Source organism: Gymnoscopelus microlampas (assembly GCF_963454915.1).
Source record: "Gymnoscopelus microlampas genome assembly, chromosome: 22".
NCBI lineage: Eukaryota > Metazoa > Chordata > Actinopteri > Myctophiformes > Myctophidae > Gymnoscopelus > Gymnoscopelus microlampas.
This window is the reverse complement of record NC_139959.1, coordinates 31,374,551-31,445,528: the sequence shown is the minus strand read 5'-3', so window position 1 is coordinate 31,445,528 and position 70,978 is coordinate 31,374,551. Positions and strand designations below refer to the sequence as shown.

Here is a 70,978-nt window from a genome sequence, read left to right as displayed (position 1 = left end):
ATTATGAGTGTGAAATAATAATTTTAATAATTTTGTAGCTCTGGCAATGCTCCAGAATTATCGTGTTGTTTACCTCTGTAAGCCGTAAGCAGACAGCCGTGATTATCCATTTGCTTAAGTTGTGTAAGGTATTTTCCACCTAAATATGTTCTTCTAAAACAGCCATTATGTTATGATGTTCTATCTAATTGCTGCCTTATAGAGGTGACAGGGAAATAAGGAACCTCACACAACAGAGATGTTGTAAAAGTGAGACATCTAGTGACTGAATGTTGTCATGAATGCTCATTTAACTGAGTGCACGAAAGTAACCAAATGGACACTTGTCTGAGTTACAAATGGATAAATTAACACTGAGGATTTTATTGTGTGATATTGAAACTACTAGCTGCATGTCAATTCTATTTGAAGGTCCTGCTCTGTTGTCAGAAGTGGGTTTTCTTCGGATGTTGGAAGCCACTGTGTCTCACAGACAGAATAGTTTTAGTTTTCAGCCATGTTAGCAAGTAATCTGTTGCTGTTTTTAGACCTCATACGTTCAGCCGAAGTTCGATAACCGCTGCTGGCTCATGCCACTGGTTTCAGTGAAGTTCGCTCTGATAATGTACATTCCATTCAAAGAAAGAAAAAGACATAAAGCAGTCTTGAATCAATCAAGTACATATGTTTAGATAGTTCTTTATTATTATTAAAAACAATATAATATCTTGTTACAAGAAGAAGAATTACAACTAATAGTTATTTTCCTCTTGTCTCAGTTAAATCCACAGCCATTGGCTGGCTGACAGTTGGTTTACGTTGCATGACGCTTTCCCCTTGGCAACATGGCTGACATTCTAATGTTCCCAATAAATAGAATCACCTTGGCAACAGCCGCAGATATGAGCTGTGGAGCCCTCATGGCTGCCAGTGAGAAACCAACTCTACAAAGTGTACGGAGGTGTCTGTCCCGGTCATCCCTATGTCCAAATGTTCAAAGTCCTCCGTCAAATAGTTTAAAACAGCGCTTCAACAGTAAGATAAGGTTGTCTGTAAGACAGCAGTTTAAAACACATCTTCAGCAGTAAGTCAATAAGATAGTCAGAAAGTATCATTTCAAAACCGACCACAGGAGTAAGATTTCATGGATAGTTTCTTCAATCTCGAAGGCTCTGGATCAAACATATAGGAAGATGTAGGATCTTAAACACATAAATAAAATACCAAATCATTTTCCTAATCAACAGTGTGATAAACAGGGGTTTATAACAGGAGATCATGCTCCTATCTTATACAGTATATAACTTGAGTGAAACAGAAGCATCCCTTCTTGTCCCACAGGTGATATTTGTTTTGATTTTGATTGATTGATTGGTCAATGGATTCTGACATCATCATTGATGGTTTGGTCCAGAAGTTAGCTCTATCTAGTAAAGTTTGGTCGTGTAAACGTAAACACAGGATAAAGAGTTAGTCCTGGATAACCCAGTATGGTTTAACCCGGGCCTGTTGTCCAACCACCCTTTCCCCATACCAGACAGATCACTGGTCTTTATTTGAAAAAACATTTTTATATGAGAAAATAAAGATATTTCTGTTTTTATGATTGTTCTCATTAAAGCTGTGTTATGTTTGACTAAGAACTGCTCTCATTGTCTTTATTTATAGCAGATGAGTGATCAATATTGATGATGATATAGATAAAACATATTAGCAGTAATGATTACTTTGGCAATACTAAATACATAATTATAAAATTAATTATTTTCATTTAGGTAAAGGGAAAGAAAAGTAGTAATTGAAGACTTATTTTACAAACATCAAACTGAAGTGCTGCTGAGACACAACAAAGTATATCGGGTTTAAGAGGGTATGATGTTGGCATTGGTATTAGAGAGAGAGAGAAATGAAATAGTGGAGAAATAATGTCAAAATGTTTATTAAAACAAACACAAGACAGCCACTCTTCTTTCTCTTCATCCTGAAGAGAAAGAAGAGTACCAGGCTGGTAGAGATGTTAGAAATGCCACTGAGTATTCAACAGCCATAATACTTTGTTTAAACAAAGTAAGTATTATGGCCAGCATCCCTATTCTGTTGTGAGCTTGTAGGGATCGGCTAAGAGATTTGGTGTAGACAGAAAAAAGCGCTTCAAGTACAGTTGTAACTCAGGTCTGTTAGAGTTTCTTAGAGGTTTAAGAAATTACCTTTCTTCAGCGACTAAAGATAGCATCCATTAACCGGAAGGCTTGCCCCAAAACGCGCTCGCCCCCATTTTGTTCCGCAGACCGCTCGCCCTCAACGGTTCTTGTATTCTTGTATTTGTTTTGCTGAGGATAGGGTTAGAAATAAATGTAGGGTTAGGCATAGTTCAAATGAGGTTACAATTACGATTACGATTACTTTATTGTCAGTTCACACTGAAATTTGTCTTGCAACCCAGCAGCCATGTATGCAACACATATACAGTACACACATTTGACATGACACAAGAACACAAAACAAAATACATACATAAAGACATACAAAGACAAGAGCAATGTCCACCACTCAGCCTACCCCTGGCCTAAACTCCTGATTAAGCCTCAATGTCGTCTGATGGACAAAGGACCTCTTCATTTTGACCTTATTGTATGTTGGAACACTGTATCTCCTTCCTGAAGGCAGCAACCTATATTCTCCATACAAAGCATGGCTAGTGTTTGAAGTGATATTCCTTGCCAACCTTATCATACTGTTATTATACGTAGATGTATAGAGCCTCTGAAGTGGTTGTCCAACAATCTTTGAACAAATGTTCAGTTGCTGCAGGAGTTGTGACTTTAAGGCTACAGACAGACATCCATACCAGGTGATACTACAGTACTGAAGAACACTCATAATAACAGAAGTGAAAAACAAAAGAAGAATCTGTCTACTAGCACCAAAAGAGCTCAGACGGCTTAGGAAATAGACTATTTGCTTTGTCTTCTTACCCACTGATTCAATCTGGTCTTTCCATGACAAAAGGTGGTCTATTACTACTCCTAGGTATGTATACGAACATACCTGGTTGATCTGTTCACTATGAATAGTGATGGGGGATCTGTGTATCTCTAGTGGAGCACCAAAAACAATCTCTTCTGTCTTTTTTGTGTTAATGATAAGAGCATTGTTATCACTCCACTCCACCACCGTATTTACTCTGTGTTGGTGCAGTCCAGGATCACTGGAACTATCCAAGAGAGAAATCAAAACTGTATCATCAGAGTACCTTAGAATGTATTGGTCTGGTGTGTCAGTGTGACATTCAGACAGACATTCCTCAGTACGACAGCTGTCAGTATAAAGGGTGAAAAGTACAGCTGAGCTTACACAACCCTGGGGAGCACCAATACAAACATACACACACACACACACACACACACACACACACACACACAGTTGTGAGCTTGTAGATCGGCTAATTTCACTATATAAATATTTTTTTTATAGAACGTTGTGGACATTCAATATTTCCACCCGACATCAACGATATCTATCTATCTATCTATGGAGAGCCGATACGTCACGCCATCTTCCCCACTTTTCCATAGTACAGCTGACCACTGAATACCGGGGGCTCTCACTGACTGTGGACTAAACACACACTCATAAAAACGGACAGAAACAAACTCCTGTATGCACATTGTGAATGCAATGGCGCCAGTGGCTCAAGAGGTAGGGAACCAAAAGGTTCCCAGTTCGATCCCGGGCTCCCCCAGAGTTAGTGTTGAAGTGTCCTTGAGCAAGACACCCATAATTGCTCCCGATGAGCAGGTTGGTGCCCTGCATGGTTTCCTCCCCCATCGGTGTATGAATGTGTGTGTGTGAATGGGTGAATGTAATGCAAAATCATTGTAACGCACCTTGGATAAAGACTCTATAAAATGCACCATTTACAAACGTTTTTAAACTAGCAGTAAAATAGCGATAGACAGACAAAAACAATAGCCTGTATATTCAACCAGGACAGCTCTGGGTTTGGGTACTTGTAATCTGGGAAGCCATTCGGTAAAAAGAAACAAAGAAAGAACATTTAGCTCCTCCCCTCTCTTAGTCCATTTTCTCCCGGGTGCACATGTGTTTATTCCTGCTAACATGTTTAAGGCAGTGGTGCTGCCTTAAAGAGATTAGGGTACGTGGCAAGGTATTAAAACCGACATGGCTTCTACTTATAACATACTTAAGCTACTTATAATTGTGCAACATTGATAGAGTCATACGAGTATTCAGCAAAAGTGTTTCCATCCCCAATTTGCAAATTTTGTTTTATTTGGGTTGCAGCTAATAGTCAATTGTTTTAGCAGCTTATCTGCTCTTTATTGCATGCATATATTAACCACATTAATTCTACTCTGGGGCAAACATTAGCCAATAGCAGCTCAACAAGCTCACAATGCAACGCGTTGTGAGCTTGTAATCATGCAGGCGCACGCACACACACACACACACACACACACACACACACACACACACACACACACACACACACACACACACACACACACACACACACACACACACACACACACACACGCGCAGACATTTCATCTCCATATAATATGTAGCTGGTCAAATGGAAATGAGATTTCTGGAGGGAGGGTTTACCAGGCTATATAATATGTCCCTATAGGGGCATTGTAGTGACTATGTTGAACAGCCATTTAGCCACTCGGCTGGGCACAGGAAAAACGTTTGACGTGTTAAATAACTTAATGTCCAAACTGAAACTTCTGTCGGATGAGGTTTCCATTTATTATGTGTAACATGAATCACAGCAAAATTGATGCAAATAAACGAGAACGGTAGAAACAATACTTGTGTCAACAACAGCGAATAGCAACAAAAAATTAAAGCTGCACCATAGACTGTAAAATGAATGGACAAAGGGAGCCCCATTGGTTTCTACAGACGGTTTTGAAGCCACTTTTTAGGCGAATTGAAATCTGCCATCTTTGAACTCTTTGAAACGACTGCTATTGGCTGCAACCGGGTCTGCAACTGGGTCTTCACTCGGTAGAACCAGTATAAGCCACAGAAACATACCCTACTTTATCATTAATTTAAAAAAATGTATGGGACCATCATTTATTACACGCAATCATGGTAATTGAAAGAAGACTTTAAACTAGCGACTTAAAGTATTTATGACTATGTTTATTAAGGTAATAAAATTAAATGTAAAGTCCGGCCAAAAACCCATTCGCTTAAATAGAGAGTTAGTGCTTCTGCAGCCAGCAGGGGGGAAATCATGGGGGAAATAACGGAATAACTAGCGGCCATTCAACAGTCACTTCCTATATGGCCTCAATTTAGAAACAGAATGCTAGCCCCTTGGTCTGCACTTATAACCAAGCCCTCACTGCAACGGGTTGTGAGTTTATAGATTGCTATTTTTTAAGACATTTATTGTGTTCAGATGTTGAGTTTGATTAAATCTTTACAACAAACAGGCTTTTTGTTCTGAATGAGTTCTCATGTGATATTTAAGAAGTCCAATTTGACGACAACCTTTGCTACAAATTGTGCAACCAAAGGGCTTTTCACCTGTATGAGTAATCATGTGTGATCTAACATGTCCAGCACAAGTAAAGTTTTTGCTGCAAACTGTGCAACTAAAGGGATTTTCACCTGAATGAGAAATCATGTGTGATTTAACCTGGTCAGCACAAGCAAAGTTTTTGTTACAAACTGTACAAAAAAAGGGCCTTTCCCCTGTATGAATCCTCATGTGTGATTTAACCCGGTCAGCACGAGCAAAGCCTTTACCACACTCTGCACATTTAAAGGGCTTTTCCCCTGTATGAGTTCGCAAGTGTTGTGTCAGACTTCTATGAACAGTAAAGTTTTTGGTACAAAATGTACAACTAAAGGGCTTTTCCCCTGTATGAATCCTCATGTGTTGTTTTAGAGAAGATGACTGACCAAAGCCTCTGCCACACTCTGCACAACTAAAGGGCCTTTCCCCTGTATGAATCCTCATGTGTTGTTTTAGAGCAGCTGACTGACCAAAGCCTCTGCCACACTCTGTACAACTTAGAGCCTTTTGATTCGACATCCCCCCTGTATGATTCAGCATGTGTGATTTCAGATGTTGCTTATGACTGAAACATTTGCCACAAACTGAACAACTAAAGGGCTTTTCCCCTGTATGGGTTCGAATGTGCTGTTTCAGATGTTCCTTCTGACTACAGCCTTTGCCACAAACTGAACAACTAAAGGGCTTTTCCCCCCTATGAATCATCATGTGCTTTTTCAGATAACCTTTTAATCGAAAGCCTTTGCCACACTCTGTACAACTAAAGCCTTTGGTCCCTGTGTGATTCCCAGTGGATAGAGTTTGTTTCGATGATGTCAGGTCCTGGGACAGCTTATAGCTCAAAGACGACCTTTGTCCTTCTACATTTTCTCTCTTATGTGATTTCAGTGTGTTCAAATCTGACTTCCCATCCCTGGTCTCCTCCCACTCATCACTGTCTTCAGTGATGTCAGATTCAGAACAGTGTGAAGAGAGGAGTTGGTCACTAGGTGGTTGTGATGTTCCACAGTCCTGTACATCAGAGGTACTGGCTAGAGGCTCTATCATTCGGCTTTCAGTATCAGCTTCACTTTTCATTGCTAGTAATGTTGACCCATCAACCTCATCTGGTCTTTGAGCTAGGTCCTCCTGTTCCTCTTTCATCTCTGGTTCCTCCTCTTTACACACAGGTAACAGCAGGAAGTCTAGAAGGGGAAAAAACATGACATAAAAAGTGATCAGGTGAAAAGATTTGGCAACATATTGGAAATGGTATACATAAGGCATACTGTATATGACACCTACATAAGCACTACATGACACCTGTCCTGAACATGCGTGCGGTGACCTGTGGAAGGTGACCTGTGGAAGGCCCCAGTAGAGGTCCTCGTTTTTGATGTGGTGTGACTGACACCAAGTGCCATTCGTAACATTCCTGTATAGATGAGTTCAGGATGCCACGCAAAATAACAAGACACCATGTCTTGATATCCATGTGACACTTGCACTAATTGCAGATCAATCATGGCAAATGTTGAAATGTTTTGGATAATAGTGGTAAGTGACACCAGTGTGACTGCACCACAGTATTTGTCTGTAACAAGGCCTACTCTGATCTAGTAGTCCGTACACAGACGGACAGGGCTTCAAATATAGGTGGAAAGATATGGACATGACAAACCTAATTACAGTTGACATTTAAAATGCAATTCTACGAGTAGATGCCAGTATAGGCCACTCCATAATGGAATCTATCAGCTACATGGCAGCCTAAAATAAGAGACAATTACATTACATTGCATGTTTTCACCTCGCTGAAGAAGGAATCCATGATCATGCATAGTGTACGCACCTTTGATCCCATGGTTTTATGCACTGAAACTCAGCTGACAATCATGCACAGCTCAACCTTTCTCCATTTTATATTGTGCTGCAGAAGTCTAATCCTAGGTCAGCCTAATCATCATGCAGCATTTAATGCTTTTCACTTGTGGTCAGATCTGAGTACGGGTCTTCTTGGATACACTTGGGTACACATAATGATAAACAGACCGTGATAATAGAATCGGAACCGATCCAGACCCCGACCCAAGCGGGCCTCAGGCATTGTCTGGAATCTTTTAGGTAAACCTTTGAGTTGTGTTTTGAACATCTATGTGAGTTAAACCAAGCCTTTCATCTAGTTAGATAACCATAGAACATATGTGTGAAAATAGTAATTAATGAAATGTTAATAAAATGATAGCTCAGCACAGAAAAAAAGGAAAAAATGAAGGAAGCATGAAACTTACTGAACTCCAGGTGGTTTTCAGGTTCCTGTTTAATAGAAACGGTCCTGGTTGGTGCTGGTGAACTCATGTTCAGCTGCAGGCTGGACTCCACAGACTGGTCTGGAATGAAGGAATGACTAGAATAAGGACATTCATGGTAAGGATATTGTGACACTGCAGCTTTCTGAAAAAAATGATCCCACATGTAGTTTGAGTTTAAAAGGAAAGTCCAAGACATTGGACATGCAAAAAGGTGTCCCTATATTAATCTACGATGATGTACGAGCACAGAATGTGGTTTCATATTTTGTGGATGCTTCTGAAAATCTTCGCTTCACCAGGGGATGCTGCCGAAGGGTTTCACCCCACCGTTGGTTCCCAGTGCTGCAGCATTAAGCCGGTAATACTGCTGATAATGATGTACCTTGCACGTTCAAATCATGTATACTTTACATTACTTTGGGTCATTTCGATTTTGGGGTAAAAATAGCCGATTGAGGTGCCCACTCTTCCCATTAGGTGTCTACTCTTCCTGGATCCGGCTGGAGGAATTATTAAGTGGTATTTTGTACATTTTTATGTTGTGTTAAAGCTGCACTACTACGTAACTTTCCTCTTCTACCCTGGATTTGAACCCGGTTTCCTGCGCAAGTCCTGACATTTTTTACCATTGAGCAAATAGAGTCTGCCTGCTTGCTTGGGGGATAAATGGAATCTTGATTAAATTTGTGTCAGATCCTGTGTCTAGGTAAGACACAATCTAAATGTCTCAATAGGAGCAGGGAGACAAACTACAACTATCCCAATTGTATAAGTTATATTGTATTGTATTAACATACTCTACCATACAGATAAGACTAAATTACATTTTATTTGTAAAAAAAAAAAAGTTACCAACTCAGCTTTAAGTATGAGCGTTTATATTGCATGTAAAGTGATTGATTAATAGCTTTTGACATCGTTTATACTGTTAGCTCCATTTTCTGCGGTGCCTTTATTTGACCCATAATGGGTCGTTCTTTTCCATTCATTCATGACTCTGGGAAGTGAATGTTTCATTTGGATGTGAATATATAAGTTACTAATTAGTGTGAAAAGGAACATTGCCATCGCTTACACAAGTATTTATATTTAATACTGAGCCTTTTGTTTGGTTTGTTACTTGTATAGAATTTAAATATTAATTTATTTATGAATGCAGTGGTTTATGTTTAGTGTTTTTCATTGCTGCTAAGATGCCAGTGCCTAATTGTAGATATATTTATTTGTTATTACAGAACTGATGTTAATAATACTATGAAGTGCTGAACATAATACAGTACGTTTTGTGGTAATCACTGTTACCAAAATATGTTTTCACGTCATGGATCCCAAATTAATATGTATTTGTCCCTAATAACCCCCATCTGACAATGTTTTGTTCCAGGGAGCCCACATACCAAATTTATGTTATTTTGAATGTTTCAAAAATCTTCCAAATATTCCACATTTTAATTCAAGATTTTGTTAAATATCAGATCTACAAGCTCACAGCCTGTCCCATCACGACGCGTTGTGAGCTTGTAGATATGCTATTTTCAATGTATACAGTATATAGGTTTAAAGTGCTCATAATGGCCTAGTGCCCTATAGGCTAATTGCTTCCTTTGGGCTTGTTTTCCTAGACTTGCTAATTTCTCTGAAATAATCTGGCAACACAGGAAGGAAGACAACAGCTGAAGGTCGGTAACACCTATAACTCTATGGGCAACATACGTTGCCAGAAAGTAAATGCTATTTCTCCCAATGTGTTATACAATTTAACACAATAAAACAAAGGTTAAAATAAATAACTGTAAGGTGTGGATTGCTTGGTCCTTTAGTAGGCTCATGTGTTTTGCAGCAGTGGTGGAAAAAAGTACTACATTTTTACGTAAGTAAAAGTATCAATACTGCAATGTAGAAATACTATTAATAATAGTATAAGTAAAAGTATGGAGTTCTAAATTTACTTGAGTAAAAGTACAAAAGTAGAAAGTACCCATTATGCAAAATGTCCCATTTCACAAGTTTTCAAATTTTACAAAAGTTTACAAAATGTGTTCATTCTTTGAAAAAAGCTTGTAGAGCAGTATTTTCAATTGGCCTGGCTGAAGTGGTTACTGTATGTTTTGTAATAATAATCAAAATCTACAAAGTAACTAGTAACTAAAGTGCATTATGGTGGAATAAAAGCATAATATTTGCCTCTGAGATGTAGCGGAGTTTAAGTAAAAGTATTGAAATTTGGAAATACTCCAGTAAAGTAAAAACACCTTGAAATTGTACTTAGGTACAGTAGGCCTACTTGAGTAAATGTACTTAGTTACTTTACACCACTGACAATGAAACACAATAAAACAAAGGTTAAAATAAATAACTGTAAGGTGTGGTAATTGGTCCTTTAGGCCTGTGTGTATTTTGTGTTTTAATAGTCACTGTACACAATGCATAAGATTCACTTGAAACAATCTTTAACACAGTTTGCAAGGAAAAACACACACACACACACACACACACACACACACACACACACACACACACACACACACACACACACACACACACACACACACACACACACACACACACACACACACACACACACACACACACATACACTCACATACTAAACAGTGTTTTGTGAGAGAAATAAACAAGACATTGCAACTAGGTCTAGAAAAACAAGCCCAAAAGAAGCCACTTATAGGTCACATGAGCACTTTAAACCTATGCATCGGCTATTTGAAAAACTCTTGCAATAAAATGTGGAATATTTGGAACACAAACACAAACGCTCCGTGGCACAAAATATGTCCATAAAAATATTTTGAGAACCACTGGTTTAAATGAAAGTTATGGAAACAAGCCTAAATAAGCAAGAACACTTTAAAAACAAGCCCAAAAAACCCTGAAACCTGCAACTACCAACATTCAACAAGCAACTTGACAGAAAAAGAAGCCCAACGTCGCTTGTAATAAGCCGACATGGCAACGCTGATACTAAACAATCCCAAACAATTGCGTGTATTTCATACCTTACCCTTTGTGTGTGGGTTGGATGTGGAATAAAGCAGCGGTTTTATCTCGGTTAACTATTTAGAAACTGCTTCTCGCTTCAGTCTAATAAACAAGCTGCCGTCGCACTAGCCCGAAACATCGCACCAAACGTAACTATGAAATTCCCTTGCTTTCAGACGCGCGTGGAGAGACTATTCCATTTGAAGCTGTTTTGTGTGTTCCGTGAGCAACCATAACGGAGCAACGATAAGACTTCCGGTGGACGATCTCTTCAGAATAAGAGTACCCTCTAGAGTAAAAAGGAGCTCTTGAAAACCATTGAAAAACGGTTCATTTCCACATAAAACTATGCATTACGCATTTAAACGAAACTATACAACACAAATTATGTTTATGTGTAACAAAAACGGGTTTAATAACATTAATAATTTATCTAAATGGATAAATCGATGGCCAAAACGCAAAACCTCCTAAGTGCAAATTTCATGATTTTCAGATTTCACTGTGGATGAGGACTATAGGCTATGCTGCACATGCTCAGTCTGTCTGCAAGATAGTCCCGCCCCTCATTTGTGTCAGAAAAGTCATTTGACTAAAACCTCCTATCTTGTTCATTGCCAATTAGTGCTAAAATGTTGAAGCGCAAAACCTCTTATCTGCACCAGAAGTAGTTGAGCAGCAGACAGAGCTGAAACTTTGGAATTCTGTGTTATGTAGACCATCTAAATGTCTTTCAGTTTGTAGTAATCAATTATTTTCAAAATAAAAAAGTGTCTTCCACCCTTACTATTTAAGTATTTGTTAGTAACTGTCAAGTTAATTGCATTGCCTTGTTGATTGCTAATGATTAGTGTCAGGTGGTGAAACTTTTATCACACCAAGAGTGTGAGTTGATCAAACATGTGAATGGTAATACTTGTTACAGTACTGTAGAATGTCTTGATCTCAAAATGAGCATAAAAAAAACAATATTTATTAATTTATAAGCCTAACTGTTTCTAGGTAAAAACCTCCTATGTGCATCTATGTAGATAGGAGGTCATTTTCAGGTATAGATAGGAGGTTTTGGCATTGAACATTTTGAACTTGTGGTTAGAGGTTGTCATTGCTGCTTAGATGTGAACATCCATGTTGTGATTTTTTATTAAATGCAGATCAAAATCACACGTGAACACCGTGGCAGCCAACAACCCTGTGAGAATATTGTGTTGTGTTGGTTGGGGGGTATGGGGGTGGGATGGGGTTTGGAGTTATGGGGTGTGGAAGGTGTGGGGTGGCGGTTGGGGGGTTATGGGGTGGGGGGTGCATGAGGGCTTGGGTGGGTGGAGTTTGGGGGTTGTGGTGTGTTGGTTGGGGGCATGGGGACCGGGGGTTCTGGGAGTGGGGGTAATGGATTGGATGGGATTTGGGGGTACGAGGGTATGGGGTGGGATGGGGTTTTGAGTTATGGGGGTTGAGAGGTGTGGGATGGCAGTTGGGGGGTATGGGGTTTGTGGGAGTGGGGGAGTATTGCAGGTGGTGGAGTTGGGGGGTAGAAGGTATGGGGGGATTTTGTTGAGGGGGGCATAGGCAAGTTAGGCTGGATCATATAGGATAGGGTCTTTGCGATGCGAGAGTGTGGTCTAGCGGCTAGACCACACTCTCGCATCTCAAAGACCCTATCCTCTTCATCTGTGCTGGATGAAGCACAGATGACAGATATGGGAAGGTCATGGAAGACAGGAGCATCGGATCATCCTCTTCTTCTGCTGGTACCGTGTTTCAACTCGTTCCTCTGCGCTTTCTCCCCAGATCTTGGAAGTCTGAGAAGAGCTTCTGCCAGAAATGTCATTGATGAGCTTCCAGCTCTTGCCATGCTTCTGTTTAACATGCACCTCTTTAATGTCCCTGATCTTTTGGTCAGCTCCTGTTGTTCGAGTTGCATACACTTGGTATAGCTCCTCCTTCCTCTGCTTATATTCCTCCCTCAGACCCTCTCCTTTTTGGTCAGCGACAAAGTCCCTGTGTGCTGCTCTCATCTCCTCCCTGGCTTTGGTGATTCTAGGGTCAAGGCATCTGTCTTTCCTCCTTGTTTATAGGCTCTTTAAGACATTCAATGATCTTACATACTATTCCACTATCCACACTGGACACAAGGTTGGTGATCCAGTTGTATGAGTTAGGGGAGTTGGAGGGCATGAGGGTTTGGGGGGTGTGGTGTGCTGGTTGGGGGGAATGGGGGTTGTGGGAGTGGGGGGTATTTCAGGTGGTGGAGTTGGGGGTAGAGGGTATAGGGGGGATTATGTCGAGGGGTGCCTGGGCCAGTTGTTTTCTAGTCCACCTAATTGTATTCCTGTTGTCCTTTTTGTACATTTTATTTGTAAGCACTTTCATAGTTTCATTTAGATTCTTGTCGTGAGCATTGCCCTGCAAACTTTGTTTTGTTTTTGAATAAAATAAAAAAGCATTCAATGCAACTCAGTGGTGTGTTCTACCGTGTTACGCAGATTTTTTTTGGAAGAATGTGTATACAGTCTACTAACCATTTCATCCATTGAAAACGCACTAGCGTATACCCACAACCACGCGCATTTCGTGCAGGGAATGATTATCGTATACCTCAACCAAAGAAAAACTAGACCACACCACTGATGCAACTGTTTGCAGCTGTAAATGTATGTATTTGCAGCCATTACTATGTGTCATTATGTAGTTAAGCAATCACTTTACATTAAATGCAAAAGCTCCTATCTGCAGAATTATCCAGGAAAAGTGGGGAAAAACCTCCTATCTGCATTTGCAATATGAAATCAGTGTAATTAACATATAATAATGTAATATAGTCCAGACATCCAGAAATGGTGTATTATGTGATGGGTTTCATAAAAAAATAGCATTGTGTAAAAAAAATACAACATTTTGTAGTTTTCTTTTTCATTTTCCCAACAATGAACATTTTTCAGATAGGAGGTTTTGCGTTTTGGCCATCGAAATGCTGTTCAATGGAGTGCATAGCCTATACAAATTGGGCGCTGCACAGGAGACTGCTCCGCGAGGCAACACTTTGGACATACGCACGCGTTCAGGGAGACCTCCTCTACAACACCAGACTCTCCGCTAAACCGGAGAGGTGTGAAATAAAAAGTGGCGGGCCAGTGAGGTCAGAGGTCAGAAAAGTGCCACTTTCAGACAATAGTGGGCGCTGCACAGGAGACGGCTCAACACGCGTTCAGGGAGACCTACATCATATAGCTAATATAGAGATTGCTGGCTTCAAAAGACAGTGTTACTTGAGGACAGAAGGAGATCAAGTTCTACCAGCTAAACCATTTGGTTTGGCAAGGTTAGCTTGTGGATTCCATTAAGGTGATCAGGTATTCTCTGTTAATGAGAAAGTCCAAGGCATGCACACATACCAACGGAAAAAGACACACCCTACAAGCTACACAGTACAATTGATTTGTTTTGATTTATTAGACATGTTGTTAAATGCTTCTCACGTAATCGTCAAGGATAAAATACCAATGGAACACTGGAACAAGGAAACTTGAGACAAAAAAGATATGTACATGATGAGTGATTAATGAATGGAGCGTCACAATAGTTTAATGTGAAGGCACCTAACTTTGATCAGACGTGAGCTAACTTTTAGGTTGGAGGAGGTCCTAGGCTGTGGATGGAGGGTTACCATGGATTATGATTGTGGAGTGTTATTATAGTTGTCAATTATTGAAATCCCAAACATGGAATATACTTGGACCATGCCACATTTAATGCCTGTCTCAGGACTGCCACCTGCCAGTATACAGTGGATAACTTCCCAGTCTCCAGGTTTTCGAAAGTATAGCTACCACTTTAACCATGACATCTCAATTTTGGGCATGTCATTATAGGCTAAACCGATAAGAAAAGTACTGATCTACAAGCTCACAACATGCTGTTGTGACAAATGCACATTATATGTATCTGCTTAGCTATGGATGTTACTGTATCCGATTGATATGTGTAACATCTGCTCGACCTATGCATGTTATTGTATCTGAGTGATATGAAACTTGTTTGAAACTGTGAAGTGACTTGAGTGAGTCAATATGAACATTTCCTATTCACGTGAGGGGTAATGGGTCTGATTAGGGGGTGATTGAATGATTTGTGCCACCCGACTTTACAAATAGAGGGTGTGGTTCGGGGGGAAGGGGGAACAAACAAACCTGTGTCTCAGAAGCAACAGGGAGAAGAGACAGCTCACGTCTGATCAAAGTTAGGTGCCTTCCCATTAAACTATTGTGACACTGCATTAATTAATCACTCATCATGTACATATCTTTTTTGTCTCTCAAGTTTCCTTGATCCAGTGTTCCATTGGTATTTTATCCTTGACGTTTCCGTGAAAAGCATTTAACATGTAATTATTATGTCTAATAAATCAAAACAAATCCAGTGTACAGTACTGTGTAGCTTGTAGGGTGTGTCTTTTTACATTGTTACGTGTGCATGCCTTGGACTTTCTCATTAACAGAGAATACCTGATCACCTTAATGGAATCCACTAGCTAACCGTGCCAAACCAAATGGTTTAGCTGGTAGAACTTGATCTCCTTCTGTCTGCCTTTTGAAAAGCTAGCAATCTCTATAAGCAGATCTACAAGCTCATAGCGCAACACTCGGTGCCGCGCTATGAGCTTGTAAATCTGCTATTTTTTGAATAGCTTAATGGATTAAAAGTACCTGAGGCAGATTCTACGAATGCCTCCTAAATCACTAGTCCCCACACTTTCAAGATTTTTCAAAAACTTTCCAAAAATAGCAAGATGTACAAGCTTGTATATCTGTTATTTTTGAATAGCCAACGCTAAAATCTAAAAATGACATGACACGAGGCTTTCCCAGTTTTAATGGGCTAAAATATCTGAGAAATATTTGCATAGTAGGCCTACAGTACATTGATTGATTGATTGAATACTTAATTAGTCATAAATATAAACAGCACTGAGGTACAGTCAGACATTATCAGACAATAGGCTAAAAAGATAACACAAAAAAGTTCCGGGGACTTGTTTCCATTGTGGTCTGTCTTCCTATGTATTCAACTCATCATAATAGCAAAATAACACCAAAATACAATATCATCAACAAATATAAAACAATATGTTCAAGGTTCAAGGTTATACTTTATTGTTACATCTTGTGTACACGTACATGAGAGTAAAACATGTTTTTATTCGGCTTCCTTCAGACAGTGCAGCAGCATCCAACAAAAATGATAAAATCGTTAAAGAAAAAGAAAGAAAAGAGTGCAAAAAAAGAGCACAAAAAATTATAATAAGAATAGAGCGTCATCATAATGTACAATGTGCTTATTACACGGCTTGGTTGAATGCTTGATTCTGATTGGTCAGTCGCTGAATTCATCAATGTGTTATTTCTGAATAATGACCGATGAGCTCTATAACAGACCGCTGTCTAATCAAAGACTCAGAGCACCTGCTCATATCAACCTGCACTGCTTGATTTGATGCTGTATTCAACATGACAGCCATGTAAACAAACACACCATGTCATTTACAACTAAACGTTGCTCTCAAGAATGTTTTTGAAAACATTTGAAGCTTTAAATAGACAATGCAGTAACCAAAAATGTGTTCTATTTGATCAACACTTCCTTGTTTTCCGAGCGACCGTGTCCGCCCTGCGCAACACTTATGGAATACTTTCATTACTTTAAGCAAGGAATGACTTTGTTTTGTTGTTACTTTTGGGTCATTTTATTAATTCATCTAGTAGCCGTGTAATAAGTGGGATAAATGTCAGCGTGCTGGTCATTGTTGAAAAAGAACCCCCTTCAGGATGATTAAACACCTCAGCTCAACAATTATCCCTTGCATATAATCTTGGTATATTGTAAACACCAACAGCATTTTCCCCCCAGTAGCTGCCACCTAACCTTGTGTAAACAACTTCACAGTATATTCTATTATAAAGCAAATTAGGGAGGGGCAGAGCATAATAGTGCAAGAAAACAACGGTTTGGGGAGGGGGGGATGATTAGCGTTGCCCTTTGCCCTGGTTTGTCCATTGTGGTCTGTCTTCCTACGTATTCAATTCGTCAACATAGCATCAAAATAACACCAAAATACAATATCATCAACACATATAAAACACTATGGGGCCTATTTTCGCCAGTGCCTTTATATCCCTACACTTCCTTATCATGTTTTACTGTTTTTAAAAACATTTTCAAATAGTTCAAATAGCCGATCTACAAGCTCACACCGTGTCGATGTAGATCGGCTAGTTGAACTATTTGGGGCGGGGGGGGGGGTTAAGACTTCGACAGGGGCCAGTTTGGAATTGTAGCGTCTTGAAGGTGTTTTTTTAGTTTTGAAAGTGAGTAGGGTTTTAGACTCCTTTACTCCTTTTGGTAGGGCATTCCACATTTTTGTTGCATAGCATGAGAACGAGTTCATTCCCTTGTTCATTCCCTTGGGCATGCCAATGTTGTGGTGTATCTTGTAGACCAGGCCCATTGCAACGCATGTTTCTATATCAGTGGTGCTCAAACTTTTTCATGTCAAGGACCCCCAAAATTATATGTATTTTGCTGCAGACCCCTATCTCAAAATATGTTGTTCCAGGGACCCCCAGAAGCAAAGATTTGAGTTAAAAAATGTTCGCTTTAAAAGAATATAGATATATTAATTTGCACACATTTTCTCGATTTTTCAAAAATAGCAGATCTACAAGCTCGTAGTGCGGCACTCGGTGCCGCACTATGAGCTTGTATATCTGCTATTTTTGAATAGCCAAAGTGTAAAAATAATGCATTTTAGCTCAAATCAAAAAGTGACACAGATGCGTCCCAGGTCTTAGGTAAAAAAAAATGACTACTTTTTCCACCACTGGCTGTTTGAAGAAGTAGAAATTAAAACAAAAAGAAAGGAGAAAATAAACCCTCTTATTCTTCAAGTACAGAACTAAACTAGTTACTTTCAACCACTGCCTATTAACCCCAGTACCATTTACTGAGACCATGAAACCGCCGATAGCCTTTGTGCATCTTCAGATGCTGACATGATCTACACACCTGATCGCCGACAAAGAAGTGCCGATGGACCTTGTACCTCTCTCTCCACTTGAAATAGCGCATGTACTCGGTGTGGTTGCCGTCCAGGTAAACCAGCCTCTCAGCCAGCTCCTTCGGGCCGCCGGCGAAGTCGTCCACGTGGATGAAAGAGTCTCCCGGAACGTGATCCTCGTAGTTTGTCCTCGAAGGGCCCAGGACCACAGGCACGGCCCCCATCGACAGAGGAACGTACAGTTTTTCCGTCATGTAGTCCCTGTGGATGGCGTTCTCCCACGACAGGTAGAACTTGCAGCCGTGCATCACCTTGACGTACTCTTCGTCAGTCAGGCGGCGATTGAAGGCTTTCCCGTAAACTTCTATCTTGACGTGTTTTTTCATCTCCTCGTAGACCTTGACTCTTTTGAACTGCGGGTTCCAGTTGCTCACGATCCAGCACACCAGCTTGTCCTTCTCTGGCAGCTTGAAGCTCTCGTCCTCCTGTGTCACCATTACACATTTAAGTTGACGATTAATTGTCACTCGAATAATTGCGATTAACGATTGTAATTGTGTGTTTGGCCACTGGACATTATTGGAACATTATGAATACAACATTTCTGTTTGCCTTTTAGGCTTCGTAATAAAAAAAATGCACAGGCTATAGATATGACAAATAACTTCATTACGCAAAGACATTATTCACATATTTAGTAAATTTATACATTTGAAAATATACAGCTGATCTACAATAGCTGATCTACAAGCTTACAACGCGTCATGAAGTGACGCCTTGTAAGCTTGTAGATCTGCTATTTCTGCTTTCTTTATGTTTGAACATTTAAAAAAGCTGAAATAGCAGATTGCGTTGTAAGCTTGTAGATCAGCTATTTCTGCTTTTTTTTATATTCGAAAATGTGTGAACATTTTTCGACATGGAAACGATTATGACGATTATGTGATAACTGTGACAGGCCTACCTGTGTCACCGGGGTGAGGTACCCATAAGGCACCGGGATGTGAGAGTCCATCCGATAGCTGGTGGTCAAATTGAACAAGTCGTTGAGTGCAGGGATGTTGTTGGACAACGTCGGCGACTCCATGTTAAACCAGATCCACTTCTGGAACCAGGGACGTGGCTCTGGCGGCATGTTGTCCATGATGATATCTATGTGGTGGAACAGGACGGCGTGCGCTTCGCGGTAAACGCTCCGGTCGTCCGTCAGCCGACATCCTTCCATGTCCCACTCACTGCACCTGAGACAGTGGTGGAAAAAGTACTTAGATTCTTTACCTAAAGGGATAGTTCACCCCAAAATGACTTTTTTTCCCTATTGATTAGTCACCCCACGGAGACTTGAATTCATGGATATTTTATTGTTTTTGTCACATTCGTAAGACAATAATTTGATGACCAGCCGACCGGTAGGCAGCGGTTCCGGTAGGAGACACAAAGGAGACTCTTTGTGTCTCCTAGCGGAACCGCTGCCAGTCATCAAATTATAAAAGATATCCATGTATTCAAGTCGCCATGGGGTGACTAATCCATACAAAAAAAAATGTTTTGGGGTGAACTATCCCTTTAAGTAAATGTATCAATACTGCAACGTAGAAACACTCTGTTAGAAGTAAAAGTCTGGAATTTAAAATGTACTTGAGTAAAAGTTGTACAAGTATTGGTATTAAAATGTACTTAAAAGTACCAACAGTAGAAAGTATACTCATTATGCAGAATGTTCCATTTCACAATTTTTCAAATGTATAAAATGTCTAAAAATCTTTTGAAAATAGCAGATCTACAAGCGAGGCTGAAGTGGTTGATGTATGTTTTGTAACAATAATCCAAATCTACAAAGTAACTAGTAACTAAAGTTTTCTAATAATTGCAGTGGAGTAAAGAAGTATGATAATTGCCTCTGAGATGTGATGGAGGAAAAGTAAAAGTACTGAAAATTGGAAATACTCCAATACTGAGTACTGTAAATGTACGTAGTTACTTTACACCACTGACCTGATGTTATACTTGATGCCAAACGGCCAGAACCACATCAATATCAGAATGTCCTCCTCTGTGTGAACGGACTGTGGACTGATCTGCTGGTCTGATGATGTGCAGTTTGGGTGAAGGACCTGAAGGGACGTGTTCACCATGTCCTCTGGTCCGGGTGGGGAGACCCTGTAGAGGCTGAAGGAGGCCAGGTTGATGTCTAGGTGACTGATGAGATACGACAGGAAACACAGAAGCACCAGGAAGCCGATGCACAGGCGCTGTCGAGTGACCTGGAACCATGATGAGGTCATGGTTATAGCTCTGTGAGAGAGAAGATGGAGAGGCAGTCACTTCCAGTGGTGGATAAAGTACTCAGATATTTTACTTAAGTAAAAGTATCAATACTGCAAAGTAGAAGTACTCTGTTACAAGTGAAAGTCTGGAATAAAAAATTCACTTGAGTAAAAGTACAAAAGTATTGGTATCAAAATGTACTTAAAGTACCAAAAGTAAAAGTACTAAATATTTGAAAATAGCAGATCTACAAGCTCACAACACGTTGCGATGCGACGCGACGCGTTGTGAGCTTGTAGATCGGCTATTTTCAAATAGCCTATGTATAAAATGGGCTAAAGTGGTTCATGTATGTTTTATAATGGAATCATTTCTATCTGCAAGTAACTAGTAACTAAAATGTTCAAATAATTGTAGTGGAGTAAACGTACAATATTTGCCTCTAAAATGTAGTGGAGTAGAAGTAAAAGTACTGAAAATTGGAAATACTCCAGTAAAGTAAAATACCTCAAAACTGTACTTAAGTACAGTACTTGAGTAAATGTACTTAGTTACTTTACACCACTGGTCACTTCATTACACCAGCTATACCAGGGGTGGGAAACTTTGATGATGAAGAGGGCCACTATATTTCCACACTCACTCCAGAGGGCCACGTTGTACATACTGTCGAGCAGACATCTCTTATCTCCGTATTTTAACTTTTTCTATGTCACACAAAAATAGCAAAAATAGCCGATCTACAAGCTCAAAACGCGTCGCAGTGCTATTTTTAGTTGACCTTGTATATAAACTGTACTTTCATGTGCTTTTTTTCTGTAAACTTCTACATAAAGTATTCAATCAATCAATCAATGATGACAATGCTGATCAGCAACCACAAAATACGACCAGTGTTGGTTATCCCCTGTAAACTAAGAAGGTCACTCTCATGGATGGAATGGCAGTGGTACAGGGAATTGGAGAGCCATCATGGATCATGTGCCCAGTAGGCTGACCACTTCAGAACACTGGACAGCGAGTCCAAAGAGTATAGGGAGATCGATGTCGTGTATGACCTCTTCAATCTCCCATCTTTACTGAAGGAGGAGTAAACGGTAAACCAGCCACAAGTACACGGAAGAGATTCCAGTGTGGCAAGCCTCCAACTACATACAGTACCATGTGGAAGACGACACACCATTGGGGAATGTATCAGCAAAACAGTTTCTGTCAAACAGGATCAAAGATGAGCTAACTCATCGTCTGTCTATCTCGCCAGGAGGAGGCCACACGGAAGAGATTCCAGGGTGGCTGTATCTCTTACCATAAGGCGCCAAAAAGGTGGTACCATAAGGAAGACGACACGCCATCGGGGAGAGTACTGTATCGTCAAAACGGTTCCTGTCAAACGGCATCAAAGATGTCTATCTCAGAGGTCACCCCTGTAAATAACGTTATCATCCACGGCACCCCCTGAATGACAATTCCTAGAACCTTGTCATATTACGCTACGTAAATATGTGAAACTTTCCCTCTAAGATCCAGTAAGTCTTGCGGAAAACTTGAGAGAATATCCATTTCCATCAGGACAGAACGTTTTTACTTGGCGTTTAACCACTTGAACCCCAGAATCCCTATTCTGGGGGGAGCATTATCCAAAAATAGGCTATCTACAAGCTCACAGCGCGTCACAATGAGACGCGTTGTGAGCTTGTAGATCTGCTATTTTGGGCGAAGAGACTTGGTGTACTGTAGAATGGAAAAAAGCACCAAGAACAGTGCAACTCCCGTCCGTTTTACTAAGTCTACTCTAGACGGTCTAAGTGGTTAAACTGAAGTGATATTGATAAATTCCAAATATTATCAAAGTATTCTGCGGCACCCCTGGACTTGCGTCACGGAACCCACTTTAAGAAACCCTGGTCTATCTCACCAAGAAAGCCCTATACTCTCTCAAGGGAAAGCCAAAGTTTTCATAGTCACTTCAAGGCAGGATATCCACTCAATCTATACAGATGTACACGATCTTCATAGCACTAGTGGTAGTGCGCCTGGCCGAACCATGTGGCCCATAGGGCAGTACTGTGTGTCAGCTTGATGTACAAGTACATCCCCCAGCCATGATCTACAAGTACAAAGTAACCCCGACCTCCCTATAGACCAATTCATTGTTTACTAACATTGAGACTGGATGCGCAGGTGATTGTTTCACGCAATCAATTTCCAACCTGTTGTTTCGGGGTGCGCTAGTTTCAGCACACCCCAACCCCCTCTTGTGTGTTGGCTAGTGTGGCACGTCCTGGCGAGACCTGATAGAATGGGTTTCATTTAGCGCATACTGGTTGCACGCATACTGGTTCTTATCAGTGTGACGTCGTCTGTTAAGGGGTCTATAGGCTCTATTCACCCTGTGAATAGAGCTCTCAGGGTGGACACTATAACCACAACGCCACTGAGCTGGTAGCTCGCACAAAGAGGCTGGATAATCCTGACCTGCACGGCCTGGATGCTGTCTGAAGAGGAGCAACAAATCTCTGGATTGAGTTCACTGACACTTCCCTGAGCCTCAACGAATAATGTCTGGTTCCTCAAAGAACTATGCCAAAAAATATAAAGTTTCCCTAGAGGTATGAGGAAAATTAAAAACCATTCACTAAATAATATGATTCTTAATAACCTTTTTAAAGAACCCATTATTTGTCTGTGTGTAACATGAGCAATAAATAAAGCATGAATACTAATAATAATGTTCTGTACTACTGAATGCTACATGATAAAAAAAAAGTACATTTCCAATCAGCAGTGGTTTGATTACTATCTGTTGTAATGAACATGAAAACATAGAAATTATTATTATTATTATTATTATTATTATTATTATTACCCTTATTATTATTCTCACCTGGATATGAAAGCTGCTGAAAACAACACCAGCAGAAACCTGTCTAGAGAACTAATCCCACATAACACTGTTCACCCACAGGCAGTACTTTGTGATGTGTTTTGCATCGTGGTGTTGCTTCAACAGACGACAACATTTGCAGTGGTGTAAAGTAACTAAGTACATTTACTCAAGTACTGTACTCAAGTACAATTTTGAGGTACTTTTACTTTACTGGAGTATTTCCAATTTTCAGTACTTTTACTTCTACTCTACTAAATGTCAGAGGCAAATATTATACTTTTACTCCATTACAATTATTTGAAAACATTAGTTACTAGTTACTTTATAGATTTTGATTATTATCACAAAACATACATTAACCACTTCAGCCCTATATATATTTCGGCCATTTGAAAATAGCCGATCTACAAGCTCACAAAGCATCGGCTATTTTCAAAATATTTTTAAACATTTTATACATTTGAAAACTTGCGAAATGGGACATTCTGCATAATGACTACTTTCTTCTTTTGGCACTCTAAGTACATTTTGAGACTAATACTTTTGTACTTTTACTCAAGTGAATTTTGAATTCCGGACTTTTGCTTGTAACAGAGTACTTCTACATTGCAGTATTGATACTCTTACTTAAGTAAAACATGTGAGTATTTTTTCCACCAGTGATCATTTGCATCATTAAACTGACTTCAGATCAGTGGGTGTGGCTTATCTGAGGTCTCTGTTTCGCTGACACTAGAGCAACAGCCTCACTGTTCATTCACCCTTTTGTAGAAAGTACTCTTATGCAGAATGTCCCATTTTAAGTTTTCAAATGTATAAAAATCTTTTGAAATTAGCAGATCTACAAGCTCACAATGCGACGCATTGTGAGCTTGTAGATCTGTTATTTTCAAAAGGCCGAAATATATATATAGGGCTGAAGTGGTCATGTATGTTTTGTAATAATAATCAAAATCTACAAGGTAACTAGTAACTAAAGTTTTCAAATAATTGTAGTGGAGTAAAAGTATAATATTTGTATCCGAGATGTAGTGGAGTAGAAGCAATGAAAATTGGAAATACTCAAGTAAAATACAAATACCTCAAAATTGTACTAGGTTCAGCTCTGAACTCAATAGAATCTGCACCTGGCTCACTGATAACAAACTATCATTACACCTACAGGAAAACCTGAATCCATTGTCTTTGGGTCCAGAATAAACCTCTGTAAGGCCAAAGACTTCACGGTCAAAGTGATGGAGCCAAAAACTGGGGGGTGCTGGGCTCAGCAAAGCTCAAAACCATATAAATATTGATATTAAAAAAATGAAACCAGCACAAATTCAAAAATTTACGGCACAATGCAGCACAAATCCAGCACTAAAGAAGGACACCATTTTTATTCATATTTTCATCATATGGGGTGCTTACTTCACTGAGGTATTTTACCCTGGGCTCGATAGTTCTTGATTGTAGGCTGCAGATAACTAGTTAGTTTAAACTTTAGGACTTAAACACGGAGTAATGCTGGCGCCAAAGAAGATCTCCTCTCTTCTCCCTGTTGCTTCTGAGGCACAGGTTTGTTTGTTTGTCCCCCCCCCCCCCCTCCCCCTCCCCCTCCCCCGTACCACACCCTCTATCCGTAAAGACAGGCGGCACAAATCAAAGGAAGTTAAAATGTGAATATCTTTCTGTGGTTTTGTCTGCTCCGTGGACGCTATAGACCACATTCACACAGCGGCAATATTGGAATTTAACATTGAAAGTGCCGCCACCCGGGGTGGCTACTTTCATTGACTTCATAGAAACATGGCCGCCGTGTGAATATGGTCTATTGTTAAATGAGTTTAGGTTTGTTTCTAGTGGGGAAGGATGGGCACACACGTAAATCCCGCCACTACATTTGATTGGGTAAAGCGCGGCCTGCTTCCTGATCTGAAGGCACGCCCAATTGTAGGCCAGTGCGTTTGCGATATGACGAACCCCCCCGACAGATTCAAGCGGAGAACAGAATCTGTTCTTGAGAGATTACCCCTCACGTGAATAGGAAATGTTCATATTGACTAACTCAAGTCACTTCACAGTTTCAAACAAGTTTCATATCACTATCACTCAGATACAATAACATGCATAGGTCGAGCAGATGTTACACATATCAATCGGATACAATAACATCCATAGCTAAGCAGATACATATAATGTGCATTTGTCACAACAGCATGTTGTGAGCTTGTAGATCAGTTCTTATCTTTTTAGCCTATAATGTGGCATGGTCCAAGTATATTCCATGTTTGGGATTTCAATAATTGACAACTATAATAACACTCCACAATCATAATCCATGGTAACCCTCCATCCACAACCTCCTCCAACCTAAAAGTTAGCTCACGTCTGATCAAAGTTAGGTGCCTTCACATTAAACTATTGTGACACTGCATTCATTAATCACTCATCATGTACATATCTTTTTTGTCTCTCAAGTTTCCTTGTTCCAGTGTTCCATTGGTATTTTATCCTTGACGATTATGTGAGAAGCATTTAACAACATGTCTAATAAATCAAAACAAATCAATTGTACTGTGTAGCTTGTAGGGTGTGTCTTTTTCCGTTGGTATGTGTGCATGCCTTGGACTTTCTCATTAACAGAGAATACCTGATCACCTTAATGGAATCCACAAGCTAACCTTGCCAAACCAAATGGTTTAGCTGGTAGAACTTGATCTCCTTCTGTCCTCAAGTAACACTGTCTTTTGAAGAGCCAGCAATCTCTATATTAGCTATATGATGTATAGTAAGCACCCACTCACCGTTGCAGCTAAGTGGCCCTTTTGAGGTTGACGCACTGTCTGTACTAATGAGACTCAATTATTATTATCCAAAAATAATTAGGATTTAATTTGTTCTACTACTATTTGCTCTAGGCCTACTGTAAAGATCATTGTAATAATAATTTAATCTACTTGTAAAAACATCAATTTAACTTTCAATTAAAGGTCAGGTGGTTTCATTCACCTCATTGGTCAGACTCTCATCAGTGATATGTTAATATTGTAAGAAGGTAAAGTCACTACTTTGGTTCAGACCAGCTGAATGTAACATATTGTGATCATTTACACATTATCCATCATTAATAACCACTTCAACCTTATACCTAGTGGGAAACTACTGATTTCCCACTAATACTGATGTTGCATTATATATATATATATATATATATATATATATATATATGTATAGCAATATATATATAGCAACATCAGCCTTTCAGAAAACTCTTTAGACCAGTGGTTCTCAAAAATAGCAGATCTACAAGCTCAAAGTGCATCACTTTGTGCTGCATGTGACCTTGTAGATCTGCTATTTTTGAACATTTTTTAATCATTTTGCATGTTTTAACACACATCTTGTCTTCTCGGGTCCCTGGCACAAAACATTTTCAGACGGGGGTCCGTGGCCAAACACACATCATGTTGGGGGTCCTTGGCATGAAAAAGTTTGAGAACCACTGATTTAGAAGGTATGGGCCTCAGGTCTTAATAGGTTAACTACTACAATGACAGATGCTTTCCAGGTTTTAAAGGGTTAAGTCATTTTTCAACTCTGCTCTGAAACGGTCTGCATCCACTGATCATCATCAGGTTCACATTACCTTCACTTTCTGTCTCCAAGTCTGCAACCTGGACCTCTGTGGCACCCTGTCTGCTCTGGTGGTCTGCAACCTCAGTGGCACCCAGTCTGCTCTGGTGGTCTGCAACCTGGACCTCTGTGGCGTTCAGCCTGGTCTGGTGGTCTGCAACCTGGGACTCTCTCGCACTCAATTTGGCAGCCATTCCTGAAAAAGATCACAGAGAAATGTATGTTAAACGACTATATGAAACATTTCAGCCTGCACCGTTACAACTTCTTCAAGCGCCATTTGGACCATCCTTACCTCTCATTAAGATCCTCTGCGCCTGGACTTCTTCCTCGCTGGCTGCCACCCTGGTCTCCATGTTCCTCAGCTGAACCCGTTGTTCTACCACCATGTCTCTGAGCTCTTTGGCTTCTCCCTCACTGGCTGCCACCCTGGCCTCTGTGTAACTCAGCTTCTCTCTCTGTTCTATCACAGTGGCTCCGAGGCGAAGCACCATGTCCCTAACCTCTTTCAGCTCAATCATATCAGGTTGTACGAGGCCACCTGGTTCAACACTGCTCTCCATCTCGTTGACCGGTCCGCTCTCCCCCTGAGCCCCGGCCTCAGACAGACAGAACAGTAAAACGAGCAAAGCCCCAAAGCCCTTCATCCTGGAAACAGAGTGACTATTGGTGTCTCGAAGCCTCCTTTTATGCCCCAAATAGCCACCTGATGAAGCAACATCGTACCCAGTGGAAAGTTAATGTGCAACTGGACACCATCATGTTGTGATGATTCTGGCTCTGAAAAGAGCGGCTGAGAATATGTTTCATTTAATCAGCTGTTGTTATTCGAATAAATGTAGTAGGGTTGTTCTTCATGGTGTGGTGAGAATGCCTTCAGATGTTCAATTAGAGGAAAGTATAATTCAGAAATAGATTGATATTTATTCATTTACATTACACATAAACCAGTGCTTAATTTGTAAATTATTAGGCGCTGGAGCTCATGAACCCTTCAGTCTTAACACCGCCCTCCCCATTGCCCGATATTTGTAAATATATTTCAAATTAAATATATATATATATTAATTGATTTAACCATTAAATAGCCCCAGAAACCTTGGCCAAATAACAGCATAAGGGTCACCGTTTCCACATCAAATAATGTATTTCATAATCAGAACATTAACATAGGAATGTAGCAATAGAAGAACGCTATTATTCTCTCTCTCTCTCTCTCGGCCAAAAGTAAAAGTATTAAAATGTTTGGACATAGCAGATCTACAAGCTCACAACACGTCACATTGCGACGCGTTGTGAGTTTGTAGATCTGCTATTTTCAAATAGCCTATGTATAAAATAGGTAAAGCTAAAGTGGTTCATGTACAGTATGTTTTATAATATAATAATTTATATCAACGAAGTAACTAAAGTTACTTCACTGATATTTACAATATTTGCCTCCGAGTTGTAGTGGAGTAGAAGTAAAAGTACTGAAAACTGGAAATACTCCAGTTAAGTGAAAATACCTCAAAATTGTACTCAAGTACGGTACATGAGTACATGTACTTAGTTACTTTCCAGCACTGCTGACAACAACCCACATACAGGTACTAGCTCACTGTACCAAATGTATCTTTATTATCATCAAACACATGCTTCTGTCAGCATTTTTCTAATCATTACATATTCAATAACAATAAAAGCCAAACATGAGCAAGAAATGTATAGCAGTATAAAACATTTGGCATTATTATTAAAGTGTGGCAATCAACATTTTTTCTTCTTAATTAGCTGGTCATCATAAACAGGTAAACAGGAGACAATCTCCGAATGCTGTGAGGAGGATGCAGGCATTAGACATTCCCATAAACCGCCGTGTCACATGGTGGCCATTTTGTCCTAAACCCATTAAGACCGGGAACGCACCTGTGTCATTTTAAGATTTCTTTGGTTATTTTTGAAAAATTGTGAAAATGCGTGCAAATCTTTGATATATATATTTTTAAGGGGATATTTTTAACTCAAATCTTTGCTTCTGGGGGGTCCCCGAAACAACATATTTTGAGATGGGGGTCCGCGGCCAAATACATATCATTTTGGGGGTCCTTGACATGAAAAAAGGTTTGAGAACCACCGATATTATAGCAACATTTTCAAAAAAATGTTTTTTAGATGACATTTTGTAGAATCCCCAGAAGCAAAGATTTTAGTTAAACATGTACGCTTTAAAAAATGTATATTCAAAGATTTGCACCATTTTTATAGTAGATCTACAAGCTCATAACGTGGCACTCGGTGCCACGCTATGAGCATGTAGAACTGCTATTTTTGGAATAGCCAAAGAAATCTAAAATGGTGCTTTCCCGGTCTTAATGAGTTAAGCGCAAAATGTGTAATAAGGCCAACAGGCAATCTGATATATCCCGCACTTTAACCACTTAAACCCCAGCATCCGTATTCTGGGGGAAACTTTTCGCTGAAAATAGCAGATCAGCGGAGATATTGAATGCAGAGCGAAAACAGAAAAGGCACTAGTATTGAGCCCTGAGGGACTCCGCTAATCTAAGTATAGGGTTTAAGTGGTTAAGATTTTCTTTTTTTGGTACTTAAATACGCTTTACTTCTGCCAGTGAGAGAGAGCGCAGGAAAGGCTAAAGAGTGTTGGGGTGACATGGAGTAAAGCGCAATACATACTCCTTCCGACGTACACACTTTTCTTCTGATAGGGAGGTGATATTTAACCCATTCAATCCGGGAAAGCATCTCTGTCATTTTAGATTTCTTTGGCTATTCAAAGATAGCAGATCTACAAGCTCATAGCGCGGCACCGAGATCTACTATTTTTGAAACATCGTGAAAATGTGTGCAAATCTTAGTTTGAATACATATTTTGGAAAGCCAACATTTGTAACTCAAATCTTTGCTTCTGGGGGTCCCTGGAACAAAATATTCTCAAATGTATATATATATATATATATATTAAAATTGTCACGATTAAAAAAAATAATCACACCCAGTGTGAAGTGAGCGGTGATATTTATGAATTATTAATTTCATCATGCATCTCGGTAGCCAATCACAGCACGTCCTGTGAAGTGACGTGCTTACATTTTTTACATTATTATTAATTTCATCATGCGTCTAGCTAGCCAATCAAAGCGCGTCTGCGAAGTTTGAAGTTAATTTCATCATGTGTCTCGCTAGCCAATCACAGCACGACCTGCAAAGCTTAGCCTATGGGCGTGTTTTCCACAGCATGGCGTCACAGCGAAAGACACATTTTCACGACGGAAAGAAAAACTTTCGCCACGGATGGGTCCTAAACCCTCTTATAGGAGCGGTTGCACCGCTAAAAAATTGCCAAAGAAATCTAAAATGACAGAGATGCGTTCCCGGATTGAATGGGTTAACTACAAATTGGCATCATTCCGAGCGTCGGAAAGGCAGTCCCAGAACTTTTCTTCGGAACCCGTGCACCTCCAGAATGTCCAGACTCTCCGAACCATAGTTCGGGAAGCCGGAAGATCTTTCCGACAGCTGAAAGGAGTACGGAATGTATTGGCCTTATGGCCCATGGTGTTAATTACTGTCTAGTCATTGCAGCTGGCGGTGAGGTGTAATGAAGGGGAACAATCACTGGAATGGGTGCGAGCTTCAAGATCCTGGGATTTATACCCCGAACCGGGAGGCAACAACAACTCTTTGGCTGGTGTGTGTTTCCGTGCTGGATCTGTGCATTATGCAGCGACGTTGTTGGAAGTCAGCAACTGTGTGTGTGTGTGTGTGTGTGTGTGTGTGTGTGTGTGTGTGTGTGTGTGTGTGTGTGTGTGTGTGTGTGTGTGTGTGTGTGTGTGTGTGTGTGTGTGTGTGTGTGTGCACGGGAAACTAGGGCTGGACAATATATCAATATCATATAGATATTGTGATGAGACTAGATATGGTCTGGGATTTTGGGTATCGTAATATTGTGGTATGGCATATGTGTCGTCTTTTCTGGATTTAACAACTTTTAGCCCGATTTTAAACCAGCTAAAAATAGCCTACAAGCACACACGCTTGCTGACAAGGTCGAGGAGCTTGTAGATCTGAAATTCTCACTTCTTTTTTTTTGTCGATCGAGGTACAGTATTTGGTCAAACATCTAGTTATATTTAATTTTGTCCATATCTCCCAGGCCAGCCCTATTGGGAACTTGTTTGTGTAAATTATGAAACCCACACCTTTTATTTAAAGGTGTGGGGTACAACAACTGTGGTCATTTTGAAGCAAGGCGTGCAGTTGAGGAACACGTCCAGACGCTAGGAGTCATCTCGGTCAACGTCCTCGCCAGCCTCGGTCTTCTGGGAGAGGAGGAAGGTCTCCCACACAGCCAGACACTGTAAACAAACAAAAACAGAAGTTATAGATTACATTGTGTGTGTCACTCTATTGATTCCCGGGAGGGATTTCAAGCATTACTCCTCTTTGTTCAACAATACATCCAAAAATAGTGTGAATACTTCCACAATCGCGTACTAAAGGGCAACCTCTTCTCTCAATCTCTGCCATGTTGCACAGGAGCGACAAATTAACGTACTAAAAACAAGACCAGCCGCCAGTGTCACACCATAAGCGGTAACCCGTTGAATACATACGGCTCTGGTTGAATAGAATGATTACGCAGTCCCCGATGTCTGTGTAACATCCGAGTCTCCGTGGCGTTGACAGAGGTGAACTTGATTATTTATCAGGAAATGCTTCGGATGGATTTTCCTTTTCCTTTGTGGCAACAAATTAGGTCTTAAATGTTACGCCAATATTTTGTAAAAGCTAACTTAGTTATCAAGTACTCGAATTGCAAAACTAACACGTTAGGTTACTCCGTTACACACAAAATAATTCCATTACACTAACGCCAACTAACCCCAACACCGCTCTTAGCTAATAGCGAGCACTGCAGGTAAAGATAATGTTTTCCACATAATTCCCACTACCACTGGAGCATTGGCAACATACCTTTCAGGCATTAAGTGGCAGAGATAAGGGTGGCAAACGGTCTAACAACACAGATGTCAATGCTGTTTTCCGAGGGAATGATAACATCCATTTTAGGAGCCTGGATTTACAGGGCTTGCCGAGTTGGCGGAACTCCACAGCCACAGCGATAGCCGCGGAAGCAGGACATGGTAGCGATATGACTTACCAGGAACGCAATGTATAGCAGTAGAAGGAAAGACAGAAATGATAGGTTTTAATAAATGAGCACCGAGACAATGGAACCCTCAACTGGCAGCGATATGGCCATGAATTACCTAATTAATTTTGCTTATTTTTTGTTATAATCTTTCACTGGACATTTTTCACAATAACATCACATTTGACAATTTCTCTAAATACCATTACACTTCATTTTTATTCCAACTAATGTCTTATCAATGCCTCTGTACCTAGTTCAGTTTTGCAACTTTTATTTTGGAGTGCCACTTCTTTCCACTCTGGTGGATCTTTTTCATATTGCCGTCATTTTGCCACAATTGCCGGGGGCCAACACTCGTGGCAAATTGACGTAGGCACCAGAAATGTACCGGAAATGTATGTGTGCATATCCCCACTGGCTATAAAAATGGATTAGGATATCAAAAGCAAAGCCATCCAATGCTGAGTGCCAAGCAGGGAGTTTTTGGAATGACCCGGCCGGGGATCGAAACCCAACCTCCCTGTCTCAGGGCGGATACTCTAACCACAAGGCCACTGCGCTGGTATATACTATAGGTATGGTTTTATAATAGTCTTGAATAGGCTCTATGCACAGCAGCCATATTGGAAAGAAATTGGGCCTCTTCTTACTTCCTTCACAGGTGTTACCAATGACACTAATTAAGGCTGTTCCATTTAGTGTGGCATAGTGGTTGTCTTATTTTCAATAATAATAACTCTGAGAGTGTACAACTGGTTGGTTCCATTTGTACACTCTCAGAGTTACACACCCACCATAAGGGGGGGGGGCATTTGGGAACCAAAATGGAGTGTTTCTAGTGAGCCAACATGCACAATATCAGCACCCTGACCAGAATGGAACAGAGCCTTCATTAGTAGCATTGGTAACACCTGTGAAGGAAGTAAGAAGAGGCCCAATTTCTTTCCAATATGGCTGCTGTGCATAGAGCCTATTGTGGAAAACTGCCCATCCCTATTGTTTGGATACTGAACATATCGGCAGTCTGGCTGGATACATATTGACAGAAAGATGAGGCAGCTGAGTGGATGCAATTTAATTGCACCAAAATTATCACTTTATAAATATGAAAATGCTGGTGATACTGGCACGCAATGTTGTCATTTCTTTTGTGATGAATAGCTAATAGCAACCAATCATTTCGCAGGGGAAGGTATGTTTTAAGTGACAAGTTTTCAAATGCAAATTAATCATTGCGTGACACTGGCATAAAAAACACCTAACTAACCTCAAAATACCTCATTCTAACCTGAATAATTTCCTAATTGTAAATCCAACTCCCCAAATCAATGTTAACCCATTTAGACCTGAGGCCGATTCTAAAAATGCCTTCTAAATCCTGACCTAATGGAAAAACTTCAAATATGTATTAAAAAATGACAACAAATGTATGTTGCTATATACTGTACATAGCAACAAGAACCCCAAGTGGGGTTCCCGTCCTGAAAGGTATAGTTACAAATAGGGGTTTGCGCCCAAAAGATCTGAACAAAATGAACGCGTCACTGTATCCGGCTTAGCCTATCCACTTGTCTCCTGTGGTAGTGTTGGCGTTGCCCTAATTTGCTGAGGCTTACCTCACCCACGCAACCAACAAAAAACATGAGGATTTACATTGATCTCACAAATGACCATTCTGGAAACAAAACACGGAATATTGCAGATCCACAGAAGTCTTTCATCTACTGTATTAGAAGGGAGAGCTTCCGAGTGGTCACATTAACAGGTGTATTGGTCAGTTTAAGAAGTAGTATGCAGATCTTTACTGGTGGGTCTAAGGGCCCAGTCTCTAGGAAAACTGGGTTTGGGATGTACGTGGATAATCTTCGGATTCAACGATGTATCAGCACATTCTGCATGTCCGTTTCTCTGCGGAACTATTGGCAATTCTACGAGCCTTACGATAGATTGAGATGGTCAAACCCCTGAAAAATATCATCTGTTTGGATTCTGCCCATTCTGAAAATGGGCTTGTCTTGTCGTGTGGGTTATTTATGGGCACTCGGGAGTTGAGGGAAATGAAATCTCTAACAAATTTGGTCGAGGAATCTCTGATGAAAGAAACCTATTGATCTGAAGTTTCAGTTGGGAAAATTTTGAATGTCTTAGCATTTGCAAAGAAAACTTAAGAGCTCCGATGGCAAAAAGAGAGGCAAAAAGAGCGGACAGAAGAACACAGCATTATATTCCTGTGCAGTCACCTAAGGTTCAAGATTCAAGGTGCAGTCATCCGTTAAAAGCGGACATTACACTCTGGGAGAATGGATGATATTGTTCTAATCAGGATGAGACTGGGGCATTATGTTCTAACCCAGTGGTTCTCAAAACATTTTAATTTCAAGGACCCCTAGTTTGGTATGCATCAAGGCCACAGACCCACCTAAGTCAGAGAGTGCACAAATGGAACCAAATGAACCAGTAAGATTCCATTTGGTTCCATGTGTGCACTCTCGTGGTTACATAATTGTAAGAGTCCTTTTGGTTCCTAACTATCAATCAGTTTTGTTTGAATGTCATAGGCGAGCATCCAGACGGACTGTGTCACTGTGCAACATTTTATGTTCTTGTGTGATACACAAATAAGAGACATCAATTATTCAGGGGATTGCCAGATCTGGGTCCTATGGATTTCTCTTTCAAGTCTATTGTTACATCAACAACCTATTGGAATTCATCTGGTCTGTATTAAAAAAATCTGGATAAAACTACACCGTTTGCCTGTCTCCACAGGGAACGGCTGTCGTCTCTACAGGCATTGAGCTTCTCGTGTAAAGCCTGTCGGAACAAAAAGGAGGATATGTCTTGTTTCACAATATTTAACTTTAATTTTATAACCGAAGTCAAAGGCGTTCTGATCGGGCTGAAACATGACATAACAGTCAGTTTAGAAGCACTTGTGGTGGACGATGTTGGGGCCCGACTCATCATACTCCTCCTTGCTGATCCACATCCACTGGAAACCGGACAGGGAGCCCATGATGGACCCGCCGATCCAGACAGAGTAGGTCCGCTCTTGTGGGGCGATGACCTTGATCTTTATGGAGGGCGGGGCTAGGGCCGTCATCTCCTTCTGCATCCTGTCAACGATACCCGGGAACATGGTGGAACCTCCGGACAACACAATGTTGCCGTACAAGTCCTTACGGATGTCCACGTCGCACTTCATGATGCTGTTGAAGGTGGTTTCGTGGATACCGCAGATCTCCATGCCAAGCATGGAAGGGTTGAAGAGGGGCTCCGGGCAACGGAACCTCTCATGGCCGATGGTGATGACCTGTCCGTCGGGCATCTCGTATTTCTTGTCCAGGGCGGAAGAGTATTTAGAGGTGTCCATCTCATTGTCAAAATCCAGCGCAATGTAGGTCAGCTTCTCCTTGACGTCGCGCACAATTTCCCTCTCGGCTGAGGTGGTGTAGACGATCCCACGCTCCGTCAGGATCCTGATGAGGTAGTCTGTGAGGTCGCTGCCGGCCATGTCCAGCCGCTGGATGGCGTGGGGTAGGGCGTAGCCATCGTATATGGGCACCGTCTGGGTCACGCCATCACCGGAGCTCAAGACGATACCTGTGGTGCGACCGGAGGCATACAGGGACAGCACGCCTGGGTTGGCAACGTGCATGCCGAGGGCGTTGAAGGTCTCGAACATGATCTGGGCCATCTTCTCCCTGTTGGATTTAGGATTCAAGGGGGGCTCTGTGAGCATGATGCAGTAGTCCTCAGGGGTAATTCTAAGCTCATTGTAGAAAGTATGGTGCCAGATCTTCTCCATGTCATCCCAGTTGGTGACAATTCCATGCTCGATTGGGTACTTCAGTGTTAGGATACCTCTCTTGCCCTGCGCTTCGTCACCAATGTAGTTGCTCTGCTGGCGCATCATACCCACCATCACCTCCTGATGCCTGGGACGACCGATGATGGAGGGAAAGACGGAGCGAGGAGTGTCGTCTCCGACAAATCCGGCCTGGACCGTACCAGATCCATTGTCAATAACTATGGCGAGAATGTCATCTTCCATGACTGCACTTAGTAGCACCTTTAGTTATAATGAACAATGGGGCGTTTTCCTGTTCCTTTTATATGATTGTTGCCGTGATGTCGCCGTGTTGTAGAAATAAATATGACCAAATATGACCTAAAACACTAGACATTGAGTTAATGGGCATTGCCACAGGGCCAAGCCAGTCAGCTGTACTGTAACTAAAGGGTTCCCAAACTTTTCAGACCGCGACCCCCCATAATAATTACATTTCCCCCACCCGAACAAGCACTTGTATTACATTTAGTTTGACTCAGTTCCACAGAAAAATATAGTGAAAATATCCGAACAACAAGCTCACAACGCCTGTGAGCTTATAGATCGGCTGTTTTCACAATGTTTGACTCTTTCTTGCGTAATATTTGACAATTTGGTTTTAAAAAGGTCTTAAGTCATTAAATTGTAACTTTAGAAATGTGCACATACCCTGTATACACTTATACTGTATGTTGGTTTGTTTACTGTTGAGTGAGAAAACAGTGTTGCACATTAAGCTAATCATCTGGGGACCCCCCCAAAATAATTTGGGGACCCCCTGGCCCCCAGTTTGGGAACGAACCACTGCTGTAGCTGAGGTGCTGTCAGGTGAACACTCCTCTGTGTGGTAGATGAGGTGTGTAGCACCAGGCTCCCTGATGACACATTTGGACACCTCCATCACATAGGTCATGCACAGCTCTGTGACACTGGTTGTCACAAACTGCAGCTGGCACCATCAGACACAATGCACACAAGCACAGATGTGTAACCTAATACAAACAGTGACACGGACGCTCACACTGAGACCCACACGCACTAGGGCTGTCAAAGTGATGGCTTGATATTCATAAAAAAAAAAGAGGAACACAAATACGTATATATTTATTTTATATATATTTATATCTTTTATATAACACACACACACACACACACACACACACACACACACACACACACACACACACACACACACACACACACACACACACACACACACACACACACACACACACACACACACACACACACACACACACACACACACACAAGAAAGAAAACAAAATCTCTAATTTTAGTGCCTCCTTGGTTGAAAACGAGAGTCACAATCTTAACACATTAACTGCCGGGAATGAATGAATGAATTAGCCACTGCCAGAGTTTTTACTAATATTTCGACACATCACTATTATTATTGTAACTACTGTTACAATAATAAGTAGAAAATGTGCTTCTCTGCCAGTACTGTTCCTGATTAATCCTGTCTTACCTCACTTCAAAAGATATAAATGATCTTTTGAAGTGACACACCTATTTATAGGTCTCTATTTCATCATGCGTCTCGCTAGCCAATCAAAGCACACCCTTTCCACATATTGTCACGTGTCACGTGAAGCTTGACCAATGTTAGCTTGGTGGACACACGGAAGGACGAGAACGAAAACATAGTCTCCTGGTGTAGTAGCATAGTCTCCTAATGTGTTGGCTAATGACCAATATTTAGTTATATAGGCCTCAATATGTCACATTCTGAAGTAGGGTTGATGGCCAAATATGGAGTTCCACACAGCTCCATATTTGGGAAAGACTGGTCAGTGGATCTGCGGGATGGTGGACCTGATATAATATAAATGTAAAACCTATTCAGAGATCAGAGATTTAGCCTGCTAGCAGCATGTACGTGCCATTTGGTGCTGAGCAGTGTAGTGGTTTGTGTGATTAGCCTGCAAACACAAACACAACATCAAAGGACACACACGGTCATAAAGAAGTCATGTCGTCAATGAGGTTTTTGAAATCTGTGGTTCAAGTTATCATAGTCGGTTAACATAAAGAAAATAATAATTCTGTGTTTAAAAAAACAAAGGATCATCAATTGAATCTGATGTGAAGTTATGGTGTCTCTGTCAGATGAAGTGCTCTTGGTAGTGAAAAAGGTTTGCCAGAGAAAACAGGATGGAACACTTTACCTGATGGCTGAACGCATTGCCTGGGGCCCGGAGGGAAAAGATCACTTCACTGTCAGCAGCTTGTATGCGGATATCCGTTGTCAGAAGATCAGTCCAGATGGTAAAGCCAAGGTCCAGCTGCAACTGGTCCTCCACACCGGTGAGAACACCACATTCCACTTTTCAAATGAGAGCAGTGCTCTGAAGGACCGTGACGCAGCTAAAGAACTCCTGCAGCAACTTCTGCCCAAGTTCAAGAGGACGGCTAACAAGGAACTAGAGGAGAAGAACAGAATATTGAAAGAAGATCCAGTGCTTTTTCAACTGTACAAAGACCTGGTGGTAAGCCAAGTGATCAGCGCAGAGGATTTCTGGGCCAACCGGCTAAGCATGAACAACACAGAGCGCTCGCCATCCAACAACAAGCAGGAAGTTGGTATATCTGCAGCCTTTCTGGCAGACATTCGACCTCAGACAGACGGATGCAACGGCTTGAGGTACAATCTCACGGCTGACACCATCGAGTCCGTCTTTAGAACATACCCTGCGGTGAGAGAGAGGTACGGTGACAATGTGCCCCATAACATGACCGAAAAGGTCTTCTGGACGAGCTTCTTCCAGTCTCACTATTTTCACAGAGATCGCACCAACACCGGGACGCAGGACATCTTCTCAGAGTGTGCCAAGCAGGATGAGAAAGGTTTGAAATCTATGGTGGTTCAAAGAGTCAAGAATCCCCTGGTTGACCTCCTTTCATTGGAGGATAATGTGTTGGATGAGGGCTACGGGGCTGCCGTTACACCCTTCGCGTCTCTCAAGACGGCGAAAGCAAACAGCAGCTCTACCATCATCAAGGGTCTCAACCATCACAGCGCCATGGTGATGGCTGCAGGCTCACGGGAACGGGACAGTCCGAGCCGCCAAGCGAGCGAGACAAGTATCGTGGAAGTATCCGGGGATTCGGACTTTGCCCAGCCTCCGGCCAAGAAGGAAAAATTACAAGAAACCACGGCATACGAGGATATGCGAAAGGAGAACGGGCCGAAAACAGTAGCGCTAAACCTCAAGAAATCTGACGGGTACTCTTACGGCCCCGTGCCTCTCCAGTCTCAATGGTGCGCCAGCAGTCAGGACATCACAAGCTCCCTCGGCTGTGTCCAACATGAGATGAGCCGCTACAAACCCGACCTCGCTCGAGTGTTGTCCAGCAGCGCGGCCACGTCCGCCGCTGCAGCTCTGTCTCCGGGGGGCGTCCTCGCGCAGGCAGGAACACGGCAAGCCATAATAAACCAGATGGTGCCCAACGAGTTGCGGGAAGAGTTGAGACATCTCTACGCGGCCGCCGGGGAGCTGCTGAGACACTTCTGGTCGTGTTTCCCCGTCAACACGGCCTTCCTGGAGCAGAAGGTGGTGAAGATGAGGTCCAACCTCGAGAGGTTTCAGGACACGAGGCTGTATCCGTTCCAAGCCAAGACTCAACGGCAGTTTCTGAGTGCCGACCTCACGGGACATTTGGAGGAGATGATGCAGGCTGCGCACAACAAGTTCCAGAACTGGCAGAGCCATCGCATGTTGACCAATTAAACACTATATCAGTAACTCCCAACCTGTGAGGGCCATAAGTGTATTGCAAGTGGAACCCCAAATAATTGGTAAACTCTAAGATTGTAATGATAATGTAACATCAATATATATAATAATATATATATAATTATATTAACAAATCCTTACAACTCCATGAAAGGTTCCCCTGAGCTACTGCACATAATGCCCTGTATCATTAATACGAGCAGTGGTTTTCAAACGTTCAAACCAGAGGGCAAGTCAAACCCTCAAGGCACACCAATATTGATAGCGAAAAATAGCCGATCTACAAGCTCACAACGGGTTGCGATGTGCTGTTACTAAGGGCCACTAAATCAAAGTGATCTGGTGTAGAGAGAAAAAAAGGAGGTGGTCAAATATAGACCCCTGGGTAGACCATGTATGGGGTTTAACCACTTAAACCCCATACATCCGCTATACTAGTGTCTTTTCTGTATTCGCTCTAAATTAAATAATCTTCGCAGAACATAGCCGGTCTACATGCTTACAATGTGTCGCAAGCTTGTAGATCGGCTATTTTCTGCGAAGGTTTCCCCCGGAATACGGACCACTGTAGTCTTAGAGAACTGGACTTGAGTTACAATAGTATTTTGACCACTTTTTCCATCTAATGTACAACAACTCTCTTTGCCAAAAATAGCCAATCTACAAGCTCTTTGGCTAATGTTCCCCCCAGAATATGGACGCTGGGGTTCAAGTGGTTAAGTGTTGATATCCTGTGTATTTCCGCATGCTGCATTGGTGGTGTAGTAATAGTTTCTGTCTTATTTGCATTGTGGCAGAGCAGTGCGCATGCAATCGTGACAAACAGCTAGACACCCACTGTACGCACAGCTAAGAGAAGTTGTCAGGCTCTCCAACTACGCAAGGCCATTTGATCAGGAAAAACAGCAGCTTAGGCCCATTTGTGTTATATATATATATGTCACAGTATGATTGGAAAACCAGTCAAATTGAAAAAGGTGCACTCGTTTTCACCGACGGAGGCACGTCGTCTCGAGGTGACTTGAACCACGAGAGGCACCGCTGAGCGAGCTTAGGCACTTAGACACAAAAATAGAAGATATACAAGATCATCTCGTGCAGCGCTATAAGCTTGTAGATCTCATATTTTTGAAAAATCTCGAAAATGTGTGCAAATCTTTGAATATAAACTGCTCAAAAAAAGTTCGGAAACTTAACTTCGGTCAATTATATCTCCACTTTAATAAAACCAATTGGTATTGTGTTTTATATCATTTTTATCGTTGATTAGTCACCTTTACAAGGAGGTACAGCTTGTAAGGATCGGGCATTCGTGAAATGAGCAACACAGCTAAACGTGTGGATAGCGCCTCCAAAAAATGTGCCCAAATCACCCAATATGCTTCACACAGGTGTGTGACTGCCTCACAAGTGAGTGACTGGCACCTGAACATGGGTTTTGCAACTTTGTTAAGTTGGAGTGTGTATGCTCCAAGCAGCAACACTGCCCCCATGGAAAGATGCCACGTTTGTCCCGTCAGGATGAGGCCTGTGCAATAGGTAGGGATGGGTATCGTTAGGATTTTGTGGCGTGTGCGGGGAGGAATGTGGCTCAGGGAGAAGCAGCAGCTCCGCAACTGATGTATACTTCTCCATACAGCGGTGTTTTACCGGATTTGTGATTTTGTGCTGCCTTTGTTTTAACGGCTTTTAGCGCGTCTAGGAACCGATATGCAGAACCGAAATTACATATTGTTTATGGGTACCCGGTACCGACAATTTCTTTATCGGTTCCTGCTTGGAACCGAATTTCGGTACCCAACCCTAGCAATAGGGCAAGTGAATCAGAGTGAAAGCATTATTTGGCGTCAGCCCAGGTACCATTTGCAAACTTAGGACCAAGTTCTGTGAGACTGGTGAAGTCAACAAGGAAGACAACAACCCAAGACCCCTTGCTTAACTGAGGAACCATAGATTTACAGGCCAGATTTGCACAACGGAACCAAAGACAGACGTCAAAGTTGCAGGGTCCATGCTCAGGTGCCAGTCACACCTGTGACTGGCACACACCTGCCTGCAAATGGTACCAGGGCTGACATCAAATAATGCGTAATCTGCGTAACAGAACATCAGCTTCACTTGCCCTACTGCACGGGCCTTATCCTGAAGGGACAAACGTGGCATCTTTCCATGGGGGCAGTGTTGCTGCTTGGAGCATACACACTCCAACTCAACAAAGTTGCAGAACCCATGTTCAGGTGCCAGTCACTCACCTGTGAGGCAGTCACACACCTGTGACTACTGGCACACACCTCTCAGCAGGTGTGTGCTGGCAGGTTGCTCAAAACAAGAGCGATTACCAACAGAAGAATATTGGGTGATTTTGGCACATTTTTTGGAGGCGCTACCCACACGTTTAGCTGTGTTGCTCATTCCACAAATGCCCGATCCTTACAAGTGTACCTCCTTGTAAAGGTGACTAATCAACGATAAAAATTATATATAACACAATACCAATTGGTATTATTAAAGGGGAGATATAATTGGCCGAAGTTAAGTTTCCAAACTTTTTGTGTGTGTGCTATTATGAGCCAATAACAGTACAGCGTAGGGTGTACTAATGAGGTGTCCCAACCCCACTTATAGGGGCGGCTACACCGCCAAAAAATGTTTTCTAAATCCTAACAGTATGTTGCTATATCGGTGCTCCAACTTTTCAATGTCAAGGACCCCCAATATTGCACGTATTTGGCCATGGACCCCCATCTCAAAATATGTTGTTCCAGGGAAGATCGGAGCTAAAAATGTTCGCTTTAAAACATAGGTCTTAATGGATTCAAATTCCCTAGTAGCGTCTGCTGTGCGGGGGGGGGGGGCAGAGAACTGACCTTCTCATAGTAGTCCACGTTCTTCTGGGCGGCGGAGACGAAGGCTGACCTCAGGTCGGTCCTCATGCCGGTGTGCCAGCGGCTCCAGTCGCCCTTCAGGGCGTTGTTGGCCGACTCCACGCGGTCCTCCAGTCTGTCCACCTCCTCCTTCATCTGCAATCACAACCGTCCTTCTTGTCACTTCACAGGTTTCATCGAGTGGAAAGTTAACAACATTTCAAGGAGAGGGGGCGGGATTAATGGACTATGACCAGGGTTGCCAGATCTGCTTATTATACTTTCCCCGCAACATTGTATTTGAAAATAGCCGATCTACAAGCTTGTAGATCGGCTATTTTCAAATAGCTGATGTATATGTTAAGGTGCTCATGTGGGCCCATAGTCGCTTCTTTTGGGCTGGTTTTATTAGACCTGGTTGCTTGTTTCTCTCGCAGAATCTGGCAACACTGACTATGACGTCAAAGTCCAGCGGCCAATCCCAACCCTACATGGTCATACTACAACGTCACACACAAGCGTCACAAGAGCAGTGCCGCAAGCTCGAAGCAACGTATTTTGAGCTTGTAGATCTGCTACTTTTGCATTTGAGTCCTGAAAAGTAACGGTTTTGGACATACGAGGTTACCCGACAGAGACAATTTACTATAGGGCATAGCAGTGGCGGCCATTTTCTGGTTCCACTTCAAAATATTCAATGCATTTTTCCCATTGACATTTCCAAAAAATATTGATATCAATTATTTTAAGCCTAGAATCAAGCCATCCAGGGTCCTGGTGAATCATGACCATAAAACGTTTGATTCTGTGAAAAAACTTTTTTGAAAACGGCAAAACAAAGGGTGTTTATAAATATAGTACATCATGTAATGAAATATAAAATAAATAAAACAATCACAGAAAAAAAGGTTTTATAGTGATTCACATGATTCACCAGGACCCTGGATGGCTTGATTCTAGGCTTAAATGAATTGATATAAATATTTTTGGAAATGTCAATAGGAGTGGAACCAGAAAATGGCCGCCACTGCTATGCCCTATAGTACTAGTACAGTAGTATTTCCAATTTCCAATACCACTACAATCTCAAAAGGCATTTTACTTTTACTCCATTGCAATTATTTGAAAACTTAAGTTACTTTGTACATTTAGATTATTATTACAAAACAATACATTAACCACTTCAGCCGTATACTGTATATAATTACAAGAATCTCCCAACCTGCCCGCTCGCCTCTCATTGAAAATGAATGACCAGGAACAGCCCATAACCCATTCAATCCGGAACGCATCTGTGTCACTTTAAGATTTCTTTGGCTATTTTTGAAAAATCGTGAAAATGTGTGCAAATCTTTGACTATATATATTTTTTACATTTTAACATTTTTAACTCAAATCTTTACTTCTGGGACTCCCTGGAAAAAAAAAATCAGACGGGGGTCCGCGGCCAAATACACATAATTTGGGTGTCTTTGACAATGTTTGAGAACCACTAATTATAGCAACATACATTAAAAAAAATAAAACAATGTTAGGATTTAGAAGACATTTGTGGAATCCCCAGAAGCAAAGATTTGAGTTCCAAATGTTCACTTTAAAACATATATATTCAACGATTTGCACACATTTCCACGATAAAAATAAATAAATAGCAGATCTACAAGCTCATAGCGCGGCACTATGAGTGTAGATCTGCTATAGCTGAATAGCCAAAGTAAAAGATAATGGTTAAAATAAAAAATGACACAAATGCTTTCCCGATCTTAACTCTTTGCCTGCCATGGACACGTTTCCTCGTCGAATTCTGCCAAGGACGAGTTTGGACAGGTTTTGTGATGGCGCTGTTATCTACCCTATGAATGATGCTTTCACTGCCTGATGAAAGAAACTCTCTTCTTACTTCCTTCACAGGTGTTACCAATGATACTAATTAAGGCTCTGTTCCATTCTGGTTAGGGTGCTGATATCGTGCATGTTGGCTCACTAGAAACACTCCATTTTGGTTTCCAAATGGCCCCTTATGGTGGGTGTGTAACTCTAAGAGTGTACAAACGAAACCAAATGGACCCTTACGGGTCCATTTGGTTCCATTTGTAAACTCTCAGAGTTATGGGGGTCCTTGAAAATAAGACAACGACTATGCCACACTAAATGGAACAGAGCCTTAATTAGTATCATTCATTGGTAACACCTGTGATGGAAGTAAGGGAGGGGCCCAATTCATTCCCAACATGGCTGCTGTGCATAGAGCCTATTACACAATCACTCTGGCAGTCAAAGAGTTAATGGGTTAACGCGGACAAGTGCGGCTGACTGTCTGCCAGCACTCTATGGTTGACACCTGCCCTCCCAGTGTGATGGATAGACCTGCCCTCTGCTACTGCCTCGATAAGGTGGCTCAATCGATACCACTGCAGTCTGTAACAATGGGGACACACGAGCTCTCCGTAGCGCCTAAGCGTGCGTGCGAGAGTGCGTGTTGAGTGACTCTTCATATGCCAAAGTCTGGGTAAACGTCAAGACTGTTTATAACCCGAGCGTGCCGTGCTCACGGGAGCCTCAGCGAACACGTTTTCACACACAGTCGCACAATGATAACCTGCCATCGCAGAAGGACGGATAATAATTGTAATCTACAGACGACTATTCCTCTATTGATTGGAACACTTAGGGGTCCTCTGTGAAGCATGGAGAAGGCTAATGAAAGACACTGCCACTCGATTGCTCTGGGAAATAAATGAGTTATTTCAAATGACACGGTTTTCCTGCGAACATATCGGAAAATGGAATGTGGCGTTCATAGCTCGTTAATTGATGTACACAATAAAGTGCACTGCTAAATCACAAAGGTGTCATGTCTTTTTCTCAAAATAAAACATTCATTGATTTAAAAAGGATATTTCACTCAGGGTTTCCGCTAGGCATTTTTGGGGCTGGCCACCATGGCCGGCAGGATTATATTTTACCGGCCAAAAAAAAAATTTACCGGCCATATTATAATTAACGTCACATGCGTGTTTGCAGTGCATAGGGGTGTTCACTCTCCATTCCGACATCTCACCACTCCGACTAGTGGCTTCCGCGTGCGGTTAGGGTTAGGGTTAGGTATAGGGTTCGTCAACGTCGGAAAGGCGACATGTCGGAATGGAGAAATGCACCCGTGCATAGGCCTACATGTACCCAACTGATTGGGCTCATTACACCTCGTTACGTTAGAGCTGCGCTGCTGCGCTGCTGAACTGCTGCGTGACGAATACCAAAACGCTCGCCCCAAAACACAGTCGCCCCGGGGAAAATCCGGCGGTATTCGCCTGGTATTCCTAGGCTAAACATATCAGTAAACTATGCCTAACCCTAACCTTATTCCTGATCTTAACCTCAGTAAAACTATACCTAATCCTAAACCTATTTCTACCCATATCCTAAGTAAAACAAATACAAGAACCGCTGGTCCGCCTGAAAAATGGGGGCGAGGGTGTTTTGGGGCGAGTCCTAATTACCCTGCGGGCTGTGGTTTCCCTGCGCAACACCGTCGCACAGTATAAACAAATTAATATATATTTTGGGCTTTAAATCGATTCTCATTCAACCTTGATACGTGGCCTTGCGCGAGGTTGATTACTTGCCTTTATAGTTTCTTTCACCAACTTTCACCACTTTATCCATTGCAGTAACTGTGCTTGCATAATATCCACGACCCACACGTGTTCGGGACGGGACGGGTCCCTTTATCGTTCAGATTCTATCACCTTGGAAAATCCCGGTTCTGTTTATCAACACCCGAGCGAGCCACCCTATTCAGCGCTGATCAGGAGGAGACACAGCTGTGTCTCTTAGCGGTGTTGTGGCTTATCAAAAATAGCAGACATACAAGCTCACAACGCGGCGTGTTGCGACATGCTGTGAGCTTGTAGCTCTGATATTTTCAACGCACGACACCATCGTACAACGAATAGGCTATTCTATAACTGCAGCGCACAGCAGCAGCCGAGCAGGCTGTCGGAATTAAACCACACAGTCAGATCATGATATAAACTTTAAATGATTATGATTGTAACGGCTGTAGCCAACTACTTTATGCAAATAATAATATTAATAATAGGCTTAAATGATAAAATAGCCTAATAACAGCATTTTCCCAACCGGCCACGGTGGCCGGTGGTGTTTATATTTACCGGCCAATAGACCAATTATTTGTTTACAAACATTGAGACTGGACGCACAGGTGACTGCTTCATGTAATCAATTCCCAACAGATCCCCAAACCTGCTGTTTTGGGGTGAGCTTGTTTCAGTTCATTCAACCTCCTCTGTGTGTAGGCTAGTGGGGTGCGCCCTGGCGACACATATATATACTTCATCGCGCAACGGTATAGCGCACCGAGAACAGCTGACATACAAGCTCACAACCGCGTCACGGATGCGACCGCTGTGAGCTTGGAGATCTGCTATTCTCGGCCGTTCTCTGCGCGCGACACCTTCGCGGGACGGAGCATAAATTAGTCTTGACGGGCTGCAGCTGCGCGAGCCAAGCAGGTTCTGATGCCATGATCATAGAGCGCTCCCTCCGTTCCTATGACAGCCACTGGAGGTGGAGTTTTGAGGACAACTGCTTTGAATTGTTATTATTGTTTACACACAACAGAAACCAAGGATTATATATTTCAAGAGCGAGAGATCACAGTAAAAAGCCTAAGCATTCTTCCTCCACACTGGGAGAAAAACAGCATCTGAAAGTGTGATGGGATGCATTTTTACACGTGAGACTGTGACCACTTTTACATTGCATCTTATGAGCGGTGGGGTTCTTTTGCTGCCGGCCTGCGTGCGCATACTGTTTCGTATCAGTGTGACGTCGTCTGTTAAGGCGTCTATTAAACATTTTACCGGTCAATGGCCGGTAAATACCGGCTAACGGAATCCCTGATTTCACTCTAGAACAGTGGTTCTCAACCTGGGGGTCGCGACCCCCAGGGGGGTCGCCAAATAATTTGGGGGGGTCGCCAGATTTTTTGGTGAATTTGAAAAAAAAAAAAAATTTTTTTTTTTTTTTTTTTTTACAAAATATTTTTTTATGTTATCATTAATTCATGTTTTATCAGTTAATTTACTCAATTTACCCACTTTTTGCAAAAATGTTTTGATAATAAACAATTATCAAATAACCTATTATAATTAAATAACCTTCGCGCGCGCGTGCACGCGGGGGTCACGGGAAATAATATCATTATTTTGGGGGTCGCGGCCTGAAAAGGTTGAGAACCCCTGCTCTAGAACACTTCTGGGGTCATTTGAACTATATCAAATTTCTGCTATTTTGTGCCCGATACAATTAAGTATAAAATAGGGCTTAAAAAAAAAGTCCTGTTCCCAACTTAATTTTGAAATGTGAGTGTGCACACCGGACAAGCATGATGCGAGCTAAAGCCAAGGGTGGAATCATCCCAATGAATATGGGTCGTTAATCCGTCCGGTTCCTACTATTTTTCAGGAGTGAATTAACCCTTTAAGACCGGGAACGCGCATCTGTGTCATTTTAAGATTTCTTTGGCTCTATAAAAATAGCAGGTATACAAGCTCATAGCACGGCACCGAGTGCTGCGCTATGAGCTTGTAGATCTGCTATTTTTTCTTTTTTATCGTGAAAATGTGTGCAAATCTTTAGTTTGAATATATATATACTTTTTTAAAGTGAAAGTTTTTAACTCAAATCTTTGCTTCTGTGGATTTAACAAATGTCTTCTAAATCCTAACATTTTTTATTTATTTATTTATTTTTACTTATTTTGCTATATTTTCAATGGTTTTCAAACTTTTTTCATGTCAAGGACCCCCAAAACAATATGTATTTGTCCGCAGACCCCCTCCCATCTAAAAATATTTAGTTCCAGGGACCCCCAGAAGCAAAGATTTGAGTAAAAAATGATTTGCACAAGATTTTTCAAAAAAATAGCAGATCTACAAGCTCATAGCGCGGCACTCGGTGCCGTGCTATGAGCTTGTGTATCTGCTATTTTTGAATAGCCAAAGACATCTAAAAATGACACACATGCGTTCCCTTCCCGGCCTTAAAGGGTTAAATAGATTTAAGACGTCTCACTCTCTCACCACAAATCAACATGACAGTAAATGTATGTATGAGACATGTGCGTATATGAACACATGCACACACAAACACACACACACAAACACTTGCAATATCCTAGCGGCCCACTGTTTGGGAATCACTGTACTAAAGCTTTCTCCCAACCAGTGGTGTAAAGTAACCACTGTACTGTAAGTACATTTACTCAAGTACTGTACTTAAGTACAATTTTGAGGAATTTTTCATTTACTGGATTTTTTTTCCAATATTCAATACTTTTACTTCTACTTCATTACATCTCAGAGGCTAATATTGCACTTTTACTCCACTACAATTATTTGAAAACTTTAGTTACTAGTTACTTTGCAGATATAAATGATTATATTATGAAACATACATTAACCACGTAAGCCCTATTTTATACCTATAATCTATTTGAAAATGGCCGATCTGTTGTGAGCTTGTAGATCTGCTATTTTCAAACATTTTAGTACTTTTGGTATTTTAAGTATATTTTGATGCCAATACTTGTGTATTTTTACTCACGTAACATTTTTAACAGAGGCCTTTTACCTGCTACTTTTACTTAAGTAAAACATTTGAGTACTTTTTCCACCACTGCTCCCAACTATGCACAGCCAACTTTCTGCTCATCAGCTCTGAGCTGCTATGTGGACTATAGCTGACCTCTGCTGGCCACACACAGACATGACAGACACCTCCAGCTCTGCCAGTCAACTGAGCTGTGCACACACAAATGATAATAGAAAAACAATAAATAACTTGATTAAGGTCCAAAGTTTTAAGTGTGGTAGCTGATGCATTTCTGTGCATAATGTCTCCATATTCTAAAACAGAAAGGAACAGTGCCTCAATTAGCCTATTTCTAGTAGGCCATGGAAAGCAGGATCTATTGTGATAAAAAAAAAAGCCACGCTAAATTACCATGTCTTTGTTAAAATATCAATGTGTGTATTAAAAGTAAGTTTTTCATTCATTCAGCCAAGGGATTTATAACGAGGAACTCGTTCGATGGAAGTACCGTTTAAGGTACATAGCTGAGTATAGTTTTCATTAAAAACTCTTCCTTTGGTAAAAAGCATAATTTTGGTCAGCATTTAAAACCAATTGAAGATCCAACAATGATTTCTGGAAGATATCAAAGGCACGTTGCAATGACCCACAAAAGCAAGTTATGATTAAATGTTTTTTTTTTTTTTACTACCACAAAACAGACATGTCCTATGTGATCTTTGACATTTCCCTTCTCATTTGTACAGGCCTTTCCATACACAGGGCAAGCACGCACTCACGCTATAGAAACTATAGGTTACAAACACGACCCCGGTTATTTGAGTATTACGAGCGAGATGTCTCGCTTACGGGAGAGCGCCCCCTGGGGTGATCACAGAAGCATGTATTATGCACTATTTAGCAGGGTATAGCCCTTTAGCCCTAGCAGGGTACCACCCCCTTGTGTGCTACATAAGGACATGCTGTGAACTGGCGCGTTTATTCAAGAAAAGCATCTTCCTTCCTCGCTCCACATGCAAGGAGGGTGTTTCGGTGAGACATCTCGCTCGTAATACTCAAATAACCGGGGTTAACGAGTGCACTCCGGATGTACCGAGAGCGCATGGACATGCGCACAGACGCACAAAGACACGAACATGCACACACACACAGTGCTAATTAAGTCATAAGTCTGCAGGTGAATTAAGACCCATCCTGTGCCGTAACCCATTTAGACCGGGAACCCCTATACGTAACTATACCTATGGGAACCCCCTTTTGGGGTTGTTGTTGCTATGTACAGTACATAGCAACATCATTGTTTTGTAATTTTTGAACAAATATTGGAAGTTTTTCAGAAAACTTAAATAAAAGTTAGAAGGTGTTTTTAGAATCGGCCTCAGGTCTAAATGGGTTAGTTAAAAAACTCCCGAGTGGATTCAAATATCAAGGAAAACATGCACCCGAGTACACACACACACACACACACACACACACACACACACACACACACACACACACACACACACACACACACACACACACACACACACACACACACACACACACACACACACACACACACACACACACACACACACACACACACACACACATTTAAACAAATGTGTACATAACCTCACAGATGTCAAGTAAACTATAGAAATAGCTCTGTCCTCCCTTCCTACATCTAAATGCCGGTGTCGATGACATTTGCAACCAGCCATCATCTAAAGAGGATATACGATTTTTCATTAGAGTGCGATTAGCCACTCAGGGGGGGGGGGGGGGGGGGGGGGGCACTGGCTTCATGAAATAACATCGAGCGCCCTTTACTCCGAGATGAGTGGCGTCCAGCTCAGGGGCCTCCTGATGAGCCCGGGATATTTAACCCTTTAAGACCGGGAAAGCATCATTTGTGTCATTTTAAGATTTCTTTGGGCTATTCAAAAATAGCAGATATACAAGCTCATAGCGCGGCACAGAGTGCCGCGCTATGAGCTTGTATATCTGCTATTTTTAAATAGCCAAAGAAATAAAAAAAATAACAGTTCCCGGATTGAATGGGTTAACTTAATCCTCCCGCAGGAAGCCCGGTGTCCAACACAAGCCCCGCCGAGCTCAGAGTGCATCAACGGGAGAAGGGATGTTCTCTGTGCCTTCACTTTATTACAAATAATCTCTCTGGGAGAATGACTGCAACCCACTAACCTGTGTGTGTACAATACGCGCGCATGTGTGTGTGTGTGTGTGTGTGTGTGTGCGCGCGCGACTGCGCGTCAACATTCCACTTACTGCCTCTTGATCGACCTTTTTGGCAGCGAGGGCTTCGTTTTTGGCTTCGAACTCTGCCTGGATATTGTCTCTTTTCCTGAGCACAGCCTGGTAGATACACAGATATGCATGTGTTATATGCAGTATCTATCGTTGGAACTATAAATACATTATGTTACAATATCTATCATTTATACACACACACATATAAATACATTATGTTACAGTATCGATTATACACACATCCCATTGTGTTACAGTATTATACACACATACACATGCATTTCATACAGTAACAAACGTGTAAAAAACGTACACAGATCATGTACAGCTACACAGTATGTTTCCAGTGCTAATAAACAAGGTCACTGCACATAAATAGTTTCACAACAAGGCTAGAGCTGTCACGATTACAAATTCATTAATTGTCACTCAAATAATTGTGATTAGCGATTTAATTGTGTGTTTGGCGTTGAACATAGGCTCTATGCACAGCAGCCATATTATCACTTCCTTCACAGGTGTTACCAATGATACTAATGAAGGCTCTGTTCCATTTAGTGTAGCACAGTGGTTTCCATGACCCCCATAACTTTGAGAGTGTACAAATGGAACCAAATGGACCCTTACGGGTCCATGTGGTTCCATTTGTACACTCTCAGAGTTACACACCTGTAAGGGGCCATTTGGAAGCCCATGAGGGTCCCTGGACCCCAACTGTAGACCCACTGGTGTAACAGAGTGTTTCCAGTGGGCCAACATGCACAATATCAGCACCCTGACTCTGTTTGACCATTGGTAACACCTGTGAATGTCTTCATAATATGGCTGCTGTGAATAGAGCCTATTGGAACATATGATATCGTAATAAAAAAATGCGCAGGGCATATATGACAAATAACTGAAATATACAAAGACATTATTGACATGTTTCATAATTTTATTCATGTAAAATTGGCAGCAATAGCTGATCTACAAGCTTACAACGCGTCACGTGGCGATGTAAACTTGTAGATCTGCCATTTCTGCTTTTTTAACATTTGAAAATGTGTGAACATTTTTAAACATGAAAACGATTATGCAAAATTAAAATTTTGATTGCGATTATCTCAAATAATTGCAATTAGACGATTATGTAATAATTGTGAGAGGCCTAAACAAGGCAGCTCTCCCCGGCTCTCCATCACTTGTCTATGAAAAGCACTACAGCCACAGTGAGTGACTTCACTATTACAACAGGCTCTTACAGTTCTGTCATCATGTCAAGTTTATTTTTGTTTTGTTTAAAGAACGAGGGCGGTGACGAGGTGTTTCGACAAATCTGCCCGTAGTCTCAGTTTTAACAGTACGTTTGTTAGGTGCAGTGTTTGAAAGACTCGAGTAATCAAAGGTACCGCGATTGTCATTATCAACGATTCAAAATCAATTCACAATTTCCCAAAATCTATTTTTTTTAAGTTACAGTTACAGTTTTTACTCTTAGTGATATGAAATGTAGGCTTACCATAACTACAGTTAACATTATCATGTCTTCAGTCATATTCAAGGGCTTTTTTTAAATGAACTCCAGTCACTTTCAGTTCAGCACAGCTGAGGTGTGTGTGTCACTGTTCAGCTGATGCTCGTTGACACTCGTTAATGTTACTTGAATCAAAGCAATTATGTTGTGTTTCTGCATCAAATATAACTACACCTAATCTAAGATTCCATCAAAGCCAAAAAAAATTACGCAGCACTCTCTGGTATTATGGAAATAACTAGGCTACACTTAAAGTCCAAATGAAAACAATATAATAATTTGGATTTGGAATAAATTGGATAAACTGATTGGATAAATTGGATAAACTGATTGGGAATAAAGATTCACAGCCCTAGTATTTAGTTACTTTCAGCGGCTGGTGTTGTGGTTGTTTTGTGAAACGGAGGCTTGTGAAGGAGGGGAGATATGACAAGTAGGTCAGGCAGTGTTACGGCCAGCCGTATTTTAGTCTGTAGTATTGTTTTCACGATTTCCACAATGGCTTTATTTCCAAGGACGGAACCTTGCCGACTGGTCCCTGTGTACATTTGGTCTTATCAGTATGTATGCACACAGCTATCAAACCATGCTTCTATACAGGTGGTATGTAGAGTAGAACTGCAACTGTCGGTTATCAGAAATGTTATTATTAATATTAATATCATTTATATGATATGTTCAATGCCAAAAACACAATTATATCATTGACACAATTATGTGTAGGGACAATAAATCATTACCTAAAATGTTCAGGCAGGCCTAGGTGTGGGGGGAAAAAAGGGGAAGTAGAAAAAAGGAAACAGATTTGCATTTGATATCTGCTGTCAGGCAGAAACCTCTTATCTCCATATTTGAACTTTTTATGTTTGTTGGTTTAGTTTCCCCCCCCTAAATCCCCAAATGTCCTACTACAGTGTTACACAAAAGTAGCTTAAAACACAGATCGGCTATTTTCAAACATTTTAGTTTGTTTACTTTTGGTACTTTTACCACCACTGCCACTGATATTGCCAGGTCAAAAGTGGACCGCTTGGCAGGCTGCCTACCTTGAGCGTGTCGGCACAGAGTACGTACTCGTGCAGGGCGGGCACTAGGACCTCGGCCAGGTGGTCGATCTGCTCTTCGGTCTCCTTGCCGCAGAGCTCCGCGCAGCCGGCCACGCCGTTCAGGGGCTCGGCCAGCGTCCCCTCCGAGTCGGCCCACTGGCTGTAGGTGGGCCCGTACTGCCTCAACTCGTCCAGGTACTCTGCAGTCGGGATGGGGCGATAGTGGTTATAGGCTCTATTCACAGCAGCCATATTTTCACTTCCTTCACAGGTGTTACCAATGATACTAATGAAGCCTCTGTTCCATTTAGTCTAGCACAGTGGTTTCCACGACCCCCATAACTCTGAGAGTGTACAAATGTAACCAAATGGACCCTTACGGGTCCATTTGGTTACATTTGTACACTCTCAGAGTTACACCCCCGTAAGGGGCCATTTGGAACCCCCTTAAGGACCCACATTTTAGTCCCACTGACTGGTGTAGCAGAGTGTTTCCAGTGAGTCGACATGCATAATATCAGCACCCTGATATTATGCTGTTCCAGAATGGAACAGAGCCTTCATTAGTATCATTGGTAACACCTGTGAATGTCTTCATAATATGGCTGCTGTGAATAGAGCCTATTACCATGATTTTTTGTATTTATAAAATGCTCACAACAATCGTGTCGCAGAGATCTTAACCCATTCAATCCGGGCACTCTTCCGTGTCATTTTATATTTCTTTGGCTATTGAAAAATAGCAGATAATATACAAGCTCATAGCGTGGCACCGAGCCCCCCACAGAGTAAATATGTTGACCCCCACATCTCACAATATTTAGTTCCAGGGACCCACCAGAAGCAAAGCTTTCAGTTATGTTCGCTTTAAAAAATATATATATTCAAAAAATGTTCATGATTAACACATCGAGTGCCAAACACGGTTCAAACCGTGTTTTCACAGAGTAGCGCTTTGGTGCCGAACACGGTTCAGACCGTGTTTTAAGTCTTTTTGTTTTTTTTGTTTTTTTTCCACAAGGGGGGGGGGGGCTTTGGAATCACGCAGCTCTGGAATCACCCATGAACACTCTAAGAAGTAAGGGACAGACGGATCACCTTGGCAAAAAATCTCCTTGCTAAAAACCTCTGTATCTCCTTAAACGAGTCATTCTCCATGCGTGATTGCTCCGCAACGGCTTTAGCCAGGACCATCCATCGTCGTCCATGCATGCATTGTTAAATGCATGCATTGTTAATAAACCTCTGGTCCCCATTGTGTTAGCAGATCTACAAGCTCAAGAGCTTGTATATCTGTTATTTTTGAATAGCCAAAGTATAAGATAATGGTTAAAGTGGTTAAAATCTAAAATGACCCGGTCTTAATACGTATAATTTTCCATAATTCTTCCCCAGCTGGGAGAACACCTTGGAAACCCCCGTAATAAGATTCTTGCACCGTACCTCTCTGTTCCTTGATGATCCTCTGGGTGACCTTGTCCAGGGAGGACATCTTGTTGCTGAAGGCGTCTGCGTACTCCTGCATGGAGCTGAACTCCTCCGGCCGGCTCCTCAGGCCTCGGACGGAGTGGGCCACCGCCCGCACCGTGTCCCCCATGCGGCTCAGGAAGCCCGGACCCTGCTTCTTGTGAGGGTTCAACTCCTGCAATAAGACCCCACTTATTTTAGATTTTAGATTTTAACCACATCAACTATTATTTTATATTATATATAGGGCTGGGACTCGATTAAAAACATTTATCTAATTAATTAGATGCTTTGTAATTAATGAATCGCATTTTAATCGCATATGAATATTTGACCTGAGAACAGTGAAAAGCAATTTTTTCAAATGGATTTTGGTATACATCTTAGCACTCTGTGCCGCGCTACGAGCTTGTAGATCTATATTTTTGAATATCCCAAAGTACAAAATAATGGTTATAGCTAAAAAATCTAAAATGACACATATATGCGTTCCCGGATTGAATGGGTTAATATCCAGACTTGACAGCAATCAGTTAAAAATGAAGAGTAGAATCTTATGAGCCTGGGGGACATGCGTTCCTGCATGGTCAGCTTTTTCAATGCGCAGTGAGGCATGGGATTATAGAAACCACCCGTAGATAGGTTGCATTTCCTTTCTTTTTTACGGCTCATCTTTGGATAATAGATACCACCCTTCTCGAGGAGGCAGATCATTACATTTGCAAAATGAAATGACTTATATCATTGAACCAAAAAAAACGACTTATTTTCTATCATTGAAACACCCATGAAGCATTGCATTCATGGAGCTTTTTTTGTCGCATTCCTAAGCCAATAATTGTATTAGCGGTGGAAAGATGCTAATGTATAATTGACCGGGTGTATTTCCGGTAGGAGACTCAAAGGAGTCTCCTACCGGAAATACACCCGGTCAATCATTGTGGGGGTGAACTACACCTTTAAATTCTTTGATATTTTGTGTTGCTTAGAACCAGGGAGGTATGTCCTTACCCATTAGAGGAAAAAAAAGCCGATCTACAAGCTCACGACGCATCGCAATACAATGCATTGTGAGCTTGTAGACCGGCTATTTTAGAAATATGTTTGAAAGTATACAGTAAGTTCTGACTTCTCAGAGCTGAGGGTTAGCACTACTAGCCTGGTAAACCGCCCTCCCTCCGGAAATCTCATTTGCATTTGATTTCAGGAAGGAGTCTGGCCTACAGGCCTGTATGGGCAATAGGCTCTATGCACAGCAGCCATATTGGACAGAAATTGGGCCCCTTCCTTGCTTCCTTCACAGGTGTTACCAATGACACTAATGAAGGCTCTGTTCCATTTAGTGTAGCACGGTGGTTCTCAAATGTTTCAATTTCAAGGACCCCCATAACTCTGAGAGTGTACAAATGGAACGAAATTCCATTTGTACACTCTCAGAGCTACACCCTCTCAAGGAACCATGAGGGTCCCTGGACCACACTTTGAGACCCACTAGTATTTCTAGTGAGCCAACATGCACAATATCAGCACCCTGACTCTGTTTGACCAGAATGGAACAGAGCCTTCAGTAGTATCATTGGTAACACCTGTGAAGGAAGTCAGAAGAGACCCAATTTTTCTCCAATATGGCTGCTGTGCATAGAGCCTATTTGGGAGCTGGGCTGGATTAGTACCGTTGACTGACAACCCCTTCAGCCAATGAGCAGTTTGTTCCCCTTCAGCCAATCAGAAGTTTGTTTTCGCCACCACCAGCCCTTGTGACACAAGGGGACCTTTGAAGGGGCCATGCCGATAATAGGTTGCTTTATTCGGATACATGCGTGTCACTGCCTGCCCCTGCCGGTTCTCTGAATTTTTATCTTTAAATAGGCTCTGTCATGATTAATTGACCACATGAAGTTAAACAACTAATCGGAACGATATCTTAAAAGTAAATTCCGTGCCTCAAAAAATACGTTTGAGAGCGTTTTCAAGTTTTAAAACCGAAACCAAAAACTGCGGACAGAAAAAATGGCTGCCGTTCCATTTTGGTCGGCTACACTCGGTTCCATTCGGTTTCGGAGGTATTTTTACTAACTTACTTCTAATTGTCTATAATTTTACTTCTACTCCACTACATCTCAGAGGCAAACATTGTACTTTTACTCCACTAAAATTATTTGAAAACTTTAGTTACTAGTTACTTTGCAGGTATAAATGATTACATTACAAAACATACATTAACCACTTTGGCCCTATTTTATACCTCGACTATTTGAACATAGCCCATCTACAAGCTTACAACGCATGGTGACGCGTTGTGAGCTTGTAGATCTGCTATTTTCAAACATTTTAGTACTTTTACTGTTGGTACTTTTTGTTGGTAGACTGCTGGTTCCTCCAAACAGGGGACAAACACGCTCCTCTAACCTTTAGGCCACCGCCGGGTTGGCGAGTGTTGTTCATTTCAGGCCGTGGTTTCCACTAACTGTACATTCCCAGTTAATCAGATTACTAGCTTAATGCTTTAAAACTTTGAATGTGTGCTTGAATGCACTCTTTGTCCATCCAATCGTCCATACTGTTACAACCTCAGCCACGCCGTCTCGTAATGGAAGGACTTGTTTGAACTAAACTGCAAAAAAAATGTAAGGAAACTTGAATTTGGGCCATTATATCTCCCCTTTACTAATACCAATCAGTAAAGTGTTATATATCATTTTTATCGGCGATTAGTCACCTTTACAACGAGGTACAGCTTGTAAGCATCGGGCATTCATGGAATGAGCAACACAGGCAAACGTGTGGGTAGCGCCGAGCAAAAATGTTTTGGAAGATTTTGAATCATTTAGATTTTGTTTTAATCTCTTCTCTTCTGGGGTTCTCCCTGGCATAACCCTTTAAGACATGGAACGCATCTGTGTCACTTTTTCATTTGAGCTGAAAAGCATTATTTTACACTTTGGCTATTCAAAAATAGCAGATCTACAAGCTCATAGCGCGACACAGAGTGCAGCGCTACGAGCTTGTAGATCTGCTATTTTTGAAAAATCGTGAAAACGTGTGCAAATCTTTGAATATATATATTCTTTTAAAGCAAACATTAACTAAAATCTTTGCTTCTGGGGGTCCCTGGAACAAAATATTTTGAGATGGGGGTCCGGGTGTTCTAATGCGATCATATGATGTACCTGAGCGGTGAGGAACACTTTGAGGTGTGTGCTGGAGCAGTGGTTCTCAAACTTTCTCATGTCAAGGACCCCCAAATTGACACTTGTTTAGCCCGCGGACCCCATTTGTTAAGATATGCCAGGGACCCCCAAAAGAGAAGATTATACGGCTCTAGCAGTGATTCTCAACCATTTTAATTGTTTAAAGGACCAACAGTATGACATGCATTAGGCTACGGACCCCCATTTAATGGCATTTCTATCTCTGGGACCCCAGTTTATATTGTAAAATCCATGTTAATTTAACTCTGAGAGTGTACAAATGGAACCAAATGGACCCGTTACACTCTCACCATCTGTACACTCTCAGAGTTACAGACCCATAAGGGTCCATTTGGTTCCTGACTATCCATCATTTAGCTGGGGACCCCCCGGAACTCCCTCAAGGACCCCTGGGGGTCCCTGTATCATATGATGTGTACCTGAGCGGTGAGGAACACTTTGAGGTGTGAGCTGGAGGACAGGATGGGGTGTTCTGCGATGCGGTTCAGGAAGCGATGCAGGGCTCTCCTCCTGGTCTCGATGAAGTCGTTGTTGAAGCGTTCCACCATGCCCTTCATCACAAACTTCTCTGGCAGCGGCTGTGGGGATGAAGACGCCATGTTGCTTGTTTTATTCTGATGCATTACAGACTAGAGGTGCAACAGTTATTTCAATAGGCTCTATGCACATCAGCCATATTATCACTTCCTTCACAGGTGTTACCAATGATACTAATGAAGGCTCTGTTCCATTTAGTGTAGCACAGTGGTTTCCACGACCCCCATAACTCTGAGAGTGTACAAATTTGTACAATCTCAGAGTTACACACCTGTAAGGGGCCATTTGGAAGCCCATGAGGGTCCCTGGACCCCAACTGTAGACCCACTGGTGTAACAGAGTGTTTCCAGTGAGCCAACATGCACAATATCAGCACCCTGACTCTGTTTGACCAGAATGGAACAGAGCCTTCATTAGTATCATTGGTAACACCTGTGAATGTCTTCACAATATGGCTGCTGTGAATAGAGCCTATTATTTAAAAACAAAAACAAAAATAGCTGATCTACAAGCTCACAATGTGTGGGCTATTTTCTGTATTTTTGCATGACATCGCCGTACGGCCATGTATAAAATAGGGCTTCAGACAAAACGTGTTGCTATGCGACTCTACTCCGCTGTATAGCGGTACCTACATTTATGATGAGTGTGGGGTGAGCCTCCTCCAGTTTGCCTTTCAGCCACAGGAAATCTTGGTATCGCCGGCGCACCTCGTACTCGCTGGAGTCGAACTCGCTGCGTGTGGTCTGCAGGATGACAAAGTACAAACTATTTGATAAACGCCAACATTCGTTTTTCTGTTCCTTTCCACACTGTTCCACACGTTGACTTAAACCCATTAAGACCTGAGGCCGATTCTACAAATTACTTCTAAAATATATTTTTTGAAAAAACGTATGTTACTATGTGCAGTGGTTCTCAATCTTTTTCATGTCAAGGACCCTACTAAAATGATAAGTATTTGACCGCGGACCCCCATCTCAAAATATTTTGTTCCAGGGACCCCCCAGAAGCAAAGAATTGAGTTACAAATGTTCGCTTTGAAAATATATATATTCAAAGACACACATTTTCACCATTTAAAAAAAAATAGCAGATCTACAAGCTCATGGCGCGGCCCTCATGAGCTTGTATATCTGGTATTTTTTAATAGCCAAAGTGTAAAATAATGCTTTGTAGCTCAAATCTAAAAATTAGATTTGAATGGGTTAACTGCCTGCTGTGTTATGTGTCGTTTCTGCAACATTTAACACCTTGAACTTGAAGAGTGCACACTCAGCCACGTACAAGCATGATACTGTACATGCACTTTTTTTCTAGCCTGTGAGGCACACACATTTCACTTATTCACACACACACACACACACACACACACACACACACACACACACACACACACACACACACACACACACACACACACACACACACACACACACACACACACACACACACACACACACACACACACACACACACACACACACACACACACACTGTGTCGCTTGTAGATCTGCTATTTACAGTGAACCTCACTGACACACAACTAAGTATAAATCAGGCATCACTCCAACCTCTAAATTCCTCAGAAATGTTACTCGAATATTGTTTTTAAAAATTGGCAAATATTACTATTATTAATATTATACTTTGTTTTGTGATTTTTTGACAGGAACAATACAAAAAAGAATGTATCAAGTGCTCCAATAAAAAATATATATTTTAACTAGATACATTGTTTTTTGTATTGTCCCTGTCAAATAAACATAAAAAATAAAATATATACATTTAAATAATATAAATATTTCTATTCAAATGTTATTCCCCCCCCCCCCAATATTCGAGTAATATTCGAATATCGAATATTGATTTACCAGCCCTAAAATGTCTAAACCGGAATCTTTTCCCTAATGTCGAATTGTTTCTCTTGTGAGGAATATGGTCCTCACGATGTTTCTATTTCTCTAATTCTACTATACTTATCATGGGCGCACGCACACGCACACACACACACACACACACACACACACACACCTTGGTTTCTACTCTGTACACAATGAAGGTCTCGATGGCGGTGACGTGGCTCTCTGGGTTGTCCACGGTGATGAAGATGTCTTTGGCGTCGTGGTCGGTGGCCTCCTCCTCCTCCTCCTCCTCTCCTTCCTCCTCCCCTTCCAGCCTGTACTGGTTGACCATGGAGCCAGGAGAGCGAGGCATGCTGGGACACAGCACAGGACTGCCGTCTGTCAGGGACGTGTTCTGGAACACAGACAGAGAGGACGACCGCTGTTAACTAGTAGGGATGCCAGAAACGGACCATGATCAAATTCGAAAATGGGACAGCCCTGGCGAATATTTTTGGATTATTCACCGCTAAGCCATAAAAAAGTAAAAAAAATAAAAAATACATCAATAATAAATAAAAAGATATGTAAATAAAACCGAAAAAAAAAATAAAAGATTTAAAAATGTTATATATATATTTAACCGGAGGAAAGATGCTAATGTCTCCGGTAGGAGACTGACTCAAAGTTGACACTTTGACATCAAATTATTGGCTTAGGAATGCGACAAAACTAAAAAATCTCCATGAATTCAAGTCTCCATGGGGTGTGTAATCGATAGAAAATGATTTTGGGGGTGAACTATCCCTTTAAATATACAAAGAAAGTATTGACATATTTAACTCATTCCCTGCCTAGAACGTAAAAAAACGTAATTATTACCAATTACCAATTCAGCCAAGAACGTAAAAAACGTAATTTTGATAAAACATTTATTTTATAAAGATCTCATCGTCGTTCATCTCTCGAAGTGACAAATTTCATTGTAGCACAACCGGATACGGCAATGACGTCAATCGAAGATTTCCGTTTCCGCCTGCCGCCGCTCTAAACCTTCCGCTAAATCGGCATTATCTCGGCTTTGTCTTTCTCCGCCGCGGAACGCTGTTTAGAAACCGCTACTACTGCAAAATGGAATGTCGCCGATTGAAAATGTCTTCTCTGGGCCACTCACACAACTACCCTGTGTGTCTACAAACAGTTGAACACACGATCATTAGGGATTTAGCGAGGTCTGTGGCGAGGTGAAAAAGTAAGTGAGTTTTCCGTTCACATAGCGAAAACATGGTGTTTTTACGTTGGGCTGCTGCACAGAGACGCCACCCCGATCGGAATGTCTGTTGTCTGAGTGACGTGCACGGATCGACTGTGTGTTTAGAAACGATTGGACTTGTGATCATAATGAAAAAAAAAAGTGATTTTTTTAAAGTTATAAAAAACACTAAATCGCTGGCAGTGGGCAAACACAGCCAGAAATAAGTCTGGCAGGGAATGAGTTAATAATTGCATGTAACATTTTCAGAAATAGCTGATCTACAATAGATCTGCCATTTCTGCTTTTTAAATATTTGAAAATATATGAAACGTTTTCAACATGGAAAATATTATGACAATTATGACGATTATGCAAAATAATTGCTATTATCTCAAATAATTGCGATTAGACGATTATGTAATAATTGTGACATGCATACGGTAACAACAATGGTTCGTACTGTACCAAGGACCCCCAAATTGATACGTATTTGGCCGCGGACCCCGACCTGAAAATGTATTGTGCCAGGGACCCCCAGAAGCAAAGATTTGTGTTAAAAATGTTTTTGTTTTTTTCAAAAATAGCAGATCTACAAGCTCATGAGCTTTGTAGATCCCCCCGGACCCCACTTTGAGAACCAATGCTACACAAGGGCAAAGAAAAAGAAGCTAAAATACTCCAAAACCAGAATAGCCAGCCCTAAAAAAAAAGGTAGCGGTTTGTTTCAGACCTCTGGCAGAGAGCTAAAGGTACAATCATGTTGAGTGATCCATCGCCAACAATACCTCATGACCTCAAAACCCATGATAGCATCGCTCCATGCTGGGCCTCTCCACAATGGCTTTGATTCCATTTCCCTTTGCCGTGTGCTCTTGAATACAATGGTTGGTTTTGTACAATAACCTGAATTTTGACAGCGGCCCAAACACTCTAACCCATTAAGACCTGAGGCCGATTAAAAAATGTTTTATAAATCCTAATATTTTTTTCATGATTTTTCAAAAATAGCAGATCTACAAGCTCATAGCCGCGCTATGAGCTTGTAGATCTGCTATTTTTGAATATCCCAAAGAAATCTAAAGTGACACAGATGCGTTCCAGGTCTTAATGGGCTAAAACAGCACCGTGTCCCTGACTCCCTGGATCGGCGCTAATGTTGTCCAGAAAAGCCTGCCAGAGCATTCTGGTGGTGGCCCCCACTTTTGGGCCCCCCGACTGGGGATGGGCGATATGTAAGGGCTCTCAGGATTACAAATTCAAGTTGACGATTACTTTCAAATAATTGCGATTTAGCGATTTAATTGTGCGTTTGACATTGAACTTTGGAACATATGAATACAATTTATATATTTCTGTTTGCCTTTTATGTAATCAAAAATTGCACAGGGCAGATATGACAAATACGATTATTTCAAACTTTTGCCTCGATCGATTCCAATCATTTCTTTGTACAAAATAAAAAATAGCTGATCTACGAGCTCACAACGTGTTATTTCCACTATTTTTGTACACCAACATTGCACAATGAAGTATAATACAGGGTTAGATGATAATTGATTTAGTTGATGTAACAGATTTGTCGCTCTTTGATACAAGAAATAAACAAGAAAAACCCGCTTCTCGATTAACCTACATGAGCAGGATTGCTATTGGTTCTAAATATCAGTAGAGCGCTTCCATAGAAAACCCTCCTGCTGCGTTGTATCTGACATTTATTTTTTTTCCTCTGAAGTTTCCACTGTAAATATGGCTCCCTGTCCGCTGTCACAGACAACTGTACTGTACAACACACTGTCCCCTTTGTTCCAACTTGATTCATGTCACAGTCAAATGATGTGTCGTGCGTCTGTGCGGCATATGCAAACGTCCAGGGAACCAGCACAAACTTAAGTGCTTTTCTTTTTTTCAGTATGTAACTTTGCCCTGTGTTTATATAACAATAAATATAATATTTTTTTTATATTTCCCTCTATACCAGCCGTCATCAGCCACTGGAGCAGTGTGGTGGTGTTTACCTGCAGAAACACACTGTCCTCTCTCGCTGTATTTTGGTTTGCTTTCACCGTTTGTTTTGGTAGACGGGGATGATTTAGTTTTCCAAAACATACCGAAATACAGCGAGAGGGCAGTGTGTTTCTGCAGGTTACCAGTAACTTACCACCACCACACTACTCTAGTGGCTGATTACTGCTGGTATTGGGGGGAAAGAAATTAGGGTTAGGGTATATATATATACATATATACATATATACATATATACATATATACATACATACATACATACATACATACATACATACATACATACATACATACATACATACATACATACATACATACATACATACATACATACATACATACATACATACATATATATATATATATATATATATATATATATATACATAAACACACACACGTAACAATACCACAATGTAGACATAGTAAAGGCCTGCATTCATAAACATATCTAAGTGAAAAAGTACAAAGGTATTGGCATTCAAAATACATACAGTATCAAAGTCATGTCTTCTGCTAAATCTGCTATTTCTTAATACACAAAGTATAAAATAGGGCTTAAAGCGGCACTATCTATGTAATATAATTTGCTGTCCAATCTGTATTGGAGAGTATGTTCATAAAATAATATAACAAACTTATACAATTGTATTTTGTCTCCCTACTCTTCTATTGAGACATTTAGATCGTGTCAAAGGTCATGTCTCACCTAGACACATGATCTGACACTAATTTTGACCTGATGGTCAAGATTAAATTTATCCCTGAGCAAGCATGCAATCTCTATAAGCTCAATGGTAAAAAAGAAAAGAAAAAAGGTTTAAAGTACAGTACTCGAGTAAATGTACTTAGTTACTTTCCACCACAGCTGAAGCTTTCGCCCCTTTTTGTATCGGTCTGTTTCCTGTACAAACAACTGGGAGAAGAAGATACAGTGGTCAGCAGAAAAAGCCACACACACACACACACACACACACACACACACAGAGTTATCAGCAGTACTCGAGTGGTCCAGTCATTGCATCCACACATGGAAACTACAAGCATGAGCCATGTTTTCCAAATACGCTGACAATGGCAAAGACATTGTTTTACAAAAAAGTTCAGGATTAACAGCTAATGTGAAGAATGGAATTAAGATTTAGGGCCTGCAACAGCCTATATGGATTATTCTTTTAGCAATTATTCTATCGATTAGTGTGTGTTTTTTTATACGTTTTATATATAAGAAAGTAGGTAGCTGATATATTGCACTTTTACCTTAGCGCTAGGTATACTCTTGGTTGCTTGTTTTAGCAGGAAATGTACTTAAAACTTCTGGTGATTAGTAGTTTTCGTTCCCTACCTATGTTGAATACACTTATTGTAAGTCGCTTTGGATAAAAGCGTCTGCTAAATGACTGTAATGTAATGTAATGTAATGTAATATATATTACATATATCAACAAATCAGTGGTGTAAAGTACATTTACTCAAGTACTGTACTTAAGTACTATTTTGAGGTATGTTTTACTTTACTGGAGTATTTCCAATTTTCAATACTTTTACTTCTACTCCACTACATCTCAGAGGAAAATATTGTGCTTTTACTTTAGAGTGTTTTGTATCGAATAGGGGTTTTGTGTTACTTTACTTTTACAAATGTTTGGATCGGGGCGGTGCACCTGATCTGGCGCAGCGCTCAGGTCCTGGACCTGGTGAGACGAAGGAGGAGCCCGACCAGGAGACAACACACAGAGCCTAGTCCCTCCACGGGCCAGAGCCTCCCCGAGTCCCGGCAGAGTACTTCCGGAGAAGCGGACTGCCCTGTCTTGCCCTATAGGACTGACCGTGGGTAGCTACTGGGACGTAAGTCGGGGCTTGATCAACCATGGCTGGGTCACCTGGGCGAGGGTGTATGGTGCATTTTGCAAGACCCGAAACACCCAATGACCCCAGGCTACAACACTGATGATACGTCCCAGTTGCATCCATATGATGTTTTTCTTTATTACACAACTTGTGAACTTGGATATTTTCCCTATTCAAAAAATATATAATAAATAAATTAAACTTTTCAACTGTATCACCAAAATGTAATTATTGATTATCAATGAATACGTAATTAATAACTTTGACGAATCAATTAAATTGATTAAATCGATCCGTTTGGAATCGGTTAAATCGATCAGTTTTATTAAATGCTGCAACCCTAAAAACACATATTTAAAAATAAATACATATATTTGGCGGCTAATTTGAAGAATAACAAACATTATTTTGATCAGCCGCCTGCAGTTACTGTTGACCACTTTAACCCCAGCATCCCTATTCTGAAGGGAACATTCAGCAAAAAATAGCAGATCTACAAGCTCTGTGAGCTGTCAAAAAACCCACACGCACACACTCAAAATCCCTGGTGTTTTGTGAACGCGGAAGTGTACCAAATGGACACATTCCAAGAGTGTTTTAAACGGAACCAAATGGACCCGTAACTCCTAAACAGTGTTGGGAAAAGTACTCAAATGTTTTACTTAAGTAAAAATATGAATACTGCAATGTAGAAATTCTCACAAGTGAAACAACTACAAGTGAAAGGCCTGTGTTCAAAATGTTACTTGAGTAAAAGTACAAAAGTATTGGCATCAAAATGTTTGAAAATAGCAGATCTACAAGCTCACAACGCGTCGCGATACGACGTGTTGTGAGCTTGTAGAGCAGCTACTTTCAAATAGCTTAGGTATAAAATAGGGCTAAAGTGGTTATTAATGTAAGTTTTATAATATAATAATGTATATCTGCAAAGTAACTAAAGTTTTCAAATAATTGTAGTGGAGTTAAAGTACAATATTTTCCTCAGAGATGTAATGGAGTAGAAGTAAGAGTATTGGAAATTGTAAATAATCAAGTAAAGTAAAAAATCCTGAAAAGTGTACTTAGGTACAGTGCTTGAGTAAATGTACTTAGTTACTTTGCACCACTGCTCCTAAGCTAAATGTATGGACACTTCCATGTGTTACACTCTTAGGAGGGAGTTCCCAGGTCCTTTCGTACGTCAAGAGGAAAATAACATCACCTGATCCTAGTGAACTTTGATTCCATTTCTGTTGAATCAAGCCTGCCTGAGATCGCTGATTCATGACAAAATGACAACAACGTAGTCCTTAATGTCCCCTTGATGCCTGCTGGATCAGGTATCAATGCCATCAGCTGATGATCAGTATCATTGACACTGATCGTCAGTATCAATGCAAAACATATTTAACAGACTGAGTGGAGAAATGCATGACAACAGTTTATTATCAGCAGTGGTGGAAAAAGTACTCAAATGTTTTACTTGAGTAAAAGTATCAATAATGCAATGTAAAAGTACTCTGTTACAAGTAAAAGTCCAGAATTAAAAATGGACTTGAGTAAAAGTACAAAAGCAGCATCAACATGTACTTAAAGTACCAAAAGTAAAAGTACTAAAATGTTTGAAAATAGCCTTGGTATAAAATAGGGCTGAAGTGGTTAATGTATGTTTTATAATGTAATCATTTATATCTGTAAAGTAGCTAAAGTTTTCAAATAATTGCAGTGGAGTAAAAGTACAATAGAGTTAGGCTATTTTCTAGATTTGTGTCATTAACACAAAACCCCTATTCGATACAATACACGCTCAGAAAGTGTTGCAAGGCAACATGTTGTGAGCTTGTAGAGCTGCTATTTTCAAAAGATTTGTATACATTTGAAAACTTGTGAAATGGGACATTCTGCATAATGAGTACTTTTACTTTTGCTACTTTTAAGTATATTTTGATGCCGATATGTTTGCACTTTTACTCAAGTCAATTTTGAATTCCGGACTTTTACTTGTAGTATTTCTAAATTGCAGTATTGATACTTTTACTTAAATAAAACATTTGAGTACTTTTTCCACCACTGCCACATGTCCATTGTAGAACTGTCATGTCCTTACAATGAGTTAATTGGGACATGATGACGTCACAGCTCGTCCACCTCACAGTAGTTTGGACCCATACAGTCTATGGTTTGGACAAGTTTGGACAACTCTTTCAGAAGTCCAAAGAAGAAAGTACTCAAGTACTGCACTTAAGAACAGTTTTGAGGTATTTTTTACTGTATTGGAGTATTTCCAATCTTCAGTACTTTGACTTCCACTCCACCACATCTCAGAAGCAAATATTGTACTTTTTACTCCATTACAATATTTTTTTTAGTTACCAGTTACTTTGTAGATTTGGATTATTATTACAAAACATACATTAGCACTATTTAAACTTTGGCTATTTTCAAAAGATTTTCATACATCCTATACATTTGAAAACTTGTGAAATGGGACATTCTGCATAATGAGTACTTTTACTTTTGGTACTTTAAGTACTTTCTGAACACTTATACATTCACTCAAGTACATTTGTAATCCCATACTTTTACTTGTAATTAGTATTTCTCCATTGCAGTACCGATACTTTTACTCCAGTAAAAGTACTTTTTTCCACCTATAACTGGCTCAGATCCTCACCTTACTGAAAACTTCCAGGTCATCGTCCTCATCCAGATCCTCCAGCATATTATGATGATGGTTCTGTCCGTGCGCGTCCGTGCGCGCCAACACACACGGCTGCTGCTCTCCCATGGCGGTGGATCACTGCAGATCAGGGATCAAAAGTGATCAAGCGGATCACATCAGATCAGATCTGCTGATGTTGTGAAACTAAACTTCTGTCCACTAAGTAAAGGGAACTCTCGTCCCTCCTCTCAGGGCGCAGGAGCGGAAACGTTGCCAGGGAAAAAAATCCACGCAAGAGGACGAGAGAGTAGCCAGTGTTGCCAGGTTCTGTGAGAGAAACAAGCAAGTAGGGTCTAGGAAAACAAGGCCAAAAGTGACAGGCAGGCTTACAGTAGGGCTGTCACGATTACAAATTGAAGTTGACGATTAATTGTCACACAAATAATTGCGGTTAACATTGAACATTGGAATATATGAATATAATTTGTTTTTCTGTTTGTCTTTTAGGCTTCTTAATCAAAAAATTGCACAGGGCAGATAATATATAAGTAATAACTTAAATATACAAATTATTGACAAATGTAATAATTTTATACTTTCAAAAAATGTAAAAAATAGTGGAAATAGTTGCGTTAAAGGGTAAATACATTAGTCTACTTTAACTTATTAATTAAGTAGATACATTATTTGAAAACTTAGTTACTTTGTAGATTTGTATTATTATTACAAAACATATACATTAACCTCTTCAGACAGCCCTATAAGCTCGCAACGCGTCACATCACTACGAGTTGTGAGCTTGTAGATCTGCTATTTTCAAAAGATTTCTATACATTTTGAAAACTTGAAATGGGACATTTCTGCATAATGAGTAGTGTACTTTTACTTTTGGTTTAAGTACTTCATACTTTTGTACTTTTACTCAAGTAAATTTTGAACATCGAACGTTTAGTTATATTTTACATTGTGGTATTGATACTTTAAGTTTTACTTGAGTAACAAATGTGAGTACTTCTTCCATCACTGGGTCTATGGTCTGAAGCCAGGCTGCTTATAATAAGCTGACTTGGCAACACGGTAAGAGAAGGCAGGGCTCTGGGATCCATGCAGCTGTAACACCGACACTTGTTGCTCTATCGAATACTGTGACTCCAGAGGGCGCTATTTTGTGTTTTCTACAACTTTTGATTTGTAATTGTCCTATATTTTGATGCCAAGAATACTTTTCTTTTTTTTCTTCTTTTTTTTACTCAGGTTACACGTGAATTTTACTTGTAACTGAGTACTTGCTCCTCCGGCTGCCATCTTAAGTGGTCAGATCGGTGAGCCCCAGGGCTGCCAACATTGGACTGTCAGAATCCAGGAGATTTTTTTTTGGGGGGGGTCAAGTAATTAGTCAACATTTAGCACAGTCAACGCTCTAGAATGTGTTTAGAGGATATAGTCCAGGGGCCAACACTGATAATTTCACAAATTGGTACCACCTGAGGTGGCCGTAAAGTTTTTGTATTTTTGTATTCCTACATGTCTCTAGTTTATATTTTGGTATGATACATTTTCCAATTCAGTAGCTTAATGGCAGTTATCACTACCTACCGGCTAATGTATCCGGTAGGAGACACAAAGTAGAATCTTTGTGTCTCCTACCGGAAATACACCCGGGCATCAAATTATTGCGACAAAAACCAAAATATATCCATGTATTCAAGGCTTCATGGGGTGTGCAATTGATAACTTCTCAGATTTTTGGTGTATGCAAAAAGACTGCTTTCCATAAGCTTGTAAAAGTTGACCCTCCTTCGGTCTAGGGTGGTCATAGCTGAATGGGTAGAGAGTCCCCCTGGGAAACTTAAAGGAGGAGTTCACCCAAAAAATGATTATTTTCTATCAATTGCACACCCAATGAAGCCTTGAATACATGGATATATTTTGTTTTTTGACGCAATAATTTGATGCCCGGGTGTATTTCCGGTAGGAGACACAAAGATTCTACTTTGTGATTGCTGTCATTAAGCTACTGAATTGGAAGATGTATCATACCAAAATATAAACTAGAGACATGTAGGAATACAAAAATGCCAAAAATGTACGGCCACCTTAGGTGGTACCAAAATCTGCCTTGGCCCCTGGACTAATAATATACAAAAGAAATCGCTGAATATCAAACCCCCTGGAGTTTCTCTAAGTTAGAAGTACAATGTTACCATCATTTGATTGTCAATGAACTGCCTCACCTCATTACTTAAAAGCAGTGGTGGACGAAGTACTCACTCAACCCCAGTAGCCTACTTGAGTAAAAGTACAGATACTAATGGTCAAATTCCCTCCACAGTAAAAGTAGCTCTGTCAAAATGTTACTCGAGTAAAAGTACAAAAGTAATTGCTTTTAAATATACTTAAGTGCAAGTACAAGTAAAAGTATAGAAGTACATTTATTTTATATATAT

General features: G+C 41.0%; 4 protein-coding genes across 6 annotated transcripts; 1 reads left to right on the top strand and 3 right to left on the bottom strand.

The window, feature by feature from the left end:
• Positions 1 to 16,679: 16,679 nt before the first annotated feature.
• LOC311038847 (4-galactosyl-N-acetylglucosaminide 3-alpha-L-fucosyltransferase 9-like) lies at positions 16,680 to 23,104 on the bottom strand. Its single transcript, XM_084048460.1, has 4 exons — positions 23,034 to 23,104; positions 19,877 to 20,176; positions 18,846 to 19,122; positions 16,680 to 18,366 (listed from the first exon to the last, which is right to left on the bottom strand). The coding sequence occupies exons 2-4, from the start codon at positions 20,164 to 20,166 to the stop codon at positions 17,809 to 17,811; spliced, it is 1,125 nt and encodes a 374-aa protein (XP_083904586.1). The 5' UTR covers positions 20,167 to 20,176; positions 23,034 to 23,104; the 3' UTR covers positions 16,680 to 17,808.
• A 5,134-nt stretch (positions 23,105 to 28,238) lies between these two features.
• On the bottom strand, positions 28,239 to 68,773 carry snx7 (sorting nexin 7). The gene is made up of 9 exons (XM_084049296.1): positions 68,544 to 68,773; positions 60,950 to 61,174; positions 59,551 to 59,661; positions 58,798 to 58,956; positions 55,143 to 55,341; positions 53,700 to 53,899; positions 51,156 to 51,242; positions 42,267 to 42,419; positions 28,239 to 31,009 (listed from the first exon to the last, which is right to left on the bottom strand). Exons 1-9 carry the CDS (start codon positions 68,655 to 68,657, stop codon positions 30,932 to 30,934), a joined length of 1,326 nt encoding a protein of 441 aa, XP_083905422.1. The 5' UTR covers positions 68,658 to 68,773; the 3' UTR covers positions 28,239 to 30,931.
• On the bottom strand, positions 34,654 to 35,902 carry LOC311039418 (actin, cytoplasmic 1-like). 3 transcript variants are annotated; one of them, XM_084049299.1, is made up of 2 exons: positions 35,237 to 35,902; positions 34,654 to 35,044 (listed from the first exon to the last, which is right to left on the bottom strand). In XM_084049299.1, exons 1-2 carry the CDS (start codon positions 35,861 to 35,863, stop codon positions 34,733 to 34,735), a joined length of 939 nt encoding a protein of 312 aa, XP_083905425.1. In that variant the 5' UTR covers positions 35,864 to 35,902; the 3' UTR covers positions 34,654 to 34,732. The 3 variants fall into 3 exon arrangements, with proteins under 3 accessions (XP_083905425.1, XP_083905424.1, XP_083905423.1); XM_084049298.1 differs by having other exon boundaries at positions 34,654 to 35,608; positions 35,741 to 35,902; XM_084049297.1 differs by having other exon boundaries at positions 34,654 to 35,902.
• On the top strand, positions 37,756 to 39,423 carry LOC311039414 (general transcription factor IIH subunit 1-like; the record flags this gene model as incomplete). Its single annotated transcript, XM_084049289.1, has 1 exon — positions 37,756 to 39,423. One exon carries the CDS (start codon positions 37,756 to 37,758, stop codon positions 39,391 to 39,393), a length of 1,638 nt encoding a protein of 545 aa, XP_083905415.1. The 3' UTR covers positions 39,394 to 39,423.
• Positions 68,774 to 70,978: the final 2,205 nt, after the last annotated feature.

Excerpts from the sequence above, each read along its gene's own strand:
- LOC311038847 (XM_084048460.1), bottom strand. The coding sequence starts at position 20,166 with ATGACCTCATCATGGTTCCAGGTCACTCGACAGCGCCTGTGCATCGGC. Across the intron at positions 19,123-19,876 it reads GGCATCAAGTATAACATCAG|GTGCAGTGAGTGGGACATGG; the intron begins GTCAGTGGTGTA and ends CCACTGTCTCAG. Across the intron at positions 18,367-18,845 it reads ACCTCACCCCGGTGACACAG|GAGGACGAGAGCTTCAAGCT; the intron begins GTAGGCCTGTCA and ends ATGGTGACACAG.
- LOC311039418 (XM_084049297.1), bottom strand. The coding sequence starts at position 35,863 with ATGGAAGATGACATTCTCGCCATAGTTATTGACAATGGATCTGGTACG.
- snx7 (XM_084049296.1), bottom strand. The coding sequence starts at position 68,657 with ATGGGAGAGCAGCAGCCGTGTGTGTTGGCGCGCACGGACGCGCACGGA. Across the intron at positions 61,175-68,543 it reads ACCTGGAAGTTTTCAGTAAG|AACACGTCCCTGACAGACGG; the intron begins GTGAGGATCTGA and ends TCTGTGTTCCAG. Across the intron at positions 51,243-53,699 it reads TCTGTGCCGACACGCTCAAG|GCTGTGCTCAGGAAAAGAGA; the intron begins GTAGGCAGCCTG and ends TGTATCTACCAG.